Consider the following 72,089-nt stretch of genomic DNA (forward strand, 5'->3'; position numbering starts at 1 on the left):
TACATTCTAATCATCAATGCGTTTCAGCATTTCATGAAACCACCTTTCTCAATGAACAGAACACCTTCCATAGGTTTCATTTGGAACTACTTAAGCTTGTATTAGGAGTAGATATATATGATACTTATACAGATATGACTACCAATAAAGGTTTACGTTTCAAAAACAATCCGTGTCATAACTGTCAAGATAAAAATAAAAACGAAAAGTACACCACAAAAATAAAACAAAGATATACAAACCTTTCTGCCGGCTCTATTATTATGTAAGTTCATTAAAGACCTAGCATTTTGTGCGATTTCTCGTGCATCCATGAATTTTCTGGCTAAACGTAATCCATGTTTAATGTCCGCACTACACCCACCCCACTTCCAGCCCTGGGGAGCTAATTTCCCATCCCCTTTGTCTTTATCACAGCCACAATTCGGTAAACTTCCCAATCCACATGACTGAGTTATAGCATAACTAACACCAGCCGACGTCATAGCATAAATAAAAGCTGCTTCTTTTGTACCTGAAATCAATAAACAAAAGTATCATGAGTTAGCTATTCGGAGCGTTTTGCAGTGCCCTGAGCTTGCATTGATACCGATTACTCTTTTCGAAGAAATGCAGGATTAGGGACTTATTTTAGATTCTGAAGACCTTATCTAGATATGATTTTTTCAATGTATGAAATTGCCCTGTTGTGGCAAAATACTGTTTCCGATGATTAATGGAGAATCCAGCTTATGAAAACATACCGTGTGGGTTTAAAAGAAAAAAAGCTTATTCAATGCTGTCAGCCTTGAAAGGATAACATCATCCAATTATATGCTTTACCAACAAAGTACAGATGTAGTTATTCACACCACCTTTCAGAATTAAATATTTAAACTACTAAGCCTAAATGAACAGTATTTTGTAGTATCAAGTAATACTAGTAATATAATTTGAGCTCTTTGTCTGTAATAGCAAATGATTTGAGTAATTGTTTGGACTTAATGCTGAAATATCCGCAACAACACAGGATGGGGAAGGAGGGGATTGCATCTAAAAATGACCAAAGAGGGTCCATAACTAAGCAGTTATTCAAAATACAGAAAATATTGACAGCTATCAAGAAATCTATGCTAGCCTCGGGATGTTCTGAATGGCGGTATCATGATAGAAATAGAAAGTTATCGGGTACGAAAATCTTGAATGAATTCGTTACTACAGTAAGTAAATGTTGTGAATGGACACAATAGAAAAAAAAATTGTCTTTCTCAGGAAAGTGTGAGAAAATGTACAAAAATGACCAATTTAGAAAGAAAAGAACAACTTTGTTTAAAAAAAAACTTCAATGAAATACACTTGATAATACCAACAAAGGGATTAAAATGATTATTTTGTTTTCTGGTGACGCACATTACTTTTCAAAAACCAGAAGTATTTAGGAAATACGCCCACATAACGTTTTGTTTATGTTCATCCGTCGGTCCAAGTGTTCTAGAAAAGTTCGAATTTAAGCACTTTTTTATTTACCCCTTGAACTTAGAATTTGACCCTATAAGGATTCGACAAACTGTCTAATTATTTAATCATATAGGGAAGATAAAGCGAGAACTTTGCCGTACTGTACCGTTGTTTAACCAACTGCGTGTCGAGGTGGGCGAATTGTGATATTATCCACTGTCTTTTATTTCTTTTATGGGTAGGCCTATTGATGAAAATATTTAAACTGGAACATACTGGACAGATTATATAACAGAGAATTCCTTCGTCATTCCGAAATGAGACATGATTGATACCAATACTGTAAGTCATGTATCAGATTCAACGATAGTAACTTCCCAAATCGACAACTGTCTATGCAATTCATAGTTATTCCAATCAAAGACGGCTCTTGACTATTTAAGAGAGCACTGTTATAAAAAGCATTGTTGAATCGCCTAGGGAATTTAAATGGTGTGTATCTAAATGGGTGCGTTAGTTAGGAATGTTCACGGATATATTTTTAGATATAAATATATGCACCTTAATTTAGAAAGGTGTCGTTCTTTAAGGTGAAGCTCGATGGGAGTATTTTTTTTATCAATTTAAGGACACAATAGGATTAAGATGATAACAATAACTGGCCAACACCCACCTGAATAAACTCAAGTTGAATTACTGTAAACAAAATGAGTTCATACATCTATTATTGTATGTTTCCCGCTAGTCTTATTGTTCGTATTGATAAATAAAGTAAACTGATGAATGATGACTGTCCTACTCTCATATAGATCTATGTGCCTTGTCTTAGTTGACGGTTTCCCAATGTCAGTGATGAGGGGGGGCTGGCGTGGCAAAAAACCGCCTAGTTGTTCGGAAGAGACAATAAACCGAGGTAAGGTGTACTACAGGCTGTGCACGTTAAAGATCCCAGTTGGAAATCGAAAGAGTAGGACGCTGTCGTAAGAAAATCTCCGGTCTTCATTAGCCAAAATAAGTTGCTATATAGGTCAGAAAAGCGAATTTGAAATATCTCAGCTCTTCCCAATGAAGTCCAGTAAGTAGGCCTACCCGCCATGTTGCGAGACTCTTTTATATTCTAAACTTAACGACGAAACTAAAATCAGAGTAAAACTTACCGCCTAGTGATTCGTAACCGAACATAGAATCATTGGAATCTAATGTGGAACAATTCCATCTCATAAAACGAAATTGATATTGACATTCCGTTAATCCCAATTTAGCGCCTTCACCGATTGAAACAATGGCATCAGGCCTGCTCCGACAAATGGCTCTCTGTTTCGGAGCCATTCCTGGAATTTTGTTGCAGATTATATTGGCTCCTAGAGCCACCACTGATGAGAGGGCCCTGGAAAAAGAAAAAATATATCTTATGAAAGCGGACGGATTTTTTTCAGATTTAATGCCAAAGATTGTGATTTAAGATGAAGCTGATTTCAATGGTCAACTATAATAGCACAATGAAACGTATGGGTGCAAGACCCTAAAACCGAGGGTAGATCAACAACCAGAGGCCATATTCTTGAAAACTTGACTTAAGATGATTTTCTTGTTCAGTATTTTGAATTCAAATTTAGTTTTATTATCCGATCAGATTAAAATCTGAATTTTGTCAAACGTACGTTTTTGAGAATAAGGTCTCAAAATGTATAAGAAATAATTTACCTTTGTAGATCATATGTAAAGGTAGTTACACTTTTCGTTACATAAATAAAAGTCTCATGTTAACAATTAAAAAAAGAAAATACTTAAAACTGTCTGACTTTATTTTCTCCATAATCGTAGGATATTGACAAAATTAAAGGATATATCTTAGCACAAATTGATAAGTATCGTTTCAGTATTTCTTTTTGTGATTTAAAGGGAATCGGCTTTACTCTTTTTTTCACATTTGTAGATATCTGGACTATCATCTCTGCAGTGCATTTTGTTGTGGATAACCACAATCATGTCTCATATTGACACATGTTGGTACCTGTCAAACTACCAGCAGAGTTAATAAGATTCACTACGGGATTATTAATGATCAGCACACTATAAATATGTATCAGTTTACTCAATTATCCAGCACAACTAAAGATCGCGTGATATTCCTATGTTTATTAATTGAAAAACAGTGAAAGGTGGATGTCGACCATAATTAGATATCAGATCGTATTAGCTTTCTCTAGACAGGTAAATATTGCAGCTAACATAGACACATTTTCTAAGATTTTGCATTAACATCTGACACCTTTCGATTTCGTCGTACCGTGGTACTACTTTGAAAAAAAAAACTTTTACAATAGACAAAATAACGAAAATGAAATAAAACGTACATAATTAATAATACTGCAATGCTGGAGATACACTATAAAACAAAAGTCTGATTCAATCAAATTGTTCACTTTTTCAACATAACATGCATAATTTTACTCTACAACTTCATGAAAGTAGAATGCAGCACAAACTGTTTAGTTTGTCAAGTTTTCGGCGATGACCCCAAAAATTGGTAAGGAAATTACATGAAAATCTAAACCATTAATTTCTTAGAGTTTGATTTAATAACCAAGGACCATTATTTAATAACCAAGGACCATTATTTAATAACCAAGAACCATTATTTAATAACCAAGGACCATTATTTAATAATCAAGGACCATTATTTAATAACCAAGGACCATTATTTAATAATCAAGAACCATTTTTGACAATCAAGGACAATTATTTAATAATCAAGGACCATTATTTAATAACCAAGGACCATTATTTAATAACAAGGACCATTATTTAATAACCAAGGACCATTATTTAATAACCAAGGACCATTATTTAATAACCAAGGACCATTATTTAATGATCAAGGACCATTATTTAATAATCAAGGACCATTTTTGATAATCAAGTATCATTATTTAATACCATGTAAACGACTAGTAAAGGTTGTCATCCCGTCACATGTAATAATTACATGGTTTGCTTTGTTCAGTAACATGGATATATTAATGATACATTATCTAGGCTAGACATTACATGTGTCTAATATAATCCAGGTATCAATATCCATGTATTCTTTTAATGATTACTGTCTATGACCTTGCTATTTTTATATCCAACATTATGGAGAATGTCTCTCACAAAGACAAATTGAAACAAATTGAAAATACAGTCATTTTAAAAGCCGACAAAATCATGAAGGTGAGCACAAAATGAGTGCAAAAAACTGAATGACCAAGCTTTCCAACTGTCGAGGAAGCGCAGCCTGTAGGAATTAGGGTTGTTCACTATCAAATTAGTACCCCAGATTACATTTCTTGGTCTATTTCATTTCGGGCCCACTAGCCCAAAATGAGTACAAAAGCCCAAATGAATAATTTAACATTTTACTGAATGACGAAGCTATCCAATTTCCATGTTTATCAACAGCACTGTCCAAGGAACACAGCCTGTAGGGCCTTAGTTTACTGTCATATTAACACCCCAGATCTACATCTCCATGTCTTTCGAGATCAAACCAGGTATTCTAATGAATATTAATGGACAATCCATGGGCTGGATCGCTGAAGTAAATGAATGATTTAATTTGAGGGTAGCTCGAGTCCATACGCGCGTTGAAGACATTTTCTTAAAATATTCACAGACGATAAATCACAATAAATATTAATAGAAACATTGACCCCTATCTTCAACCTGTGGCGAAACCCAAAGGCGCTTTACACTATTCTGGTAGCTATGTTTTGAATATTTTTGTACATGGAAATATATTTCTACAAATAATTAAAATCAACAAGAGATACAGATCTTCTATTGAAGTATAGTGGAGAATGTGGCAAAACAAGACTTTAAAAAAAATTTCATTTAAGCAGGTATATATATGGAGATATATGTATGCCATTTATACTGTTATTGGAGAATAGTGATATTGCATTGGCACATACTTACACATATCCAATATAAATATGATAAATCGTTTGAATATTAAAATTTATTGCTTAAGGTCTTTTGGTATCCCTAAAAAAACTGCAATCTAATGCCGAAGATCTAATCATTTTTGATACCAGAATGATCTGACATCGAGAAGGCCGCCCAGACAACGGTTGGACTTACTGTCATTTTAGCAAATATTTGAACAATTATCCAATGTTGAGTTCCGAATGATTTTGACCAGGAAATGAATAAGCTGCTTCATGAAGGATAGCATAGCGATTTGTCGACAATCGCCTTTTAACTTAATGGAATACGCATATACTACTGACTACCAAACCATGGCATCCATTCACCAAAAACAATTAATTTCAAATGAATGGAATCTTCCCTTCCCCTAAATCAAAATATTTCAAGATCTACATGTATTATATTTATGTTATTGTATATTAAGGTGGTAAGGGGCAGTAATAGCTACTGTGATATGATCCTTACTCCCGGTGTTCAACAATATGTATCTGTCTTGTTTTAATATTGTGAAGTTAATGTGGATTTGCCATTAATATCATTATAACGGTAATCATTGTTTCATGAACCTCATTTGGTTTTAAAGATGTTCAAATTGCTTCACCAATATCCAAACACTTCATTACATCTATGATATAAATATTCCCAAACACACCCTTTAAATTGGCCGGAACTGCCAGTCTGAAATTAGGTGTAGGTGGTTGGATTTGGTCTACGCTTTATTACATTAACATAGTTCATACGAAACAAATACTAACTCGATTAATAAAAATATTTTAAACCGCGAGAAGACGAGATACTGATAATATAAGAAGACCACCAACATGGAGAACTGCTGTTTTTCGACCCAATATCAAGTTTTTATTTACAATAATTTGAATATCAATATTAGTGGTGGCGAATGGTGTTAACATGTTATCGTCATACATTGTATTGTTACTACGAATTTCCAGACGAAAGACTAGAAAGTAGCCTACTTGACTGTTCGTCATATCTGTGATGGCTCCCAGTCCATTGGTTTGATGATTTGACCTACTCGAAGCCTAGATCTTTCCTGATGCACTTACAATTAAACATTGCTATGACAGTGAGATCTTGTCAATTCGGAAAGTGCTTGAATAGTTGTTCATGAAATATGGATGATGCATTTTTGACGTCCAACTACGTGTATGTACTAATAAATTGGATCGTTAATTAAAAATTCACTGCCACTTCATTGCCTACATACGTAACATGTCAAGTCAACATGTGATTCTAGGTCTAGGCATGGATTTGCTACTAAAAATGATGTTATTGTTCAACGAACCCGTTAAATATTTATGCAAAGATCTTCCAATGTTGATCTCCTGATCGTTAAAACGTTGTAGCCCTTGCTTAAAAAATCTATTCCTTCAACCCAGGGAAGCCTACTGGAATTGGTCTGAATACAGCAAGTCCCATACAATTTTGACCTCGTGTTATCGATAGCATTAACAAATTTTGATCTCATGTTATCATTTGATATATTAATAGTATGCACAGAATTGACCTCGTGTAATCATCTGTTATATCAATAATATTCACAATATTAACCCCATATTATCATCTGCTATATCGACAGTGTTTTCAATATTGACCTCATTATCTGTTATATAAATTATATTCACAATGTGGACCTCACATTATCATCTGTTATATCAATATTGACCTCATATATTATCATCTGTTATATCAATAATATTCACAATTTAGACCTCATGTTATTATCTGTTTAATCGACAGTATTTTCAATATTGACCTCATTATCTGTTATATAAATTATATTCACAATGTGGACCTCACATTATTATCTGTTATATCAATATTGACCTCATATATTATCATCTGTTATATCAATAATATTCACAATTTAGACCTCATGTTATTATCTGTTTAATCGACAGTATTTTCAATATTGACCTCATTATCTGTTATATAAATTATATTCACAATGTGGACCTCACATTATTATCTGTTATATCAATATTGACCTCATATATTATCATCTGTTATATCAATAATATTCACAATTTAGACCTCATGTTATTATCTGTTTAATCGACAGTATTTTCAATATTGACCTCATTATCTGTTATATAAATTATATTCACAATGTGGACCTCATATTATCATCTGTTATATCAATATTGACCTCATATATTATCATCTGTTATATCAATAATATTCACAATTTAGACCTCATGTTATTATCTGTTATATGAATAATTTTCACGATATTGACCTCATATTATCATCAGTTATATCAATGATATTCACAATTTAGACCTTATGTTATCATCTGTTGTATCAATAATATTCACGATATTGACCTCATATTATCATCTGTTATATTAATGATATTCACAATTTAGACCTTATGTTATCATCTGTTGTATCAATAATATTCACGATATTGACCTCATATTATCATCTGTTATATCAATGATATTCACAATATGGACCTCATATTATCATCTGTTACATCAATAGTATTCACAATATTGCCCTCATGGTATCAGTTGTTACATCGTCCAATTTATAAATGAAGTATTTGGGATCTGAGATTGACCTCACGTTATCATCTGCCATATCAATAGTATTCACAATAAAGACCTCACGTTATCATCTGTATAACAATACTGGACTATAACATAGTAACATATTTTCGATTTTTTGAGGATGCAAATTCTGTATCATGTAGCCTACTTTTGTTGTTACGTCATCACCAAAACAAGCATAGCATCGTGCGATATATTCGTGGTAGGTATAATTATGATGTTAAAATTTTGAAAGAGACGCATCTACAAATATGGAGTATATGTGTCATTTTGTTACAAAATTTTATGAATCGCATTTATTCGTTTGTTGATATCCTAGTGAGAGTTTGGTCGTAAATCACATTTCTAGCCTACAACTGTATTACCAACCTAACACTTTATGAAACATGAGATACAAAACCTTTCTGAAGTTTTATTACCTTTCGCATGACAGAATAAGCATTTGAAATCGGTGACATGTAACTTACAAATTTGGTGAATTCACGTCTAGCTACTTTGATCTATTGTAAAAAGCTACTGTAGACCAATTTGCTTACCAAATTACAACTGATGGAAATAGATAGCAAGTGAACGAGTAAAACAGTAAATTTGGATAGGAGATGATAAAATCAAATTTGTTATTGTTGTATATTGAGTCAAACTGAAAATGTATAAAACATAAACATAGACGAGTAAGTAAAGACCTTCCTTAAGTCATACAGCACAGATGTTCAATTCAATTACAACTGGAACTATACTATCCGAGTGTTATATCTCCAGTGCTACCTAAAAGTAGGACAATATTATTAAAAGTCTGAGGCATATGAATTCGATTGTATTGAACACATCATGGTTACATGAATACATTGTCAATAGATGGGACACCTTAATCAAATGATCTTTCAGCATTCAGACTGTATACAGACTGTGATCTCAGAAAGTGTCGTCCGAGCTGTCATAACGCTCCGAAAGTCACAATTACAGATCTCTGAAAGTTTCGTCTGTGTTGATATCAAGTTCCTTTCATGATTCTTTGAAAGTGCCATTCCCGTTGATATCAAGTTCCTTTCGTGATTCTTTGAAAGTGCCATTCCCGTTGATATCAAGTTCCTTTCATGATTCTTTGAAAGTGCCATTCCCGTTGATATCAAGTTCCTTTCATGATTCTTTGAAAGTGCCATTCCCGTTGATATCAATTTCCTATCATGATCCTCTAAAAGTTTCGTCTGTGTTGATATCAAGTTTCTCTCATGATCGTGTGAAAGTGTCGTCCGAGTTGATATTAGATTCCTGTTATGATATATGAAAGTGTCATCCTGGTTCATATCAAGTTCCTATCATGATCCGATTTGAAGTTCAATAACAGACAACACAAAAAATCATTGATCAACCATAAACATCCTGCAGGGTCATTAGGTGCACTTTCCTTACAGCCAATTTAGACTTGAAATTATGCCGATTATCTCGCTAGAACTGATTTATGGTAACAACCTTTGTACTGTAGAAAGCTTAGCACAATTTTATTATACACAATTTTACGACGACTTTCTATTATAATAAAAATATTTACGCCTTGTTATTCACTTTATATGAACAGCTATTGAATCGGAAAAATTATGATCTTGCCACCCAAAGATAGGACGGCAAAGAACTACAAGTACCAAATTGACGAAAGTCAAATAGATGAAGTCGGTTATGTGTAAATACTGATTGCCGTACATAGATAAGTCACATTTAATTATACTATAACCTAATTATGCATTGCATTCCGTCTTCATTGACACAATCAAAGCAGAAATGTAGAAAATAAACTTCATATTAACGTATCATTTCATTTGGGCTCGGCACCAAAAGAATAAAATTAGTAGGTACTCTCGTGTAGTTTTGGTTTGATATCATCTAATGAGTAGATATAATATAGGTGCTTTTATCTAGTTTTGGTACGCATTATCATGTAGTCTTCGTACATACAGTCTTCATATGTATTTCCATGTGGTTTTGTTACATACTATCATGTAGTCTTGCTATTTACTTTCATGTACTCTTGGCTGTCCTGGTCTTGGTATGCACTATCACATGGGCATGGTATGTACTATCATGTGGTCTTGGTATACACCATAATGTTATGCTCTTAGGTACTGCCATAAATTCGTTTAACTTGGCAAATGGTACGTACTATAATGTGGTCTTAGTGGGTCTTTTATCTAGTTTTAGTATGCACTAGCATGTGGTTTTGGTACATACATGTACTATCGTGCGTTTAGTCTTTGCATATACTATTATGTAGTCTTGGTATCAACTATAATGTACCCATGGCTGAACTGGTCTTGGTATCCATTATCATGTAGTTTTGGTATATACTTATCAGGTAGTCTTGGTATACATGTTATGCTGTAAGGCACTGCCATTAAGTTATTCTGGAGATTGGTAAATGCATGGCATTGTAATTGTAAGAGCAAAAGGCAGAACTTAGTCCGATAATTACCGAGTTTAAAACACAATAAACAGAGATGTCAAATGACAAGTAGCATTTTTTACCCAGACCAATATCATTAATTTTTCTTTTCATTTTAATTAACTTTCGTTATTTATCAAATCAGGTTTCTCAGTTGAAGATTAATCAAGACTCTCAAACTAACACCAGAACACATTAATATCCTACATTTCATGTAAAAACTTGGCCCTACATACAAAAACAGAATGTATGTACATAGATAAACACACGAGCAGTAACTTCCGAGGTACTTACAGTGGCAATGAACACTTTATAATATGCCTGGGTTATAATACAAGCAAAACAATTTATGCTTGGGTTATAATACAAGCAAAACAATTTATGCCTGGGTTATAATACAAGCAAAACAATTTATGCCTGGGTTATAATACAAGCAAGACAATTTATTCCTGGGTTATAATACAAGCAGGACAATTTCTCTTATCAAAATCCTGTCTTAAGTATGGCAAAGTTGTATAGTAGTGGACTCCGCCTACGGAAGAAGTTCTTATACCATTACTTACTGCCATGACAAATGTCGTTAGACTTGGAACAGAAGTGATTAACAAATTGAACTACAAGATATTCTGGCCTTGTATTTTAACAATTGATTACTTCATGTATAAGAACAAAGCCGAAGGACATAATTTCATCTTCGGTGAAAGATTTTGGGTTACTATGCGATATTCTACCTCTGAAAATTGTTTTTCAACAGGGGTCATATTATTATAGGCTCTTGGGAAAAACCTTCCTATTACATAAGTGTATTTAACCTTATCTACATATTTCGTGGTATTTCGGTAACAATTTTTTTTTTATTCAGCTGATAAAACTTAAAAAAAAATCAGCAACTATCCGAAGCTTCTTGTTGACAAATAGGGCCAATTGGTATCATCTCCCGATGTTTGTGGTACCAAAGTGGTCAAAAACGTTTTGAAAAATTTCAGATGGATAGGTCGGAATCGAAAATTTTACTGCGTTCAATGGTGCACCAAAAGGTCTCATTAATCAAACCAAGATTTTGTTTCTGTTAACGTTTTAGTTTGTAAGTTACATTCCAGACACTGAGGACTGAGTATTCCTTCGATTGCTTAATTGACGATACAAATATATTCTTTGATTTAAATTTGGATCATTTACCTTCTACAATATTGTAAGAGCGATAGCAAAGTGTCCAGGAGCTGAAATCTATTAGCAATTTTGTAGGAGCGATAGCGAAACAATAATCATAAATGAGTAAAATGGCAATTCGTAAGAGCGAAGTTTCCATAATAATTCGTAACAGCAATGGCGAATTTTCCTTCAGCTGCAAATCTTCAAAAATGTGTAACGGCGATAGCTAACACCATGAACTGAAAGCCATTTGCAAATCTTCAAAGCGTTTCCTCAAAGTTGTTAGACGAATTTTCATCATATTGTAATAACGAATTTTCGTCATAATATTTCTGAGTAAAACGGCATTAATTCGAAACGTAATTGCATAAACTCTATTCTTTCTCGTCCAGCCAGTGTGTGTACCACGGTGAAATTGTTTTAAATAACGTACAGACTGCACCTGATGTCAGCCTCTATGATGTTAATGAGATTGTATGCAATCTGATATTTTAATAGAGTTTAAAAAGCATTTTTCATTCAGTTTAATATAGAAACACTAACGTCTTGGTGTAAATCTAATTTTATATTATATTCTAAGTCAAGTGCTGCCTTCTTTTTAAAATGCTACATTTTTGAGAATCTTAAAAATCATAATACTTCAATATAGGAACACACCTACTTTTTCTTGTATATTCTGGAGCACTGTCCACGTTTTTTAATGCTTTATTTTTCAGATTTATAAAGTATATTTCGTGCATTTCAACTACTCTTTCAGTGGTGTAAATTTAATTTTTTTTATTATATTCGGAGTCAAGTGCTGCCTTCATTTTTAAAAATGTTTTACTAATTACTCTTTTAGTGGTGAATATCCGAATTTTCTATTATGTACTGGGGAATTGCCTTCCTTTTTAAAATGATTAATTTTAAGAATCGTAAAATCATATTCAATTCGGTTTAACACAGAAACACTAACTACTCTTTAAGTGATGAAAATCTTAGGTTTAAAATTATATTTTGAGTCTTGAGGTATGGTTGTTCGTTTTGAGAAATCAAAATGTAATATTCCCAGTTAAATTAAAGCATGTTTAATTTTCTTTTATATAGAAATACTCTTTATAAAATATTAGTGTATTACTTTTCTATTACATTATATTCTATATTCTAGAGGTAGGCATGTGTGTTAGTTCATCAAATTAAATGCTGAGTACAAAAGCTCATTTCACGATGATTGTCGTAGATATGCAATTTTAATCATCTTTGTCTGAAAATCATTTTCAGTCTACAGTATTTATATAGTACATATATCTTAATAAAAAATATACAAAATTGGTTAATGGTACAAATTTTACTATTTTCGCTTTCCAAATGTCTCTAATATGGCATAACTTTCTCAACCATCAGGTCACCTAGTGCCAATCTGCCACATGGTTAAGCATCCCTGGTAGAGAGTGCAGGATCGTTTATCATTATCAAGGAAGACTAACTGAATTATTCATAATATAAACTTTCTTTCATTTCTACAAGATGTATGTGTTTCTGAATCCAATTACATGTAATTATGGCCACAGAGGACTACGAAATTTCTGTTGCGATTACGAATTCACATTGAAAAGATCTGCGAGCTTGATCTCCATGACGAGCTCATTGTTGGAAGTCGGTTAACATACCTAATGCAATTGGTATATAGACAATTCAAATTTGGCTTTATTTTATTGTTTCTCGTCATTGCCTTTGCACTTAACCATCTCACCCTAACGTACCATTTAAATGAGTATTATTTTTGTTTGTTTAAATGATCTACTGATTTTCTAAATTATACCTGTATCGTACAGATGATCACGCGAGGCGAAAGCGTTCTCTAATATTTGCTTTGATAATAAATACATACACACACACACACTTTCTAAAGTTACGTAGCAATATACTTACAGAAAGTTGCCGTACACACAATATAATAGATAAATTACTCCAACAAAGAACTTGGTGTAACGGCTAACCCCCATTCTTAATAGGCATGTTCACTATATAATCCTAGGGAAGGGGGTAGAGCATCGCAAAGGTCTTTTAGGGACACTACAGTATCACACTTTCGCACGACTTTAATCGGCTATATTCCAACGTAATTCACAAATTACAACTAGATCTTAAGATTGTGTGATGAGACTGGATTGAAAAGATGACATCTTTTGAAATTGATGGGACCGCTATTCCAGTCAACTAACCCTTCAAAATTAACACGATATGACACCTAATTGGATATTTTTCAATATTCACACCCACCTGTCAATTTTACTTTGTTTCATTGGTCAACTGTGTGTACTTTTGTACTAAAACCCGCCCACCTGTCAAATTAACTCAGGTACGTCGATTGTTGAATTCTTCGATAGTCTTAAAAGAAAATGTTTTTCTCATAATAGACTGAGATCGGTTGTCTGTGTGAGTCCCAAAGTTATAAGAGTATATTACTGATGGCGGCTCAAGTAGGTTGTGTAATTTCCCCAACTCATCAATGTATACGGTGACCATGTACGACCGCGGGCGCTATTTTAAGGCACGATGAGCACAGAATAACACGGAAAACAGCCCTGGTGGCCAAAGTTTCGAATTTCCAAATTTACCTAGACAACAGCTCACTATTAAAATTATCAGACGGATAAATTGGCATCAAAATTTCATGAAACATTCATTCACTTCATGTCAAGTTAAGAAAAATACCAGACTAAAGAAAACCAGAATTCCGCATGCTTTAAATCTTAATTGTCAGCATTAAAATATATTTCATTTTTAATACATTTAATTAATATCAGCAGAATTCGAATAACTGGTGCATTCACTGAATGAAGAAAACATTCTTCATCCCAAAATCAATCTAAAACTAATACCCGCTTATGCCTTTTTGTATTTTTAAGATTATCGGTAACAAAAAGCGACTAGAAAGATTAGACATATACGAAGCAATATAACAAGTGTAAGTAAATTACAAATTTCCAGTCGTAAAGCATGTTAAAAATGATCGCAAAGAAGTCACAGATTTCCAGTGAAGTCTTCTGGATATTCCAGATCAATTCGAATGTGATCGAACACAATTATAAAGTGGGTCACGCTGTACATAACCCTACATACAAATACCATAAAATAAACTATTTCACAACAATTCACATTAATGTCAGAAATGAAATGTATGTTGATTTTTAGTAATTAATGTATACCGATTGATTTGTCATTGTCATATGACAATATTTCATAGAGGGATTAATATTTCAAAATTTTTAAAACACGTTTGTCAGTTTGTCCCGTTTCTTTGAAATTATCACAAGTATGCATTTTCCCTGAAAGGGAATAATAATACGCTAACAAATAAATAAGTTGATACAATTTAATACAAAAAAAAATCAGCCATGATGAAATTTACAGCTTGAAATTATGAGCTTCAGAATACTTCTTTAAAATGAAATGAAATGAAGTGAAGTTAATGTCTGTAGTCTACAAGAAAGCTTCCAAAACTTCAGACAGCAGATTGAATTCATAAACTGAATTTAGGAATATTAGGTTGGAACGTTGCGATTAGTGTTACGAAAGCACTAACACAGGCATGTTGCTGTAACCAATTTAGGGTTGTGCATTGTAAAGATAAGAAGAAAAAGTAAAATCGTCAGTGAGCAGAAAAATATATCTCATCTCAATGTCTTATTGGATGAACCGTACCAATTTACACGAGATAAAGCGTATCATTTAGATCTTTGTTAAGTTTAAAATAATTTAAAGACTGTGTTTTCTGCAATTATTAAACGCATATTTCTTTGGATAGAATCCAGCGATATCTTTCAAATACGACATGTATAGAAACCCTTAGCATCTTGGGTTCTTATTTTCGATCCCTAAAGATATCATTGAACAACTGGAAATCTAGATCCATAAAACCCTGAAACTCTTTGGGACCGATTCAATTAGCATAACCTGTAGGGAGATGATTATTGAGGACTTTTCGGTTACCTGTTTTGGTTTCGGGTTTGATTTTCTTGTCGTATCTGCCTGGTCCTTGTTTGAAGACACAAGAGATAAGAGTGAACAGGTGAAAGATTTATAATACGTTCTAATGATATTTGACGAGCCATATTAATATATCATTATTATATCGCTCAGTTATTCGTGTAAATATTATATAAGAAAAAGCGAGTGATTTATGTCCAATGAACCGTGTAACGTTTCACACTTGATTACAGTCAGATCAGTCAGCTAGAAAACTATAAAGATGTCAGATTGTTTACACTTCATCTCCCTACTATCTGACAATGACAAGTAAACTTGAAGTAAATATACGTTTCCATGTCCAGACTCCTACCAACCAAATGACAGCATTGTTATATTATGTGGAGAACGAACGAACCTCTCTCGGTAACCTGCCTCGGGTTTATAAAAAAAATCCTAAGAATTACCGAAAATTACATGCTAAAATCAACAAAAACTTTTTAAAAGCAAACACATACATAAATCAATGAAAATATCTCCACAAAAAGCTTCTTTGTTTTTAAAAATACATGTACATATTATGTTTATTATTCTATTATGCATAGTTATCATGTACAATATGTCATGTACAATATGTTTTTTATTTCCAACATATAGTTATCATGTACAATATGATTTTTTATTTCCAACATATAGTTATCATGTACAATATGCTATTTATTTCCAACATATAGTTATCATGTACAATATGATTTTTTATTTCCAACATATAGTTATCATGTACAATATGTTATTTATTCCAACATTTCTTGATAATAGGAGGATAGAACTTTTACGTTGGTTCAATAAGTTTTCCTGCAAAATCTTCTTTTTAGAGGTAAAAATCAAACTCACTGCATAATTTTGCAATGCGACGACCTATGTCCCGTTTTCGTATTCAAAAACAATTATGACATAAACAAAATTTTTCTAGTTAGACCTTGATAGAAGTTCTTAATAAACTTATTATCATGGCCAGGACAAAAAACAAATTAATCCCAAATAGTTTGGAGCACAAGTAGAACAGAAAGACAATTTTTAACTATAAACTGGTTATTAAGGAAGATTTAACTCGTATATCGAAACAAATGAATAGCGGTTATGAAGATCAAAGAGGTAATATTGTATGAAATTGCAAGGTTTATTTTATTATAACATTTATTGCTACCCGAACAACTAGTCGATTTAGGCAAGTACATGTATGTAATCGTAAACATTTTAAGTCATTTTTTAAAAGGGGTCACTTGAAGTAAAGAGTAAAATCAAGAATATGCAAACTTTTGATACCGGTAAAAATCTTTTATAAATGTTTCGTTCGTTTTATGTTTGCAAAAAGGGGAAATTGTATGTCCTGTGTATTGGAACGTCTTGACCCACATAACCATTGGATTCGGATACCCCTAAATTATATTTATGATGTATTCAAAATGGTTGTTTATTTCTCAACTTGAAGAGTAGAACCACATGCAGATTGCACATTTTCAAAAGATAACAAACTGCAAAGTATTAAGTAGTTAGAAAAAGTCCATTACAATTTTTAATCAAACACATCAATGTAGGTAAAAGATAAGACGTTAGAATAATTACAACTTTTGATGTCGTAATATATTCCCCGTGTAATTATATAACCTGCATCAATAAATTTAAAATAAATTGAAAACATTCTCAATATTTCAAAGAGAAAATACTTGTTTATTACGAATTTAAGTGAAATTTTTTCTTTATACTTTTTCTTTAAATTTGTATCAAAATTGAAGATGTTATGTAAGCTTACTCGTCCTTCAAATTTGAGCTTGCATTCACAAGAATGATGCTCCATTATTTTTAGGCACTTACACTTTCTTGAATCAAGCATGTTTTAGTTCTCAAATTTTCATGAATTTCCACAAAGCATTCTTAAAAAATTGTTCTAAATAACTATAGCACAAGGCAAATTTGTCGTTCTAATTGACTGAGATATCATTTGTGATCTTAGACTGTACATTAATCATAATCATCCACTTACCATAAACTGAAGATGACTTCATACCGACACCATGCGTCCATAATTCACAAGTGATTCAGAAAACTTGAATCATCATCATCATCATCAAGAAGAAAGTGGCATTCAGATTGAAATTAATCGTCATTTTCTTCCATTTCGCATGGTGCCAGCAATCACCATTAGACTTTATATACTTGTAATATTCCATCAAGCATGAAAATCATTAATTCTTGCAGCCAAATATTGGCCAATCTGTAGAATAAATCCACCCCACTATAAAACTGAACATTTATTTTTTCTGATGAAATAAAACGCAGGACTACTAATAAAAGTTCCCTTAGAAGTTGTTAAACAAACTTTTATTACAATAACATGATTACAGAAACACGCCAATTGAAGAGAGACTTCTGCTTTTTTTTTCTCTTGAAAGAACCACGCGATATTAATTACTTCAAATAGTCGGAATGTAAACAATCCAGATCTAAAGCTCTTCAGATACCGCCAGGACAGATGGCTCTATTGCATTTATACCTTTGCTTTTCCTAGACAAACAGATAATATGACATTTTCTGTGAAAATTGGATATCTTTTTTCATTTATATTTTGAATTTTACCGAACCTAAAATATCTGCATACATACAAGTGAAGGAGTATCAAAGACGTTCGATCTCTGTCATGTGGTATATCCCCCAGCATTGTACCACTGAAAATGTCGTGTCATAGCGCATTAATATGCATGAGTATTATTCAATTAAAATACATCAACCACTGCTCCTTACTAAATGGTATGCCACAGAGCAAATATTTTAACCCTTTGAATCGCCATTTTACCTCCATGTTTAGCAGAGAATAAATCGCTTGCTCGAGCTTGATATAGATTTAATAGCATCCAAATTGGAATTTTAACAAGGGGTATATTTCCTGTTCTCTATCCTTTGAAACACAAATTATTTATATGTTTCATGACCATAACATTATTGCAGTTGTTTTTGATGTGAATTAATTTAAGTATTTCGACCAAATATCATCAGGTTTAGGGCTTAGGTCGACATCCTATAAAAAAAATATCATCATATTTGTCTAAGTAGACAAATTGATAGACTTAATACAAATGCAAACGATGTAACCAACCGCTTACGTCCACGGAAAGACCCAAAATTTAATGCAGCAACACGCAACAAAGGCGTTTTCAGTCGATTTCATCCAGCGATTACTCTCAAATAATATGACCTCCTTTACCCATACCCAGTGAACCAATTGTCCTTAACATAGCATACGAAAAGAACTGTTCCTATATAGTCGATAGGAGAAGCAACCCAAACCTTCTAAAATGGTTACTTCCCTCCGCAGTTAGAAAAACTTTCTCATATCGGCATATTGCATCTCATTTTCTTCCATTAAGGTCATGGTATGTGTGGGGCTTTGGCTAAGTATTATATGAGATTGATCTCTGATTTAACAAAGAATGATAACCGGTACCATCTTGAACATTCTCCAGGAGGCTGACCTAACCTTCCTATGACCAGACATTTTGAAATTGTTCCAAAACTTAATATAATAATTCAATTTTTTATTATGGGCTTTTATATTTGTAACATATGTGTTGGCCATACCGAGGAAAAAATTCCACTTTAAATTTACAGTAGCACAGTTTTAATGAAACCTGTGCAGGTGGAAGGCAAGTTGTAAATCAGTTACGTAGTCATAATAAATGAAATCAAGGTATGAGTTTATTAATGGATTACGCATTAAAAATTTCTCATTAATTTAATATTTCTTAACAGGTTTCCCTTGGAATTTCAATTAGATTGCAAAGAGCTTTTTTCTGAATGGATGTTTGATTTCCAAGCGTTGTTTTCACAACCTTCATTGAAGGTGCCATATATTGAACATACACTACAGATATATCAACGAATGGTTGCATTTTACCTCCAGTGTCAATTCGAATAGTTTATGGAAAAATGATATGCCCCAACTACCGTGGAGACTGGTTAACCAAGTCCAAGGACCTCCAACTCCAGAAAAAATGTACCAAAGTAAGTGTCTAAATGGTTAACACACAATATAAAATGGTTCACAGCTTATGCTGGGGCCCTACGAAGTGCAATATTATGTCCTTATTTTATCAAATGATGCCCAATGTCAACTACTATTGCTAAACAATCGGCAAAATATATATGAGTGAAATTAACTACAGAAAATCTTCAAATCTCATTTCCCCCTGTCAGTGATGCAGGTAAGAGGGGCTGACATGGAAAAGCGTCTAGTCGTTCTGATGGAACAGTAAACCAAGGCCCCGTGTGCTACAGACTGTGCACGTTAAAGACCCCTCGACAGTGTTGGGAATCGAAAAAGAGCAGGCTAATGCCGCTGTTGTGGCAAAAATTTCCGTCGTTCCCTGCATGGCTTTGCCGTTTTCATTAGCCCACATTGTGCAGAAAAGTAGGATGTAAAAGCTCCATTCATTTCATTTCATATCTGCTATTAACAGGTAGACTGGCTTCAACCCACAAAGCTCATGGATCTCTACTCATCAAGTTCAGCCACTGTAATTCTGTGGACTGCCATTGAGTGCTGTCAATATAGAAACCACCAGTCGTGGAGCGGAATAAGATTTCGCATATATTGAGCTTACCTTTCTTGTATGGGACAGCCGACTAGGTAATTATTGTTAAAAATACAGAAAGGTTTTTGTGGGTCTAGCTAATGATATTGTAGATAACGTAAATAGAAGAACCAGTTCACACTATCTAAAATTTTTTATTCAGTCTGGGTGTCGATAGACCAACTCGGATTTCGTTTTATTTAGCAATACATTCATCGATTATCAAATTACTCAGATATCAAAATATTTGACATTATTGGGCGAATTTCGTATTTGGCAAGTCAAGTTGGTTCTTTGGGACACCGTACACTGTCAACATGACAAACTGATATCCGAGATGAAATGGAGATAGAAAATGAAAACAAACTACTTATGTTTTGATATTGAAATAGAGCGCCAAGTCATTGTTTTCAAGTAGTGAAGAGGGGTTGAATATCAGGCAGTGAACTGTGTGAATACATTAAGCAGTTTATAACGACTGGGTTGTGGTATGTCAGTCTGAAATGATAAGTTGTTTGCACTTTCTGCATGATCATGACACTATATTCTGAATCATCTGTCTCATGTACGAAATGGAGTTTTATATCCTAATTTTCTGCAACTGATTGGGGTAATTGGGTAAAACTGTGATTTCAAAATTAGGTCTACTTTTCCGTTTCAGAATTTCGTTTAATTCGACATTTAAAAAAACTACACATGATTGACCGTTCCATCTAAAAATTCAACGTTATTCAATATCTTGCAAGACTGCAGTAATTTTCCAATAGCTATTTGTACTATTGGCTACAAGGCGAGAACTATAGACTTATTTTGCTGGACTCATATTAAACTATGACGGAGAGATGGATGGAGAGGCCATGCACCTTTGCATGGTGATCGATCTTCACAATGTTCAGCTTCAAAATACCTTGTATTGCTTTCAAGGTATGAGACGAAGTTCGTAATAGCTTGACATTGTGAAAATAATGGTGCTAGGTATCACAATCTTTATTCAAAGAGTCCAAGACAAATAAAACCAACAAAAACAAGATTGGAAGAACAAGAAGTATGCCAAAAAATTGTCTCTTCGCAATCATAAGTAACAATTGCTATTTGAACCATCAGCAAAGCCAATAAGAAACTGCGCCAATTTTGTCAACACCGATACGATTTTGGTAACAACAGATGTGAGGCATAAGCACAAATCAATAACATGGTCTAAATTTTTTTAGTTTTTTTTTAAAAGCAGACAAAACCCAAATCTCTTTTTAATCCATTTGATATGATTGATTAGATAATGTGATAAACGTTACAAAAAACTCAAAGATCAAGTACTATTTCGACAGATGAATGTCAGTCAAATGAAAATGTCTCGACTTCAGGCAATGAAAAGTCATTGAAGAGATCAGAAAGTTGACTATTGAGTTGATAAGATTTCTGAAATACCTGACAACGACATGCTATAAATTCTTATATAGCTATTTAAAAACACCTTTACAGCCTACACTAAGCCTTTTATCAAACTTTTACTCTATTAGACTGTCATAGCAGATTAATAGAATAAATATTGGTCTAATCAGTTCGAGATTTCGTTCAATATCAGCTACCGTCCGTTTGACTCCATTCGGTGCGTAACAGAATTATAAATCATAGGTCAATGAATACAGATCGTTCAGAACTAAATGTGCAATATGCAAAAGAGTCGTTCAAGAAATCGAAGCATTTTCCATATTCAAAGGATCCGTTTCTATGAGCAAAATTTGATTACATTCTTTTTACGAATTGCAATTGTGGATGGATGTTCACGTGAACCACCAGCAGCACGCTAAACAAGATGCTCGTCCACCATCACCAGCATAAGTGACTGACAGGAGGAAACTAAGCATTTCAAAATCTATTAAAAGAATTTAACGTAGGATCGTAGGATTGTTTTAAGACTAAGAGCATTAACCATTGAGTAATAGACAGAAGCAATATTGCTGCGATTTTAAAAACCTACCATAATGATGTTTTGCATTATTAAGCTCTCAAAATGAGGAAACCAAAGTATAGCGTTTATCATTAGAAAACTATTTCTGCCAGTTTCTAACAGGTCTTACCCAAAACATCTGATCAAAGGATTTAGTCATTGGATCTAAATGTAATTTACCAGCTTGGAGATAATGCTATCTCGTGCCAGTTACTAGCCTTAAGAGTTAACATGACCTGACTCGGGTATTGTATAATATATGGGACAACTGTCATGACCATCATTTAAATGAAGCAACTGTGGGCAGAAAAGGAGGCTGATTTGGTTTCACGTACATGACTGGAACCTTCCGTAAAAAATATGATTCTTGTTCCTCTGTTAAATCAAGCATTAAACGTGTAAATTTATGGTGAGCAATTAATAGGTGAATTAAATGGCATTCTCAATTTTTTTAAGTGTAGATTAAAAACCATTATGGATTATATTTATAATTTTATTATAATTTTATTACGAATATCCACTTAAAATTAATCACTTTTTCTTTACTTACTTGTACTATTAACTATTTAAGGTCAATCTCCGATAGTGTACTTCAATTTACTAGAAGAGGTTACAATTTCATACTAGGTTGTGTGTTGGTGCTGATGGAATGCCAATGATGTGACTTTGGTAAAGTTCTTTCACCCCAATTTGCGTTTTGTATTTAACAAGCTTAGCATGCTACATAGTTTTAAGCTTCAGGATTTTCAATCGCAGTTGGCTTTTATTACCCTGGTGCAAATTTTTATTAAATAAGCTTATGATTTGATAACGCAGTCTTTTTGTTGCAGTGGAATAGTTCAGTCGGTAGCGAGTTGGATTGTCTTCAGCTAGGCGATTAGTTGCCGTGGGTTCCAGTTCTCCTAAAGGCAAAATTCTGATGCCTGTGCTTCCAAGAGTAGGTCGTGTCGGATTTCACCCCTAATACCTTATAAAATCTGGAGATAAATTCCGGTTTGTAATAAATACGGAGTTAATGATTTACTAATCAGATGACTGGAACAATTATATTTTCTTGTGCATCAAGCTCACGATTTTATTTGTGCAAAATAGCGTGCAACAGAGAGCATAGAACATTTTTAAAAACAAAGTATGATTTATGCATCAGGCATTACATTGTCTTGAACTAAGTGGCTCAACTACCACAGGAACGGGTTGAACCAGGTCCACTGGCCCCCACCGCCCAAATATTCAGGAGAGGACAATTCCTGGAGTAGGGGTTCAGACTCATCTTATTGAACAAGTAACTGATAGTTGCTAATCACTCCATTATGAATCAACAATCATAAACCATCTCTATCTAATTAACTAGTTATAATATGAGGCATCATTAGCTTATTAAATTTCCTTTTACAACCTGCTTATCTCAAGTGGGCCGATAAGCATCCTTGGGTCACGAGACTATGCGTTTATGAGCAACACTTAATCTGTTTGATTGAATGTGGTAAATTCGTCTCAATTAAAATGTCTCGTGTCGCAAGGTGACATTCAAGCTTGCTAGGATTATCCATGTCTCTTCACTGATCGAGGTCGATGGACAAATTCTGGTTTATTTTTAACTCGCTATCTGATTCTTTTTTAAAATCCAACCAATTTGAAAACATATGTCGAACTACTAGTACAAACAGGACAAATTTTAACATTCCAAACTTGGAGTCTCCATCACCAGATTAGAAAACAGAAAACAATGATGAAAAACTCTTTTATAAGACCGATTTTTAAGGACTTACATTGCGGATACTTGCAATAACCTTGCTTCATATGATAAGAAAGGGGTTTATTGTCTAGGCGATATTCATGCGTCATCACAGCAAATTTAACAACATCAGCATTGTTATGAGAAGGGATTTCGACCATTTCTGATTTCAGTCATTGTTTCTTTCCTGTGGAAACGCAGTTTAAATACAATTTATATTCGCTGTAGACAGTCTTCGATGTGTTAGTTGTAACATATGTCCAGAAAGTATTCTTGTAAAACTGCATGGCATTCACTAGTGCTTAAATTAATGGGTGTGGCACCTTGAACGGTATCAATTTTTTTTAATATAATCAAATTAAAATGAATAATTAAAATAAAACGGTAGGAAGGCGGTGCTTATATAATCAGAATACATACATAATTTCCAGACGTATTAAAACTTGCTCGATAATTTCAGAAGAATGTCAACCATCAGCATAAAAGGCAGATTCTTTAGTTTATGTTTATACAAAGTTTTTTTTCCTGATATTAAAAATTCATTGGCTATCTCCTTGTTTGTTTTCAGCTCGTAAAATATTTTCATGTAATAGAATACAGACCTAGCCGTCATTGTCCATACTTAAAACCCATTATCTCAGTCCATTAGACACCTTGTTGTTCATATCGACCAATAACATGCTTTACACAGGATCAAACAAAAATATCTGGCCTTTCAAGACGAAATCATATTTTATCGCTTATCGATATACACCGATCTGTGAGACCATGTGAATGTAGATAGAAGCATTATCATAAATTACAAAATGGTCGCCTTCTTTGATCTTCTTCGACATACCCAATGTTCAATTTGTTCGTGTGGTTCACGTATTGATATTGATATATGGCTACTTCATTTTCTTTTGTGGAAAATTGATTGGATGCTTTTGATTTATACGAGCTGCCAATCAAATAGGATGGAGGCAGTTGATATTAAGTAAATCAATATGGTTTCCAAGTTCCAAGGTGGGTGTCGCTTGATACCGCCGCCAAGTACCAATCCTGGGTCACTGGCATTGAAACTAAGATATTACCACAAAGTCATTTGTATACAACGTTAGCGTTTTACCTCTTTGAAACGATCATGGCGTGAATTCACAGTGTGCTCTGCAGAAGAAAAGACCAAACAGCTAATTACTGTAAAGGGACTATGTCACTGGCACAAATTCATCAACCGGGGCCGAATAGAACTAAATTGTAACATCTGATTATCACTATGTCATAACTTTCAGATTTCGCGACGAACAAAATGGGAAAAAATCAAAAAAATAACCATCCCCAATTAAACGAAATTGGCAATATACTTCAAAAACAAATCTAAGGGCAAGATAATGTGAAAAATTTGATATCGTCAAAAGTATGTATATATATATATATATATATATATATATTACTTTTCAATTGTCGTTTTTACAATGTGACGAACACTTGGCAACTTCCAACAGCAGGAAAATTATGACCAAATTCTAAAACCTTTTTTTCCAATTGTAGTGGAAAACTTGTTAGGGTAAACTTTTGTTAGACAAAAGAATATTTGGGTTACTTTACAACGTCACAATTTCAAATTGTCTCCCTTCAATGCGTTTAAAAAGTTCAAGGGAAGGCAGTATATAATTTTTAACTTTTCTAGACCACAATAATGTTAAGCCATTTCTGAAGCATTTTTATTCAAATATTACTGAAAAAATGCTTGTTCATATGAGGCAATGTACATGGTTTGTATCCATCAATGATGAACTTTTTGGTCATTCTTTGCTATATCTGATATGATAAGAATTAAGTCACAGCACCTTCATATTGAAAACTTAGAAAGCGAACTTATTAAAAGGAGCGAAAATATTCTACAATACGAAAGTAATTACTGTATCAGAATTGAGTGGATAATCCTCATGGATAGCGAGAACTGATATAGTGGGGGAAAATACAAGCAATCAGTGTATTTCGTTAAAGTGAACTTATTAGAAAGGAGATAAAAATATTCTTCAATACAAAAGTAATTACTGTATCAGAATTGAGTGGACGATGCTCGTGGATAGCGGAAACTGACCTAGTGGGGGGAAATACAAGCTGTCAGTGTAAATAAACACTTAACAGCGGCCCATGAAATTGAGCTGCCAAAATAAAGCGAGTTATATGGTACTTACCATTTTGTCGCGTCAGTTTGTTCATCAGAATATGCTACTCCAAAGAATGCAACAAAGACTAAAGAAAACATCGTTAATCGTCTTCATATTTTTTATCCTCGGTAAAAGAAAGAATTTCTATTGTTGAATTATACAAGTTTTCATAGGAAAATATGCTGAATAGTTCATTGTTTTTCATCTTCCTCGTAAATTGTCATCTTTTGTTCGAGAAAGAGTATGAAGACCTACATATTTCTGTGAAATTAAAATGTTAATGTACATTTTTAAATAAATGAATTCGCGTGGCGACATATAAATATAGTGTCAGACCTGAAATGAATAGAAATAAATTGTAACAAAATGAAAAAAAAATTAAATGTTTCGCGTTTTTAGCACATTTTAATGGGAATAAGTTTTATATTATATTTAACGACCAATATATTTTACAATTAATAGTTATTAATTAATAATGATCGTAATAGCTTTGCATGTTCATGCACCAGATATCGGCTGAGGGAGGTACATTTGTGCCCAGAAATATGGTGTGTCCACCCACTGCATTTCTAACTAATTTAAACGTACGATTTTCTTTCTTATATTTTAACAGTATTCTTCTTGGGACGAACTCTCTCATACGCTAAATGGAAGGCTATACAGAGCTGCCACAGTTTGAATATAAATCTCGATTGTTGCCCCCGATTGTTAACTTCAGCGAATTTCAGATAAATACAGTACTATTGACTATTCATACTTTTTGCATTTGTTTCTGTACATTTATAACTAACTAAAAAAACAATTATTTTATACAATATACTTTCAGCTATACATTTATCTTTTCCATTAGGTCAGGTTCTATCAGGTAAAATTCTATTATTGAGAATTAATGATTTAGTATTTATGTTCTCAGCGACTTAATGAGTTAACATCAAAACAATAAATATTTCCAGTATTGGTAATTTATTAATATGCTTCAATATCCTGCTGACAAAGTTTCAATAGCGTAAGCAAAAACATGCATTATCATTACACATGAGCTGACATGATCCAACGGAGAAAACCCATGCACATTGCACTCCACAAGCCAAAGCTGACATCAAGGTATACATAAACACTTGTGCCTAATACAGGCATCCTCTGGATCGTTGGAGACGGAAATCAATGGTTGTTCCAGCTGTCTACCCAAATGACACAGTAAGATGTCTAAAGATGTAAATCAATGGTAGACACATATGTATGCCCAAATGCCAAAATCCAGATATCTTTGACTGAAATCAGTGGTAGTTCTAGCTGTCTGACCAAATTACCATTTCAGATTTCTAAAAATGGAAATCAATGGTACAGTCAGTTGTCTAAAGATGTAAATCAGTGGTAGTTCTAGCTGTCTGCCCAAATTACAATTTCAGATTTCTAAAAATGGAAATCAATGGTACAGTCAGTTGTCTAAAGATGTAAATCAGTGGTAGTTCTAGCTGTCTGCCCAAATTACAATTTCAGATTTCTAAAAATGGAAATCAATGGTACAGTCAGTTGTCTAAAGATGTAAATCAGTGGTAGTTCTAGCTGTCTGCCCAAATTACAATTTCAGATTTCTAAAAATGGAAATCAATGGTACAGTCAGTTGTCTAAAGATGTAAATCAGTGGTAGTTCTAGCTGTCTGCCCAAATTACAATTTCAGATTTCTAAAAATGGAAATCAATGGTAAACCCAGATATCTGCGCAAATGACAGTCAGATGTCTAAAGATTGAAATCAATGTCTGCTCAAAGTCCAAGATGGAAATGAATGGTAGGCACAGGTGTCTGCGAAAAGAGTAAGCGCTTTTTGCCAAGATAAGTGAACGCATTGAAATGGTCTCTGTTCAAAGACAGGACCTATTCATGTATAGGATAAACTGGAATCAACAGAGTGTGTATGGTAAAAAGGCCCAATGAGAATGTCTCTTGAATACAAATAGATATTATCAATAATTGAACAAGTTATTATTATATCGGTAACGGCAATGCGATGCCATTCCACCAATGGTTCTGAAGTGTACGATACACGATGTTGAGAAATATGATATACATCTGCGTTGTGATTTCATCTGGGATTTGTGATGGAGATTTTGTTTCTACTTTGTGGTATAAGGCGGATTTAGATGATAAACATTTTGGCGACGCTTTTTTGCCATCATTTGATATAATTCAGTGTGCAGTTGTCGCCTCGCGAACAAAATACGTTTTCAGTTTTGGTTACAATGCTAAAAGAAGTTCTTGTTATCTTTACGACCGGGAATATACTAGTTCAGATGCATATACTCACTCGTTTGGTACCAAAACATTTAATATGGTACAAGCTGTTGTTGAAGCAACAACCGATACACCCTCAACACACGATCCTACTCAGTTTCCAACGACACAGTATCCTACACCTTAATATCCATCAACACACCATCCTACGTCGCAGCATCCTACAATAGAGTATTATCCAACAACACACTAGCCCGAGACACAGCTTCCTACAACCTTGAACCCAACAACACAGTATTCAGCAACACAGTATCCCGAGACACAGCATCTTACAACTTGGTACCCTGCAACACAGTATACCGGAACACAGCATCCTACAACTTGGTACCTAACAACACAGTATCCTGCAACACAGTATACCGGAACACAGCATCCTACAACTTGGTACCCAACAACACAGTATACCGAGACATACCATCCTACAACTTGGTACCCAACAACACAGTATACCGGAACACAGCATCCTACAACTTGGTACCCTGCAACACAGTATACCGGAACACAGCATCCTACAACTTGGTACACAACAACACAGTGTCCTGCAACACAGTATACCGAGACACACCATCCTACAACTTGGTACACAACAACACAGTATCCTGCAACACAGTATCCTAAGACACGCTATCCTACGACGCAGCATTCTACAACATAATATCCTGCAACACAGTATCCTATTACACAGGACTCTACGGCACAGCATCCAACAACGCAGAATCCTATAACCCAACAAGAAGAAACTGTGAGCTTGCGTAAACTGTGAATCTGCTGTTTAGCCATATCACGGATTATCCTGGGATGCTTTGAAAAAGGTTCTTAAAGACGAATTATGCGCAAACACGAAAACAAAATTTGTACAAGTTGTTACCATAACATTTAGTTTAAACTTTACCATAATATTAACCTATGATATAATCGGCACACACTGCCAGAGTATTTTAACGATAATTTGAGGAATAATTGGATATTTTGACACCTTAATTCTTCTTACAGGAATACAACGTCTTAGAATAAACATAAAATTTAAGAAGTTTAAACATGGCCAATAAGAGCATATATTCATCAGTAGATATACCTGGTGTCATAAATAACATAACAGAATCCTATTATAATCCAAAAAGCTTAGCAATTATCTATAAATATGAAATTAACTATTGAAAAACGCTGAAATTTTTGATAAAGCGTTTCTCAATAATTACCTAGTTTTATGAATTTTCTAGATTTTACAGGGATTCTGTTGTAACTTTATGACACCAGGTAAGTTCACTGATGAATATTATATACTCATATTGACCATTCTTGAGAACTTCAATTTTATGTTCATTCTAAGACATAGTATCACTTTAAGGCAGGCATCGATGTGCACTTAGGGAAATTGTGTCAGCACAGCAGAATTTATCTATTTTCCTCTCAGATTCGTTGACTCTTTTTCCATTTCCAACCATTGAGCGATCATGGCGTACATATTGGATCTCTGCTTCCGTTCCTTCCAAAAGACCATAAAGTTGTTGGATAAAATACAGAGTTTCTGCAAGGGATAAATTAATACTTTTAAGATATCAAAAGGATTAACAACTAATCTACGTAGGTATTGTTTAATTTTGAGTTTTTTGAATTTGCTTTTTTGTGTCAATGAAAACGTGAACTTTCTCAAAGAATCACAATTTTTGTGGTCTGAGTTCTATGTTACTTCAATGGAAGGCCTATGTTTTGTAGTTAGTTCCCCTTCTACACAAACAAGCCTTGCCGACAATACTTCGAAAAAAAAAATATATTATATTGCCTCTATGACACTCTTTTTGATTGTTGCATAAAATGTAGTAAAATATTATATTTTGCGTCTTTTCAAATAAAAGGTGTGACGAGCATTTAATTTGGTATAACCGTTAATTGTACTTCTTTCAAGGGCATTAGCGTCTCTTTACTCTAAGAAAACAACATGGAAAGTAATAACTACTTTATTGTAAAAGCTGACATAGACGAGAGTACCACAGTATAATCGTCGCATTGTTAATCGAGCAGACTCTTCCCTTCTGTCAATTCGTCCTAAGCCAATCACTGATACGGACGATCAATGAATAGTATGACCTTATGACATACACCAATTCTGAGTTGCCATCTCCCGACCGGACACTTATCCAGGACACCAAAGCAGTGCTGAAATCATGTTGTCTCTCCAGTGCACTGTCTGTAACTGACCTGAATAAGTTAAATCATGTACTTCAACCTAAACAGAACTCAGTAGTTCTTACAATAGATCTGATGCAATACATCAAAGAGGTCGACAGGATGTTGTTACAACAGTTTAAAACAATATTGCTGACAAATTTAAAGAGACAGTATGGGGCTATTATTGTCATCCACAAAGATGTGTCATTTATTTGTAGCCTTATGTGATACATATTTTAATGTATGCAAGTGTTGTCTCCCTTTATTTTCGAAAAAGAAGCAACGCGTTTATTTTTCGTACCCGCCGTATAAATCTCTTTTAAAATCGAAATTGATCTAATTAATTGAGGCATGTAGCAGCACATGAATCATTGTTCTTCTTCGGGAATTGAAGAACACATACAATGTTTTATTAGAGATATAAACTCCGCCCACTGGTAGTTTTTAGAATTTGTACTACATAGTAATGATAGAAATATTGGCATATAAACAATAAATAGAACATTCATCGATACAAAACTTGTAAATCGAAAATAATCAACGGAAAGGAAAAACACAGGTTCAACGTTTTTGACATTTTATTATGGTTGAATTCCATTTATGCAGAACTGATTTCAAATAAACAGACTATATTATTATGAATATTGTGATGATGTACAAAAAAAAAAACTATAACACCAGTAAATTTCAATGACGTACCTCACAATAATTGAATACGTCACAGAATATCGACATGACGTGTACACAAAACATGTGGTTTCTATTAATAGATTTATAATATGGAGCTACCTGAGATACAAAATAAAAAAAAAATTGCCTGCACACGTCACAACAGTCTACAAAATAATGAAGATTGTATTGTGCTGTCGATCAAAATTTTCTTCTTTAGAAATAATATATTACAACAAATAAATATCCTGACAATTAATATTAACATACAAATATATACAATAATAATTATCATAATAATAATAATAATAACATAATTTTGACATGCGCGTCGCCCTCTTCAATAAATACATAAAGAATCAACGACACTTGGGCTCAATCACCAATCGAAATTATTTATGATTTTGCATCGCCAGTTAACGTTAGGCAACGACCAATTTCAGACGATAGCAACATTTAAATTACTTCTTGGTGATCATATACACTATAATATCTCTTAAGCATTGTCTAATTTAAATCATAAAAAGTAACGACTCTTTCCGCATAATGCTTTCACCCCATCAATAAGTCCATGCATTTTCATCGCATACTGAATCTCTACAGCCACTGTGCTGTAGTTTTCGCATATAATTTCGCATTAATTCACATTTATATCTATTTCAGTCAGAAGTCCACATTCTTCTATCAGTTTAAATAATGTATAGTTTTCATGTACATCTCTTTGCATCTAAGTGCTTTGTTCCTTTCATACTGACCCTTCTTCCTTCGTTGCTTTAACACAGAGTATTGTAAATTATCCTAAACGTAACTACGTCTACATTTTTTCTAGATGAACCATGTCCTTGTACATCTGTGGTCCGTCTTTTCTCTGTGAACGCTTTGTTGATATGCTCAGTTGAATCACTGTGAAGGGTTTGCTACCCCTTCATATAAGGACGTTTAGATCTACCAACAAACCGTTCTAATGTATTTTTAAAATACGCATTGTTTTCATATTATCGACAAATGTGAACATCTACGTAACGTTCACACGAACCACAGCGAACAAAACAACACCAATGAAATTTACAATTACATCTTTCTATAAGTTTTCTTTTGAATGTATTATACCCTCTTCCACAGCACAACAAGCCACAACCACCAAGTCCCTGGGAATTTCGGTCACATTCCCGCCCCGCAGTCCCCACCGACCCTGTCTCCGCGTTCTTATCACAGTAATCGGGAGAGTCGTCTAAAAATATAATATCGTTTTTAGTATATTTGTTCCATTTCTTCACTTTGCGTGTTAACTTTGTTCCACGTTTGTTAAATTTCACTTCAGTTGACGCATCATATCGATCTTTTAATCGATTGCCGATCTCCCGGAAGTTGGGTAAGTGTTGCCAACATGTTTTCAGTGAACAGGAACCGGAAACACCATGACATTTACAGGCAACTTTAGCGAAATTGTAGACAGCCTGAAAAAAGAAAAAAAAAAAGATTGTTACGTAGAACCACATGATATCAAATTGTCTTCCAACTTCTAAATGTCTTACAAGGCTTATATTTTTCTTATCTGTATAAAACTAAAGCCTATTTCAAAATTGTCAAGAACAAACATACTGCTTAGATTGTATTATTTTCGATATAAGATGGTCAATGAAGAACCCATTATATGAAATCGTCTTCCAAACTATATTTTTTTGTTATCTGTACAAAACTAAGGAATAGTCAAATATTATCAAAACCAAACATATTGCAATTGGTTAGATATTACTTTCGATATAAGATTGTCAATGAAGAACCCCATTATAAAAAATCGTCATCCAAATTTTATTATTATCAAAACCAAACAGATTGCAATTGCAATTTCGATATACTTAATAATCATGTTAATGGGAATATTGGGCTTGCCTCTTAGTCAATTCAACACGAACTTAAAAATGAAGTGTTTCGTAATTAAATGAGACTTTAATACTACGAAATATAAAAAATTAGTCTGTCGCAAAGAAGAAAATTTGCCATTATCAATTAATGTATAAAGGCGTTCACAATATTAGAAAGTATAGATAATTTGAAACCATTCAAAATTACTGTACGTATTATATTATGTTATTTCCTAATGCCCTTTTAACATTCTTAGAAAGTTCGGGACTATTTATAAATAAATTGAAATAACATTACATTATATACCACTATTATTAAATAATAAATGGGTATATCTATTTCACATATTTTTTTTATTTTAACACATTCCAACCCCTTCAAATAATGTATACCATTGAAAATTATCATTGAATTACGATATACTGCACGTGAAATACCTATCCAATATCCTTAATGAAGCGTGCTTCTTGACAAAATCAATCTATTCAGTACGGTGACTAATTTAAAAAAAAAGACAACTTTCGTAATTATTCTTTTGAATATGTTAAAGTCGTTAAGTTCATTTGAGTAAGTGAAACTAATAGTCTTATTTAACTGAGGTACGAGGTGTAAATGTCAATTTGAGCCCAATACAATTCCATAAATGTGCATTTTTTTTCCTTAATCCACACTCACGAATGTCTTTAGATTGAATTTCAAATTATATTAAATTATTACGAGTCACTGTATAGGGTTTGGCTTTTGTAGCATCTGCGATTTAGCTTCGTAAGGTATATGATGCATAATGAACGATTTCATATTTACATGAATAGATCTCCGAAAGGATGTCGAGTTGACAAACCCGGTGGAGGAGTGGCCTAAGATGTTCCAAATGTAAGAACATCCTTAGCTGCACCCACTACAGTATTTATTATAGTTGAACTAAAATAGAGTTTCAAAGAAGGAAGCTCTGTTCTATTATTCCCAACACTCTACTGTATTGTTGAGGAAGATCTGTTCTGTTATCAAGAACACTCTCTTGTATTGAGGAAAATCTGTTCTGTTATCAAGAACACTTTCTTGTACTGAGGAAGATCTGTTCTGTTATTCCGAACACTCTTTTGTACCGCTGAAGATCTGTCCTGTTATCAAGAACATTCTCTTGTATTGAGGACGATCTGTTCTGTTATTCCGAACACTCTCTTGTACCGCGGAAGATCTGTCCTGTTATCAAGAATACTCCGTTGTATTGAGGAAGATCTGTTCTGTTATTAAGAACACTTTCTTGTGCTGAGGAAGATCTGTTATGATATTCCGAACACTCTCTTGTACCGCGGAAGATCTGTCCTGTTATCAAGAATACTCCCTTGTATTGAGGAAGATCTGTTCTGTTATCAAGAACACTTTCTTGTGCTGAGGAAGATCTGTTCTAATATTTAGCACTCTGTCTTGTATTGGGGAAGATATGTTCTGTTATCAAAAGCACCCTCTTGTATTGGGGAAGATCTGTCCTGTTATCAAGAACATTCTCTTGCACTGAAGAAGATCTGTTTTGTTATTTAGAACACTGGTTTTTACTAAGGGACATCTATCCTGGTATCCAGAACACTGGCTTGTACTGAGGAAGATATGTTTTGTTATTTAGAACACCGGTTTTTACTGAGGAACATCTATTCTGTTATCCAGAACACTATCTTGTAGTTGTACTGACAGACCTGTTTTACAATGGCATTTCACTCATTCTATAAGTTCTAACCCTGAACTGTCCTACTAGTATCCCTAATGTACAACTAAGCAGTTGCATTTTATGGTATAACAACTACAAAGCCTTCGGTACAAATAGTTAAGTGAGGGTTTTAAACACCACCTCGAAATAAACATGCTGATATCGTTGAGATTTTGTAAAAGGGGTTGACTATAGAGCTACATAGATGATTCGAGGGTCCATTATCAATAAAAATTACCCTTAACAATATCTAATATATTCACTCGCGTTGAGTTATTTCTTTTCAAGTGCTTTCTAATAGAGAGAAGGGAATTAGAAAGTGATAGGTTTATTGAAATAAATATGACACCTTAATACCTTCCCACTAAATCAGGCCGAATTTCTTTTGAAGTGACGATTTACCCAAACTCGTAAATCCCAATTCACGCCAAATCACAATGGTTGCTATAATATTCACCCACCCAGCACGCATTGAGATATTGAAAAAAGGTGAAACGTCACATTATATGACGGCTCCAAACTTGTCAAATTGTAGACAGTCTTGTCACTTATGGCATTGTTAGGTTCTTTCCAATTTTCTAGGTTGCATTTTAGAATGTGTCGAAGGTTTTTTGACATTTCCGGAAGAATACAAAGACAACATTTTAAATAAAAGTTTTTAAAACATGTTTACGTTTGCTATTCTTAAAGTTTGGCACACCTGCCTTTTCAACGTTAAGAGTTTTAAAACTAGTACGCCTGTAAATTCAGTACGTGCTTTTTCGAAAATTCAAACTTCTTTTTTGTTGTTGCAGATAAAATGTAATTGCATATTCAAACCATTTCTACATTTAACTAGTATTGGACGCATTCCCACACGAAAATTCATCTTAAACCAGTGGGCTACGTTCACAAGTATATTGAATATTTTAAACAAATTAAGATTGTGAATAATGGATTCACTGACCCTCGGAAATTTATGCAAAGGCATTCATCTGATATATGGATAAATGCCATAAATATGCATCAATTAAAATAAAATGAGATTAAAGATTTTTATTTCAAAAATCAGCATTATTCGGTTTCGAGTCTTAAGATTTTCGTGAGAAGTCTTCTTAAGCTGCGAATAGGAGAGTTCCAACGTCTGGTGTTGAATGAACAATACCGTAAAAATTACGCAAAGCGAAATCGCATTGTATTCTTTTACTTTGTACTGTATCAATAATCCCGAACCACAAACCGTAGATCGTCTATTTCCACCTTTCACCGAGGACATTGGTCTTAAAAGCTACAACTTCTACGAGTAAGGGTCATGCAAACTAAGGATATTGCATCTATGAATAAACGGACATACATTACATGTCAATATTGAGTAAGTGAAGTAAATATTTGCATGTTTTGATCCAGTCATATGAATACATAAATATCTCATATTGCAAATGTCAATCAAAGCTTCAAAGTCACCATCACGCTCGTTTTAATATTCGATCTTTGAACAAAAACCGCTCACATTCCCCTTGTCAAGTACGTATATCATATGTACATCTCACGCGCACCTGAAGCCCTTTCCTTTGATCTTGGATCATACACCTGCATTTTCCACATAGTGCGTGACATCAACGTTACGAGTCTTACAATGACTGGTTCGCACGGTTTGTATTTTGAATTTCCTTTTGATATAGTTGACAATTTTGCTTGAATAAAAGCAAACAAGCGGGGTTAAACTGTCAAGATGGGTAATCTTAAACTCGGGATATAAGATATCAGATTTGAGCCATAAAATATTGAAACAAAGAAAGTCTTATTTTTGATCTCCAATGTAAATAAAAATATGTAAAAAGGTCGGGTCTGACAATAAAGTATAGCAGAGGTAAAGTTGTTAGAATATTTAGATAACACATGAACCTTGTAATACCTATCTTGAATGAAGGCAAATACATAAATCACGATACAGCGATAGAAATTTGAACACAGTGAGAGGAGAGGATAAGAAGGAAATGAAATGAAGTTTTACGTTACATTTTATAGTATGAAGAATAAAGAATCTTATATGCCCTCTCGCCATAGCGATTACCAGCTGCCTATGGTTGCGAATGGTGTAGGTGGTCACGAGTTCCAGACGCAACTCACAACTACTATTCGTATTTCCAACTGGTGGGTCGCTATGGTGTGAGAGCCAGTTGAAACTCCACTAATGTCATCTCAAAACAGTTATGTGTTTTACTTTGAAATGTCCTTGCTTCCTAAATGTCCTGTCCACCTAACTGATAATACCAGCAACTCAGTAGTTTTAGGCCCTTGAGCAATATTTGATTTCGTTATTTGGCCTCCAATGCCAACTCCTACCCATATCAAGTCAATTCATCGATTACCAGCAAACTTTTCATCGGAACCTTAAGATCCCCCAATTTTAAATAAGTAGCCTACCAACTTTGACCTATCAATTTGGGAGAAGTCAAGCTTTTATTTCCCGGAAATACTGAGCCAAAATCAGCAAAGATCGAAACTGAATGCTAACGACAACAATGGCAGAAGATTGGTCAGAAGGGTTATGCTGATTAAATTCTCCAGAGAAGACCAATTACAGGAATTATATAGTGAAGATGAATTGTTCTGAGACGAAACCTGTAAAAAAGCTTCAAATCATTCACAAAGTCGATGATAAAGAAAAGAGTATACGAGCAATCTCTTAGGAATCGGTCGATTGATTTTTCAATAAGATCAGGAACTCTAACAGATGTCGAACTGCTTGTAGTGTCTTATACTGATCAAAGTAAACATGATATATATTATTTTGTACCCCGAAAAGGAATCATAATATATATTATTTTGTACCCCAAAAAGGAAGCAAAACATCAAAGAAATGCTATAATAAACCTTCACTTGTCAAAATAGAAAAAGAAAAAAAACTAAAGGGTAAATCACAAAAATTGCAAGTAAAAAAACTTCAAAGACCTGAAAAGTCAAGAAAGTGTGACCTATATTGAAAAATAATAATAATATATAGTATTCTATATGAGCGATGAACCAATGAAGACGAGTTTTTAACTTAATAAACATGGTTTCATTTGTACTAAAATTATGTTCCCGTCTTGCCTTTTATCGTGGTCTTCAGCTTCAAAAAAACTACCTAAGAACGTTTACGTCACTTTTATGATCACTTGTCAAAAAAAGATCAGTATTTAGTAATAAAATCCCATATTCCCATTGATAAGTACCAATATATGCATTAGAATATGAATAAAACGTAAACATGTATTTTAATGTACATGAATAAGACATCAAGTCTATGCTAGATATATAAAATTATATACCCCCTCTCTATGTAGATTAGATACCAGGCATAAAACTGTCGACTTGAAGACGTTCAACTCACTGGGTGGTCCCATTTTCTACTATATTTTAAAACGAAGCGAAATTTACAAATTGACTAATTATCGTGGAAAGGAAGTTACTTATTCTTAATGAAAAATAATGAATTAGTAGGCTGTGAATGAAGTCGAAAATAATTTCGTAAGTAGTAAAAAATGGAGAATCAGAATGGTGGAACTGGCACTAGTATAAGCCTACATTTCTATGAGCTTTTATGAAACGAAAACCTTTCGTGGCCCGCATTTGGATCAACCAAATAAAAATGGATGGCAAGCACTTGTAGATATGAATGGTTTTTCAATAATACAAACGGAATTAGTTTGAATTTAACGTCCACATTTCTGGACCATTTTCGGTGAAAATATGCAGCGGTGTAAGTTTTGGCTCTCGGTAGCTCTGAAGCGTTCTACGCAAAATTAATATATAATGGGTCTTCCGCCCAGAACGTCTGGTAGCCTTATCGATATTGCCAATATTCTGAAGTAGGTAGTCTGACATGAACCTCATGAATAAATTAAACGTTTATATTTCATGACTGAAACATCATTCCTTGAAGATCTGTTTTCTTTCGACAAGACACTGGGCATTGGGCGATTTGAAAGTTACTATAAATATTTGACATAAGTTATCAACACATGTCAGCCAAAAAACATCAACATTACATACTTTATGTCTGTCTTTCTGGTACAAAAGAATTTTTCATTTTTAATTCATTTAAAAATAATTCGGGTGGTTATATATATAACAAACCGTTGAAGCTGGATTGCAGTTATTTAACTATTTAAAGATGGCTGGCCAACTATTTTACAAATCTAATAAAAGCAGTCAAATGATGCAAAATGACAAATTCCCTCACTGAACACTTCATAGCGTTGTCCGTGTAAACAGCCTCATGTGGTGTTTCAATTCGCTTGTGAAAGTCTTTGCTGAAAATCTTAGTGCCATATTCAAGGGAACTGAAAAGGGGTAAGAATAATCAGACAAATTCGCAATCAAAAAATGTTAATCACAGTGACCGTCTTCCAAACCCCCACCCTTTGTACATCTGAACCAAGTCAAATCTGAAAACACCATCGGTAATCATGGTAGACTAATTAATTAGGACAGTTGTAGAGTGGTTCAAATCAGGTCTTGTTATGACAATGTTAACAATAAATAATAAATACTCTGCTGGTCAAAACCTACCCAAGTTATACTGAAACGTATCATTCTAGACCATTGTTAAATTAGGTTTTTGTATTCTGAACCAATGTTACACTGGATCCTGTACCAATGTTAGATTAGACCTAGCAATCTGAACCAATGTTACACTAGACCATGGAATTTGGACCAATGTTACACTAGATCATGTAATCTGAACCTTAGATTAGACCTAGCAATCTGAACCAATGTTACACTAGACCATGTAATCTGGACAAATGTTGGATAAGACCTAGCAATCTGAACCAATGTTACTCAAGACCATGTAATCTGAACCAGTGTTACACTAGACTATCCTTCTGAACCAATGTTACATTAGACTATCCTTCTGAACCAATGTTACACTAGACTATCCTTCTGAACCAATGTTACATTAGACTATCCTTCTGAACCAATGTTACACTGGACTATCCTTCTGAAACAATGATACGATAGTCCTATAATTCTGAACCACCTTAAAACAGATTTATTATTTTGACCAATGTTACACTATCCTACCACTCGTGTTGTTTTCCCCGCTACAAGAAATATGTAAACAGATGTGAAGTCTCAAATAGATAAAAGATAATAGAAAAGCTTGTATATTAGGGGAAAGTGGAATAATTTGATACAAGCTTACAATCGATACATATGGTCCCGACTGATTAGAGGTCAGTCTAGGGTCATACAGGTGGACCAGAACATCTATGAATTTATTTTATTTTACATCAACAAAATTTCGCATTTATCCTCTTTATATATTTCACAGCAACTGTACTACTTCGTGGTTTACTAACCTGGCCAAAAAAACGTAGCTATTGCAAAAGTCGTATAAGAATTGGTAATGTAAATGATATAGCAATCCCACCTGAATCTTTTCTTATAAGATGTGCATCCAGATTGCGGATTAAACAAATTGCAAATCTTAGTAGCCAAAGACTAATCTGATGGTGACCTCACAGCCTAGTAATTACCAGTTGCGAGTAATGGAACTGGTCATGAGTTCTGAACGCAACTCACATGTCAGTTGCATGAGAGAATTGCGTTCCAAATTTATTCTTTATCGTAACCTACGCATCTGATGATGATTATGGTGTGATGGTACACTCATTCCCGCATCAGTTCTCCAGATTTCGTCAAGCAATTAATATTAGAAGGTCTACAGATTGCTAACTTTTTCTGATTTTCATTCAAAGATTGATCAAATCTTTCAGACACCGCCAGTTCCCAATCTAATATCTATACGTGATCAGACTAACTGAAATAAAACTTACTTGTAAACTAAAAACCTAACGCATTATCTGAATTGAATCTGAAGTTTCAATCTGAAGTTATGCCAATGATTTCTTATACAATGATATCTTTGTGAGAAGTTACTGGTATATGACTAAAGCAAATAATGAAAATTACACTCGAAATCTAATTTGATCCATGCTTTACATAGGTATTGAATGTAAAGTAGAAAGAAAATTTATTTGAAGGGGTGTACCGGAACAGGCAAACAGCAATGAGATTTAATAGAAAGGTCAGAGAGAAGTGCATTGGAATCTCGCCACATCAGGGAGCTCAACATGAAATAAAATGGAACTGAGTTAAATCCGAATGAAATGAAAATAGAATCTATGCACAAACAAATAAATGAAATTCAATGGAAACCCGACAAAGGCAATTGGAACAACATCATTACTAGATAGTTCGAAATGAAATTGAGTCCCGAGTTGAAATGAAATAAATATCCACAATCAGGATTTGGTCTCGGCAACTGTTCAGCATAGAATGCTTAACAATTTGCTTTGAGATCAACCATCAGATCTTCCTGCGACGTTCTAGAAAATACGTTTGTAGAGCTATTTCAAGTATCTTGGTAACACTAGAATCTAATTTCAGTTCATCATGGCACGTTTAACTGGCATATATGTCAAATCGTTTTCATTATTTGTTGTTGAAAGTTAAACAAGCTTAACTAACTCGAGTTAATTCTTTCATCGCCGAGATTGTGTTAAGCCATGAACGAAATTAGGCTGAAGGTTTGGCACGTCGGCATTGAATTGTAAACTTTAATTAAGAACTATTCTATTACTGCCACTCAATTTGGGGCTATTTTTAAGCTATGTTATGATTTCTGCTTTACCTCAGTCTAGTTATGGGTGTCAAGGTAGAATGATAGATCAAAGATGTATACGCCAGTCATAAATAATTCTCTCGGTGGTCGTGAAATGAAATGGAGTATTACGTTCATTTTGTGCCAATTACGTGAGTTAAAAACTTTATGCACGGCCTTGTGAACGTCATTATTCCAGTTCTAAATGGATACGGATTTTATCCAAGAAATTTCCCAGTTAAGAAGTTTAGCAATGAACCAACTTTTGTAGGCTAATGGACGCTCTTTTGAACTGCAGCAAGAATAATTGGGTCCATAATAATCGAAACATTATATGCCTAATGTATCTGACTTAGTTTAATGAGATTGGAAATCAAACGATTTTATGGTGCAGACAGGAACAAAAAAATACTGCATCTCCAAAAGTATCTCAACTAAGGCCTGGCTGACATTGTGTTCCTCAACTTTAGACCAATCATTCTGGTAAAGATCTAACCTGTGAAATATTTAGGTGGCCTGAAGCAATCTATTAGAATGACTAGACATTCCAAATATTACGTGGTATAAGAGTTACAAGGATATCTGGTAGTATTTGACTGTTTATATATAAATCTACAAGTAGCTCTTCAGGGTGAAGGTAAATAAACATTACAAAGTATCCTCTCAAATTTACCAATATGTGAAACTGATTTAACCACGTGGAAAAAGAATGTGGGCTCAGATCGACCATGCTATTGAAAGACACGAATCTGACAGCAATTGGATTTTCAACGACTGCTAGCAGCAGGGCGGCATCTGGGAGAATCTGGTCCATTGCTGGATTGAGCTGCCTGTGTTGCTCGTAGTATTGTAAATTCTGTATCTCAATAAAAATGTTTAACACGTAGTTTAACTTCAATTGCAGGAACCGCAAAAAACTTGAGAGGTGCAAATTGATGACATAAATTATCCACACATGTTAGCCAAAAAATAACACGTCAACATTACATACTTTATGTCTGTCTTTCCTGCACAAAAGAATTCTTTCATTTTTTAATTCATCAAAAAGTTTACTTGGTTATATAACCACCGATACACATAATTTTTTCTAGAAAACCTCTTTGCAACCCCTTGATTTAGCATTGGCTAATGAATGGTCAGCAGAATTAGATGAGCTCCAGTAAAGGAGATATGAAACAGTCCTATGAGTCGGAGGGGTGTGGGAAAATAACGCCGCTAAATGGAGTTCATTGTACATGCTTTCCTGTGCAATATTCACCCTACTTTACAGCGAATCTATTTTCTGAATGGAATTGTTCCAATTTGTTGAAATCTGTAAATTTTCAAAGTGTATTGTAGACAGGGAGTGTAAAGATAAGAATGAGGAAGGTTATTGTTTTCTGCAAAGGTTCCACCCACTTACATCAGAATCGTGTTGATTAAATTACTGACTCTGACAATGAAGCAATTGCTTGGATAAAATCTCACTAAGAAAAACAGGCTGATGTCAGACATCGGTTTAGAAGATAGATGTTCGAAATATATATAGAAGGAAAAAAAATTCGTCTGCGATACTGTACAGGTTTTTGTTTTGACTGGATTTAAATGTAGTGCAATCTAATTCACATTCTTTTAGATTTTTATGTACTTCATTGTTAATGTGGAACTTCGAATTCTTGTCTGAATGTTCCAGAGATGACATAGACATATTATGGTACTTTGTTTAACTGTTATTTTAAATTATGGTACTTTTTTACTGTGATTTTTAATTATTGTGCTTTCGTACTGTTATTTTTAATTATGATACTTTCATTACTGTTGTTTTAAATTATGGTACTTTGTTACTGTTATGTTAAATTATGGTACTTTCTTAATTGTGTTTAATTATGGTACTTTCTTATTGTTATTTTTAATTATGGTACTTTCTTACTGTTTTTAATTATGGTACTTTCTTACTGTTATTTTTAATTTAGGGAAACTTTCTTACTGTTGTTTTTAATTATGGTACTTCCTTACTGTTTGTTTTTAATTGTGGTACTTTCTTAAAGTTATTTTTGATTTTTACTGTTATATTTAATTATTACTTTAAAATATGCAAGCTTTTGTAAGTCAAACCTCTGCGTAGACCTACGTAGACGTCAAATAATGTGCAATCGGAAATAAGTTGTTCGAAATGACAATTTGTTTTTGTAAGTTTCCAGAAAGTAACAACTAAAAGGAAATGGATAATAAATAAATAACCAAATAGGAAATGCATTGCAGTACATTACGGATTTTCTTTTATGAATTTCATTGCAGCGTAAAATTTATAAATAATATGGGCAAGGAGAAACACAAAGGAAGAGAACTCCCAAGAACTGATCACAATAAATATAATTTCTTAATAACAATAACAGAAGAAAAAACATATCTATGTGTATATCTGCAGACGATATAACGGTTTTATAATGAACCAAAAAAATCCAATAATTTATTGACATATCAAGTACCACTCTCTAGACAAAAAGGTAAATAAGTTCACTTTACAATTGTGAATAGTAACCTTTGACTTTTTACTAGCATTAAGGGGGACATTTGCTCTCGTTTACAAATATCCTGTAGAGTTTTAACTGCCTTTAAAATATTTGTGCATGTTTTCACGGTTATACGACATACTTAATCATATACTGTGGTTTTTAATAGACAATAAAATCCATGTATGGATGAATTTCAATATCGCAGGGTCGGTTTAAATAAATGTTTATGTTGTGTATTGGTGACGATTATTAATTTAAGTTCAAGGAAAATGGGATTTATAACTTGTGATTTCATATAATGTCTTATTTATATTCATTGGATAAATCGCAGTGAAATAGATTTTTTTTTTCTAAATTATCAAAATGATTTGCACATCATTCTAAATCTCGATGTAACTCTTATGGTTAAATTTCAGCTATCCGTAATATTTTTCAAGACAACTTCAGTCGTATCCTGTATAGGTAAATCTAGATGTATATTATTAAGTTTAAGGATTGTGTATATAAAAAGAAAAAAAAAACCAGAAAATGGATTCATGGTATGAATCAAAGGGACAGAATTGTAATAGTAAATTGATGATGGAAACTCAGCTAGCTAGTTATATCATACATCTTTTCTGTTACGCAACCGAATATACATTGCTTACATAACATACTAGCAAAATAAAATCACAAACAAACTTTCAGTCAATTCAATACATAATATTCAGTATGTATAACTATATATTTATATCGTCTGCATATAACACACAAATGATGTGCAATGCATTTTTAAAATCTCAAAATTTTCCACATTTCACAAAGGCCAAATATAATGTTTAATAGTCTAATAAATTTCGTGATAAATGTCCATCAAATGTATATTTAGATGTAAAAAAGTACGTGGATTAAGAAGAGTAGAAAGATGTAATTAGATAGCTATTATAGTCTATAAAATACTGACATCAATTTGTCGGCAGTAATAAACAACAGGAAAATTGTCGTATTGTAACCAAATGAGTATTTTTATTGTCCCACCCACCAAACCAACCAGATATAAAAGGATAAGTATGTGGCTAGTGAATTTTTCATTGTTCCCAAAGTTTCAGCTTGTCAGTCCAATCATTCCACTTGCTTTGTTTCAACCGTAAAATATTCGTCTTTAATTTAAAAAATATGTGTTATTTTCTAAATGACCCGATTTTCTTTAAGACGTTCCCTATATTTTCAATCGTATACCCAATAATTAAAGTGTTTATAACATGAACCTTAATCATCCATAAAAGGTTCTGGAAGTGATTTAATTGGACTAAAGAAGATATCCTGGTTTAAATTGTTATGTACATGCCATATCTGAGGCTTGGTGGCATATGTCAGAGTATGATACACCTTATAATTTATGATTCTGCACATTAAAGAACCATCTGCATCCAGGATTGCCCTACGGCGAATTGGCTTGCCACAACACGAATAGATGGAAATAAACTCACGAAATCTCAGAAATACTGTCAAGCCTATTTCTTCCTAAATATAGGCAGCGAGACAGTGAGCTACTTTCAACCAACGGTCGCTTTGGTTCATCCTTACATTTAGTGGAAAACTGATGCCCAACAGCCGAGATCGAGCGATAAACGCATGGGCAATTTTTAAGGTCATGCATTCATAGTGCCAAAATCCATAAACAGTAGGTTCTGATATTCAAATGTTGCAAAAAGAACATTGTTTACAACACTCACGATTGTTTACATGTTTATTTGTTTATTTGTCTTGTGGGTAGGACTGACAAAGAGCACCCTCCAGTATTTGTTTACTTGTTTTGTCTGTACATATGCTTAACACCCACATTTCATGACGTCTTCTGGTGAATATGCAAAGCATATCTGAAGTCTGTTTGCGTGGAATTACTACCAAATGGTTCCAGTTTGTTATCAGATGATATACGTATGACTAGAATATGCTTTCCATCAGAAGACTAGGAAGGTAAGTTTGATAAATTGAGATCATATAAATGTTCATGGAGTACATGATTGTGATCTACGCCTTCCTTAGACCAATACTTACATATCGAAGTGTCAAACCGTTTTTTAATGACCAGATGCTCAAACAAACCTCAGTTCAATTCATTACATTTTAAATAATTATGTAATAATTAAGTTTGAGATAACATCATACGCTATGACTCCCAACTGAAATACACAAACACTGATGTTATATTTCAACCTATTCTCAATCGCCAGTTCAGCTGAAAATCTAGCTAAGAACTTTGCAAGACAGTATCAGCAGGTAGACAGGATTCTCGATAATCCAAGTTGCCGTCTTTACAAGTAGTCATAGATTGTAAGGGTTTTTCAAACATACGGATGGCACTCAGTCAGCCACCAGGCCACAACCACAGCTTTGATAATCATACTTATTTTTATTTATTATGTCGGTCACCTTCGCTTTGATTTTGATAAAAATGTTAATTTCACTATAATGTATATTAAGAAAATGTTTTGAAGTTCTTAATATGAGTAATTATCTTGCGTATTTGCACTTAAATAATTTCTGCATGTTCTAAAAATAATGATACATGTTGCAATTCCATTCAACCATTTTTCATAATTACTTTACATATAGTTGCATTGAAGTAGCAGGCCATCCCTTGCACTGAAAACGATAACCGAAACCCCAGATTCAATGAGTATGCACTACGGGACACTAGCATCAACCACCTCAGTTCTTCCATTAAAAAAAACCTTCCACCTTATTTCATCTTGAACTAATCGACTTGAGAGATAAAACTGTAACGTGTTTATCGTACGAAAAGTGACAAGCCTATTTATTATTTTGGAAATAGCGTAACTACTCTCAGAGCAAATTTGAATGTTGTGGATTAGGTATTTAACATAAAAACAAGAAACGAATCTGAAATTTCACACCATAGTGCAGCAAACATAGACGTTGTACATCATATTGACATATTTACTCCATTAACCTATTTACATCTTATATTTTAAATTCTAGATAATTTTCAAATTTGTTCCATAACGTTAGAGGCCGGGGTGACATGACTCTGATGGTTTCTTGAAGGAAAACCAAAATCTTTTTTTTTCGTTCGGAAATATCAGTTAACTGAAGTAAATTGTTGGTTTTAGAAATACCAATGACGACCAATCAAAAAGTAAACTATTTGGTTCAGAATTATCTATGAACTACAGGCAGAAGTTTGGTTTGGATTGTTTGGTCCTGAAATATCAATGAACTGCAGGTAATACGTTAACTATTTGGTTCAGAATTATCTATGAACTACAGACAGAAGTCAACTGTTTGGTTCAGAATTATCTAGGAACTACAGGTAATACGTTATCTGTTTGGTTCAGAAATATCAATGAACTGAAGACAAGCTATTTGGCTCAATGGACTGTTTACCATGAACATACAAGTAATTGACCAATATGAAGCTGTGTAAGATCGTATTCGAGACACTGTTATTTAGTCCACTGAACACAGACAGCCCCGTGAAATGTTCAATTAAGGAAATTATGTGATGAGAGTGCCATTAATCTTGTTCGATATCCAACTTACCAGGAACCTTTAACGTGCCCAGTCTGACATATCTAGGAAAGAATCAAATTGATAACAACAGTAAGTTGTTATTTATTCTATCAATGCAGTCAAAATAACAAATTCTAATGATCTAAAATCAACTAGGAGTTATACATAATAACAAGTAATCAAACTAATTCAAATATAGTTTTTCTACTGTCTAATCAAATAGCTTATTCAAAGAAAATATTTGTAGTCTATTCTGATAAAGAGATACCAAACATGTAGTCGACGGTTCCCCGCCACCACAAGTGGTTATTTATGTGTGTGGCTTTTGGCAACGAAAATATTTCTACTTCATTTGATTAGTTCAATAATGTCTTATATCAATTTGGTTATTTTTCAGAACAAGATACTTATCTATACCTCCCCCATACATTTCTTAAGTGGAAAATTTAATTCATGATGGTGGGATGGTTCAAGATGGGATGATACGATGTGTTCCTTGATTCGTTCATCAAATAGATTCAAACGAAATGGCATTCAGCTATCTGCCTTCCATGCAGTTCCTATTAAAACGATATAGTCTTTCCATTCATTTGCTAATAGAATACATAACAATTATGCTTCATCAATAAATTTGCTAGCAACAATAATATATGATTTTACAGTAATATAATAATCAAGAATCGCTTACTTTCAATCGGAAAATCAACCCAGAAACCTTATCACATAACTGTCTAGGAAATAGAACTGTTTGCCACTTTTTGATAGTTTTTTCAGCCAGCCTAACAAATTGATAAGTGAAATGAACATATGGTATTTTGAAATGATGTTGAGATAGCATACAGACATTCTTACATTGCATGCCTAGTTTATTTTATTGCACAAGGAATGTGAAAACTTTTCACAATATTCTTAAAAACGAGTTAATAGTGGAAACGTTTGTGTGGTTCTGTAATAAAAGTAAATGTGTGTTGAAAGAAAAATCATATAATATAGCATTCTGTTTGCTCTAGTTTCGATTTATTACAAAGCTTGGTGATAAATTGGCATTGAAGTTTAATCTTCAGTACTCGTATGTAATGACAAAACGGAATTTATTTCGACTGAGACTGTTGTCGGTTGCCCTGTCGGTCGATTTAGCAGAAGACACTTCACATGCCCCATACCAAAGATGTTATCCAGTTGACAGTGACTCAACTATCATAGGGACGGGTTTAACCAAGTCCACGGGCGCCTACTCCTAAGGGGCCCACCTTCAGTCAGAAAAAAGCAGGAGAGCATATGAAAGGGGGACCGACTCATCTAGATGAGCAGCTGAAGGTTGAGCTTCTGCACTGACTTCTATCATATGTTACGAAAATATTTTCGTCACGTCAGTGGGTCCATTTTTTACAAAAAGTCCAGAGCAAAAAAAACTTAACCCAAAAAAATAATGGTCTCTTCGTCACAATTGGTCAGTCTGTTCCAACTGAGAATTCACAAGCAGAATAACTATAACCACAGACAGTAAAAGCTTCAGACGCCTATAATATAATGTATAATTCTGAACTATCTTAACTTTCTTTAACCGAATACTCCTCATTTGTGTATGTAAAAAAAAGGCGAAAATTTCTCCAACAAATATTCTGTCTTATCAGTTGATATCTTTCACGTTTGTCATTTTACACTATACTTTGTGCCATTTTCACTTAGATTGGAATTTAATGATGTAAAAATTCACCAACGTTTGGCAATCATTTGATAAGTGATTTTACATGGATGTTATACGATTAATATAGTGCTTGAAAACTGAAGACATTATGGCATCGGCAATCGCTTGTTATTTAGCTGGGATGAGCATAAAATTCTTTAATTGACTATAGCTCTCCTTATATCGCAGACCTTTTTTCGGATATTCGAAATATTAGGTTTGATTATGGGGGTTAACTTTCCATAATTGGGCCAAAAATCATATACTTGATATTGGTTCACTTTGGAGACTACAATAAGGGAACTTAGTTCGTTTTTGTCATAATTATTTTCTGGAGATACAGTTCAAGTATATACAAAATATGAAACAAAAACTCACCCTTCTTCCCGCTTCATTGTTATGTACGTTCATTAACATTCTGGACAAATCCCTTGAATGGCGGGGATGATTTTTCTCTTTTTCTCTCATATCAACGAAAGCTTTAGCAAATTTATAACCGTATTCGATATTATCACCGCAACCTCCCCAAATCCAATCTCGGTGGAGATCTTTTGGTCGTCTGGCTCTGCTACATCCACATTTAGAGAGTTCACCTTCGCGACAAGCCCTGCTGATGGCGTACACTACTCCAGCGGCAGATATTGAATGAGTAAAACCTGCTTCTCTGCTGGCTAAAATAGAAAAGAAATCAGATTAAAATGGGTGTTTTGTGCCTTAATTTGGGTACATGATTGGGCTTCAAGTATCTGATTGAACAAATTTTACCAATCCAGTAATGAGTACGCACTAAAAAAACATAATTTAATGGAGGTGGTTTTCTCTGCAGTTGCGGATTTTAAAGCATTGCCTAAGTAAGTAAAGTAAATGTTATACTAGTGGTTTTATATAGCCTTGAAACAGTCTGATTAAAAATATCGCGAAGGACAGCAATAATCCGGTGGCGCGAATACCATTCAACACCAATGCCAGATTGTCTTTCGCGTACATGGATATTTTCTGTATATATTAGTGTATTGCTGTATTGCTGTATGCATTGGTGTATTGCTGTATACATTGGTGTATATATTTAAGGTACTTAACAGTTCATATCAGTAATTTTCCTATTTACATTTATTACATATGAAGGTAATGTGTTTTATTTACGACTCTTTAAGTGCCCTTACAACATAAAATTTGTTTCAGTTATGTTAAATGTTTCTATTCATTAGTTCGTCACGTGTCTGTATCTTGTTACTCATTAGTTTCAAAAAGATAAAACTATTAAACTTGTCTTATGTTGAAGATAATATACTATACCAGCCATTTATTATATTTTTAAGGTATCATACTTGATTTATTTTACTTAAAAATGGGGTACTGAAAGAAACAGGAAAAACAAGATATTGATTTGAATTTGTGTGTGCTTTTTCAATAAAATACTTTTAACACTTCCTTCTTATTCCATAAAACGTCTATCCAACTTGAAAACGGCTTCATTCAGTCATTCCGTCAACGTCGCTAAATTTATTTGTGCTGTTTTAAACAGATGTTTTGCTTTATATTTTGTTTCGACGACCAAGGCCTTTATGTAATCAAAAACCTCTATACAAGGTACGGTGGGTAGATTATGTATGTAACAGAAGATAATGTCCTTTTCGGAACAGGTTTTGATACTCTCCAATAGGTTTTATCAACCTCGGCACCCCTTTCTTGATAGTCTACGTAGCGAAAAACGTTTAGTGGGTAATTTGATAAGTATACGAATAGCGTACATTCACACTCAGAAAGTAAAAAAAATGTGACAAGAACATTACGTAGTTCTGTAGATATCATCTCAGTTCTACTGTAAAATGAGATAAAATTTACGACCTTATGACCCTTTCTTACTTTAAATGATTTTCCATATGAAATAATATTGAACTCGCACCGAATGATGTTAAAGGGACAATTCCATCATTAATACACGAATATAGTCAATCTTGCAAAAGTAAAACGGCAGAGAGCTACATTGGACGATATCCAAAATGTTAGCAAATTTTTTGAGTCCGCGAATAAAATGAGGGTAAGCTCTCTCTTCCAACCCATTACAGTCGACCAAATTGTGTATGGTACGATAATTCTGAAAATTTCAATACCAAGAAGTTTTGTCAAGGGCCAACAGGTTTGAAAGATCCTTGAGAAGTGACATCCTTTCCCAGACCAGACAAAAAGAATTTCTATGTTTGCTCTCGGTATGATACATGTATTAGTTGTATCTAAATCATTTGCTGGTGATCGTATCGTATAACAATACATTGTTTCGGAAACTACTAGGTGCCTATGCCGAGTTCCAAAATTGTAACCTCTGTCTATCCAATGCATTAGCTTAGGTTACATAATTCAACAATTCACTTAACCTAACGAACGCATCTCTTTAAACATTACGTCTGGTATATCGCTTTTCTTTGATTAATGGCACAACATATGCAGAGGGTAATCTGTGACCCTTACAACATATTAGCTACATGATAAACGATATATTAATAATTTAATTAGCACTAATGTAAACAAGTTTACATCAGAAGGGTGACAAGTCTATTTAGATTGATGAAGTACTTGTGTTTTTGTTTGAATGGGTTTGTTAGTTTTATGGACCTACAATTCATTAAAACATAAAGTATATAGCAATTACTATGGTCGGGACGTTTTTAGAAGACTTTTTTTTAAAAATTCTATAGACAGTTAATGATTTTGTTTGATTAATGGTAGATGGTATATACGTCTTTATATTTCATCATTTTTGACGTATTGCACTAAATTGCATAGCAAAATCATTGATCGAAGACAATTGAGTGGCATTTCGTTTTTTGTACCTTTTTTTGCTATTTTTGTTCACAAATGAAATAAATCATTTTAAAAAAAAAAGATTTAAAAAATCTAATTAATTAGCAAAACCGGGCTTGTTATATTACTGTACGAAACTGAGCTTTAACAGCGGGTAAAACAAAATCTCTTTCCACTGTACGACTTCCTATTCCTTAGCAAATTTAAATTTTTAATGAACAGAACCAGTTGAAGATTGACTGCATCTCAATGAAGGGATTTCACCATTAAGACAGATGATAAAGTCTGAAGGATTAAGCTGACTAAAGCTCATTTCATGATAGCGAAACGCTTTTCGGATGGACAGCTTTTTTCGGAATGTTAACTGTCCAAACTTTGACATTACGCATAAGAGGAAAAAAATCAAATTGACTGGAAAGGGAAGAAAATCGGCAAGTAGAACTTTGGTTATTCCGATATATTGATAATTTATATAGATGGATTCAAATAATTATGTGGGCCATAAAGGTCATACGATACGTTATTCATTAATCAGATTTATAGAATGACGGCTAGTTCTCAATTACGGTATTACTCTAAAAACCCATTCACTGTGAACGCGACAAAACTCTGAAATATAATTTCCATATACTTTGAAATCCCATTAGATCGAACTTTTCATCCAGTCACGGGGCTATTCAAACTCCTGTATACACTATAGACATAAGTAATTGGCTCTATTCGTATTCATCTTAATTGAATTCAAACCAATATCCTCGATATCATTCAAACCTCAACGCAGTGGTATGCCTGGTCTATTGTATTATGTTTTGGTCGCTAAATCAAATTAGGTTTTTAAGGAGTTACTGAATGAATTTGAGTGACCACAAGTATGGTAGTAGGGATCTGCCATTGTTGACCTATAATAATTGACAACCTCATTATATACAGCTTCAATAACAATCTTTTAATAAATTTGGTCACTTTTGACAGCCTTTTGGGGATCTTTGGTGGGTTGATCGGTTGGTAAATGACAAGTTAACGTACGATTCCAACAGAAACTGATATTTCAGATAAGGTCGTTGTTAGTATACGGCATGTTAACGTACGCATTCAGCAGAAGCTGATATTGCATTTGTCGGTATATGACAAGTTAATAACCGCTTCCAATAGAAGCTGATATTGCAGACTAGGTAGTTGTCGATAGTCGTATCGGGATAGTAATGCATTGCTGAAATAGGGTTTCAGCTCACGCCAAGGATCGAAGAGCGAATGGTATGTTGTATAGGTTCAAAGATTGGCTTCTGTCAACTGACGATCCCCACAATCAACATGAGCGAAGTATGTTAACGAATTTTGAGATAATGCTTAATCCAACATAATATCTTTTCTCCACCTGATTTGGGTCAGTAATTTGAGCAATAAAATTCCTATAATCAAGATCTAGTCCAAAGTATGGCAAAATCGAGGGTAAAAGTTTTGTGGTAGTGGTCTCCTGCAAAGAGACGTACCACTAGGTGTTTCGAAAAGAGAAAATCATGGTGTGGCACTACTACAAGCAACTTCATGCAATGTCGGCACAGCGTCAGAAGCACAAGCGGATTTTTTTTTATTTCAAGCTGATTCAATTGATTAAACGCATACATGTAAATTAAGATATTTTGGTGTGTGTGATACCTTCGTAAGAAGTAGTCACAATCCATAACGTTGTAACCCTATTTTCTATTTCCCCCAATATCGTATAGGAGTAACCAGTTGTAAGCCTGTTATCTATTTATTAATTACCCAAGATAAAATCTTACTCTGATCCGAGCAGATTTCTTCATCTTATCACCAAACAAACAAACCTGCGTTTCATTAACTCCTTACACGACAAATCTTCATAGGTCGTCGAGAGAGCGTGACAAATATTCCCTAATCCTATTGTAGCAAATTTTTTATTAAATTTCTTACTAGTATAGTATTAGTTGAAGATAAGAAGGCTAAATAAGAGTTGTTTAAGAGCACATAAATCATATACAACAAATTCAGGCCAATATCGAATGAATGAATAATTGAGGAGTTTTACGTCACATAAATCTGATTCGATAATAAATCTGATAAATTTCGACTAGCCCGCACCTCACTCCGACATGAGCCTATATGATAGTCCTATTTTTTAATCAATTAGGTTTAATTTCAAACCATGGGCCAAAGAAAGGGCGAACCAATTGAGCGAAGGCAAAGACTTGTATAATTAAACTAAGTACTAACGATGCGAATCACAAACGAAATCCGAAATCCACAAAACATTTTGGCGAAACATTGGTTGCAGCTAATAAACTTTTCACATGGGGAAGTATATCAACCATGAGTAAGTAAGTATTTAATAATGAAAAGTCTATGCTTGATAGTTTGGTATGAGTATTCGGGCATATATTGTTATTTTAATGTTTTAGTATGCCTGTCAAGAGAGTAAACCTAGCACACGACAGTGACCTTACGCTCGCATAATTTCCAGAACCATAATTCGATCGGGTTCTGAAATACTTCGGCGCCTTCTATATGATTCATGTAGGAACCCCTGTTGAAAGTAGGTCTGTTGTCTGAAGATCGCATAGCGTGAAACTCTGAGTAACAACATGATTTTTTAGGTTCTGTTTTAATATTTCTGATTCGTGTACATATAGTTATTCCTATCGTGGTAGATTTAGAAAGCGGTGATATCCATTCTTGGTATACAATGAAAGTATTTTCGTTGTAATTATGCGCAGACATTTTCCACCTTTTGACTTTTCGATAACTCCTTATCCATTCACCGTGTCATCAGCGTTTATTATGTAAACAGTTAGAAGGTAAAGAGTATGATAATTATATTATTGAGGTAAACAAACACTCGAAACTATTAAAGAGCAACTAAATACACATAGTCAAGATGTTATCCATAGGTTACAAGTACTTCAAGTAGTGGTTAATGCTCCTTAATACCACTAAAACACCTCTAGTAAGCCATTTAACTGAAGGATTGTCAAGAAAAGAAGACAAATCTCTTTTTCATTTCAGTTTTATCTTGTATTCTTGCCATGAACTTTTTTTAAACTAACAGACAAATTTACGAAAAATTTGAAATGTTTATGAGTATGGGAAACTCAACGCCATTTTTGGACAAAATGTATCGTTTCCAGATTTTGGGGGATTATTACTTGTTGGTCTGAAAGGATTGGCCAAATTTTCAAAATTTATTTTAGAAGCCACGACTGCATATTTATTAACATTTTAAAGACAAGCAGAAAGCAGAGTCGATCTTGAGCAGGAGAAGGGGGTACGGTGTTCTCCTGAAGGGAACTTTTTTAAAGGCTCTGTGACTAAGGTTGCGCTGTGAAATGATTCCTTTTGTAGAAATATTATTCAATTATAGCTACCCAAAACCTGGCTGATAAAACCTCCTACTTAGTCCAATTTAGCGTATGGAATTGATTTCCGAAGGTATTTTATGGACCCTAAAAAATATATATTAAGTGAAAGAGTATGTCCATAACCATCTACACAAATGGTCAAAGTGTAACTACTAAGTTTGTAACACCTTGACCATTGTGATGATGGCCCATATATTGTACTCGTGGTATATTCAACAAAATTTGACAATACCGTCAGAAGTACTGCTCGCGTTACGTTTGGTCACTGACACTTGAGTACCTCGCCCCACAAAACAAATGATGAAACTTTGTCAGGTATCGAGTTAAAAGAAAGTTAAACAAACTATCTTTAATTGGTCTCAACTTTGACTTTTAATTGAGTATGTGGCAGAGAAAATGTAAGTTTTTTTTAGCGCCCTGTAGTACATAATGACATGCCTGACCCTAACATATCCATAGTAATAACTCTAGATGGTGTCAAGATTGCGGCAAGAGTCATCAAGTTCTTCTCAGTTACTTGTATACACCTACTACTTTACAAAGGACTGAAACCCGGGTTAAGGTGAGAGTAGACCGGTGTGGTATTGTCGATACAGTAGAAAATAGAAGAAACGAATCGTATCGATTATTCTACACCGCCCTATTCGCGGCTTAACACCAGAGACGATCAAACTCAAACCTACCAAAACAGTCACTTTTGGATTATAAATACCAAAGGAAGTAATATATTGACAATTATTATTTCCACATACGTGAAGACTATGATTTTTTTCTTTGCGATCGGAGGTATTATGTAATGTGGCTCCCAATTGGGATAGTTTTTATCAAATATGCCAGCGATTAAAGAAAAACTATAAATAAATAACAGTTATGAATTCACAAGAAAATGTTACATCTGCAAACAACCAAAATACGCACATGATTTCATTTTTAATACATTTCTTTGAATTAAGCTAAGAATAGAATACAAAGAGAGTCATACGTTTTCAATTGTTACTTTCAAATTGCTCAGAAGTTGTGGCGACAACCAGTTTCATAGAAGGCCAAGGGAGTTCCCAAATCTCCAGTACGACCTCATTTTCTACATATCTCCAACCAGAAGCCCTAACGGCTATTCGCAAAATTTTCTTATATATGCTAGTGAAATCCAAAACTGTTAGTTTCTTTCGTTTACTTGTAAGAATTTGCCACATTCACCGAACATTTGTGGAGCCAATTTTTAACAAAAATGTGTATTTTTTTTTTTACTCACGCCCTGCCTAAATGCCATTTTTAAACGAAGTAGTAAATAAGTGTTCTGCCCAATATTTTTTGTTGGTTTATAATCGTCTCTACCACAGACCATGGTATAATTATCCCGATCTGTTACTTAGCACCACCTGTTGAAAAAGTTAATAAGTCTTCTAGAGTTACAACTCTTTGCTCAACCAAGAGGTGTTATTTGTTGAAGTAATGCTATCCGTTTTCTAGCGAATGTTGAATAACATGGAGAAAATGTCAATGTAACTTCACCTGATAAATGTCATACATCAATTATAAAAATTATACATAGCATACAGACAATCATACAAACAGTCGGACGCAGCAGGACGGAAATGGCAGGTCTGAAGGGGAATGGAACCAGACATACGATCCCCTTGATTCGATGGTCTAAGGTGAATACTCGGGATTCATACTGAAATCCGTACCAGACTGATTTCATCTGTTTACGATACACTAGATTTATCTACAGACTTTTGGTGTCAGATCTTAAATTCTTACGGTCCATGATGAGCTCTGTAGAATTCGGTAAGACGAACACCCACACTGACCATTATAGCCAGGTTTAACCCAGTTAATCATGTGTAAACTCATCTCAAGCTACCCGAACTCGTCACGATCTGATTTTACTTGGCATAAAGGAAAGTAAGTAGGATCCACAGCAATTTGTGATCAAATTATATTTATGTCTCTTTCATTTGTAACTTTTGCCGAAGACAAAAAAAAACCAATGTGTATGATCTTTTGTAATATTTAACCAATTCATGTTCACATTGTACACATTTATTGTGTATCATCGAAGCTTCGTTACCACATCGAAAAGTTCATTGCGAATAAGCTAAGACTGCAACTTGCTTTAAAATGGATTATTTCCTTTATCAGATCTTTTAATGTAATTTTAACAAATGCACAATGCCCATTATGTTTTGTGTCCATAATGTGATTTTTTATTGGATTTTTATTAGATTTAGATCTCTTTATGCGGTGTAATTTAATGCATTTGTCACTCAACTGCAAACCCATTTAAATTAAAGCACTGTAGTTGGGGGCATAAATTCACTGTTGTGATTATGAGCCATAAATTTTTAAACGATGTCGCGACATGAAATCAAACATTTACTAATAAAAGAAAAATAATGTTTTTAAAATCCGGGTCATTGTTATATGCATCAGATATGATCAGTTCGCACATATTTAATAGCGTTCAAACTGAGAAATGAGATTTCTGCTTCATTAATTCGTCATGGGTTCGATCACACAGTTGAGAGTTTATTTCAAGGCTGAATTTAATGACATCTGTAAAAATAGGCTAATCATATCGCAATTACCCAGTATAATATTATTAAGATTCACACAATTTCAACATGAAATAAGCAATTTCATGATACCGTGAAATTATATTTAATTGAATGAAATATATATCTCAAAACACGCCCTAATTTTTCGGTTTAGCTTATTTATCACATTATGATGCCCGTTATATCTATTACACATAGCAGTCAATTATAGAATGGAAGACATCATAAGCTGCCTGCGATACAAATACAAAAATCCACATATAGTTGAACACTGGGAGAAATAATTTAGTCTCAGTTTTTGTTATGGAGCTGACACCCATTCTTTTGTATTCGTATTATTAATCCAAAAGATACAACAAGTCTTACAAATCGGCCAGGAACATTGCAAAGCCATCTTATTATTTTGTGTTCATGGTTAAGGACTGGAAAGAACAGAAAGTCCAGTACAAGAGAGGTTCATTAACTCTTTTCAAAACACCTAATGGTACTTCTCGTTTGAGGAGTCTACAACTATACCATTATTGCTTCCGAATCCGTCATGGTTTGGATGAAATATTTGGTTACTGGAATTGTTTCGCTTGTAATATATATCAAAGACTTACCTATATTTAGCACTGGACCAAAGACAGAGGAATCATCAACAGTACTACAGTTCCACCTTCTGTTCCTGAACTGATACTGACATTCATGTATTCCTAATTGTGCACCTCGGCCAATACTTGGCATATGATCGTGGTACACTCGACAGAAACGTATTTGTCCCGGAGATAATCCTTGTAATTCCGTACACATAGGCTGAGCTGCTAACATATACAGGTTATTTTTCCTAATGGTATCAAAGTGATGAACTCCTAAGTTCCTGCAATGGAAAATAAATTAAAAGGTATTACACGTTTAATATAATAACGTTTAATCAATAAACCAAGTACTAACAGTCCGAACCGCAAAACGAAACACGAAATCCAAAACAACATTTGGCGAGACATTGGTAGAAGCTAATGATTATTTCACATGAGGAAGTAATACCATCTTCAAACTAATGTAAGAAGCATAACATTTTCTTTATATTCAAATGTTCCTGAAAGAATTCATAGTTTTTTTTCTCAAAACTTTCGATGTTGGAATGGTTGGTATTAGTCTTCCATTGGGAAGGTTCTGATTCTGTAATACCATAAAACCTTTGTGAAAGTGACATTTCGAAGTATTTCTTTTTCAAAAGGTCAAATTCACTTCCCAATCTTTGAAACTAACTCAAACATCAAAGTGTCAATAGGTGGATATTTTCTGTATTTTTAGTTAGTCAACGGACATCAGAAGTTTGAATTATTAAAATAATGAACAACAGTTTTCTTTTAACTTTGAAAGACTAAGATCTAGAAGGTGTTTTAAGTCAAAAACGATTTCACACGACAGAATAAGCCAGAACCATATTTCATATGTCATTGCTAAGCGGCGATTTTCACATCACATCTGATGGTAAAAGTTTTCACTGAAACCACAGCCAGGGCACTAACTCGTGAACTTTCCATAATCAAGATGTTCCACTGCCAAGAGCAATATCTGATTCTATAAACTTTAATATATGTTTGTATATAAATATTATTTATTATATCATGTAATCGCAAGGAATATAACTTATGTTTATATACAATTTGTATATATATTTAACTTTATTTATCAGAAACGTTGGAAACCATTGACAGATTATAAACAACCCAAGTTATAAAGTATATCAGTAGAATAATATGTGTCATATCAATTAAAGAAGGAGTTTCCTATTTATATCCCTTATATTATATGATGCAATATGTATCAATATGGCGTTAAATGCAAGGTTTTGGATATACCAATATTTAAATCAACTAAAATACCATTATGTTTTTGTGCAAAATGTATACTATTGCATGTGAAAAGGTATCTTTTTTCTCGATTTCTTTCTTGTATCAGAATCAGAATCTGAACAATAACGCACATAGGATATCATACCCGCGAAATTGGTGTCTCACATCGTACGTAGCGGTTTTGGAACAATTGAAACCCTTCAGAATAGAAGAACATTGATTCCTGAAGGCTCAGAAATTCATACGCTCAAAACCATATCTGAAGGAGAACATTTTACGCAATTGAGAAACATACGTACACATATTTTCGAGTAAACGGTTATCCTGGGCGGTTCGATATAACACACGCCAGGACAACCAAAATTATAATTTCGTACCCTTCTAGTGACCTTAAGTATGCTTTGTCTAAGAAATGGATTCCGATGGTGTCTTATGTCCGTCATATTTGTGTCTTACTGAGCTAATGAAGACGGGCCACGACATGTAGTGTGTCGAAACAATGCTAGTACATCGTACTGAAGTGTGAATGACCAGATCTGATTATGTATTTGATGGATTGGTTGTGGTCAATATATCTGATCACTGTCACTACTAGTACATATAAATATATAACTATTGACACCTAGTTAACTCATTATTACTTCATATCTTAAACGATATAAATTAACTTTGACTTGTGTCACCTCTGATGTAAGCCGAATGCAGTAATCGAACGTGATACAATAATACATTCTCGGTAAAAGAAAGTGTAAATTCTATTGAAATGACCAACCAAACAAACGATGATTTGAAGTCATTTGCATTTAAATTTGATTTATTTTTCAGAATAAGATAAATCGAACTCGAGGTATTAAAATGATTATTTTCTTTTAATATACAATTTGTATTTTGTCTCCATTCACAAGGTTAAATGTGTAAATTCTATTGAAATGACCAAACAAAAAATTAATCGACGATGTGATGGCCTTAAATTTTAATAATTTCAGACTATGATTAATTGTCGAAATTTGCCAGCGAGCTAGATGGTTTCAAATACCTTATATCCACGTAGTACTCAAAATGCCTTATATCCAAAGTAGTACGCCACAAGTAGTACGTCAAAATGCCGTATGTCCAAAGTAGTACGCCACAAGTAGTACTTCAAAATGCCTTATATCCAAAGTAGTACGTCAAAATGCCTTATATCCAAGTAGAACACCACAGGACAACTGAATATAAGACAATTGCAAAAGTGGAAAATAATGCAGTCAAAAGAGTGGTTCAGTTTACAAAATTTTGGTAAACATTTTTTTTTTAATTCAGTATTGTCATAAGTATGGTATTTCAAATACTTTCAAAGACGACTTTTGCACTAGAATCACCAACAAACGCTTACAGAACACGATTGTATATCAGAAACACAAAGCTTTATTACGCGTTAAATCACAAAAACTAAAAACAGTTCAAATTTTCTCTCAATTTTTAGCATGGTTTACATCTGAACAACTTGGACTAACTAGTCCATTACAAAACTATCAATGTTATACGCCCCTATTTAGAAAGGTCGTGATATTCAATTAGAATTAAATGTTTGGTACCAATTTTGGCAAAAGAAAGTTTAAATGAGCTATAAAGGTTCACTTTGAAATTTTCTGACGCAATGAAATATATATCAAAATCTACATGTGGTTCCGATTTACCTCCGAAAATTGTATGCAATAAGATCATGTACCACAAGAGGGGCGTAACAATCCGTTTAATTTCATTTTCAAATATTATGTTTGATACGTACTAACCGTTAATATTTGTTTTACTATTCAACAACGCGTAGAATTGTAGACTGTATATTTTTTAAATCAAATTGTAGATAAACCAGGCATTGGACTCTGCGTGGCTTCTTTCCACTTGCTCAATAGACGTTAAACTCCGATTCATTATAGGCGTAATTAAAATTGTTCTTCCCACCCTATTCCACAAATGAAGAAGATACTTTTCACCGGAAAGTTGTATTCATCTTCTCTCTTGTTGGCAAATTTATTTCTGACCGATAAACCTGAGAGTAGGAACGATGCCGTTTTTAAGTTGTTCATTGCAATACCGACTTTATTTAAACGAAATAAATATATGTTTAAATCTAGAGTATTTTCACTTCTAAATTAAATAAACAAAGAAGAATATACGGCGGCATCTCGACTGATAAGACAAAGAAAAGCAATTACTATTCACTTGACACCTACAGAGAAATTCCATGTTTTTTGATAAACACTTGGTATTTAATACGAAGCGAACCTATTTGATTACCTAAAACATTGACTAGTTCAGGACCCAATAGATTTAAGAGAGAGGTTCATTTCAGTTGGTAACGTTCTGTTTATAATTTAAGGCAATGATGTACAGCTTCGTGCAATTCTATGAGGTCTACTCTACGTTCTTAGTTCGAAAAGTTTGGTTTCTATGTAGGTCAGAAGAATAAAATATATAAGTAAAATATAAGAACGATTTAGAAATATGTATTCCTTAGAGAGTTCATAGAGAACTTGAGGAGCTTTTGATCAACTGAAGAACTTGGCTGTTCTAACATGTGGGAATGTCTTTGAAATGGATCAATAGACCATCTTCAGTTGAAGGAAAAATTTCGATTCCAGATGGACCGTGGGTTAGGTTTCCGATGCCCCTCGAATATGAAATTTCCACACAACGCGTTAATATTTCGTTGGTATGTAACCCGATGATTGTAGTAAGGCTTATGGGTTGCTAGTAGAATTTTGATGGTATCAATATATTATATATAATATAAAATACTTATTCCAAAGAAGAAACCTCGGAATTCAGCATGTAACTGAGTATTTCAGTAAATTTAAAACAAACTGTTTTTAAAATTGTACTATTACTTCTATAGCTACTGGCCAGACATACAAATAATTCAAATTGAACATAAAACCAATAAAATTGTTTCGGTCTGTTGTGGACTAGTGATTATGATAATGTAAACTATCTTAATTTAACAATGGTATAAAGTTCCAAATTTTCACAAAAAATATCTCAATCTAATACATTTGATTCCACAAAAATATTGGTGAAAAGCTATATTAAAGTAAAGGACCGAGTGGATTTCGAGAAAACAGTGTTCGCATCATTAGCTGTCTGTTACTGTTACTTATCTAAATAAAAATCTTAACCGAAATGATAACAGATAAAAAAGGTCTATCCATGTGATCATAAAGACTAAATGTTACCAATAGAAAAAGATATATCAACAAGTTTTAACAATTAACATATTGAACAGATTGCTTTAAAAAAAGGGCCACAGGTTATAGGTGCTGACAAAAAAATTTAGAGCCCGGTCTTATAATTGGTGCTTCATTTCGTTTATAACACTAGTTGAACTGAAATTTACATTTTCTTTAACACTAATTGTTTTAAATAAACGGTGAATGAACTCTTCTAAATGTTGTATTCTATACCATTATCGCCATATCACTTAATTTTAAAATAACGTATTTTCCAGACAATACGATTTTATTTTTGTCCAACAACTTGCCAAGCAAAGAAATGGAATGGGAAACAATTGAAGAGGTTAGAGAAAGAACGTTAATGAAAACATTTCACAAGTGTCAGTAATATTGAGAAAGGTGGCTGCTGATTTTATCAGCGTTTCAACGTAAACTCGGCGTTTAGTATAACTCACAAATTATTTGGCATGCTGTAATAGGAGAGGAACAAAGAATTTTAGAGCAGCCAACTCATAGAGCAAGAATAAGGAGAAAGTGGAAGAATTTTCACAAATAATATCACAAATAACTGAATGAACCAAAACAATTATGATGATCTAAGACAAAAAACTGAGTGAACCAAAACAATTATGATGATCTAAGACAAAAAACTGAATGAACGAAAGAAAATTATGATGATCAAATACAACTAAAAATTCTATGATAACCTTTGAGTCGGCTCTATATGGCATCAAAATCTTCACGAAGAGACAATGGGGCTTTAATGCTTACTGAATTTCGGCAATACCATTTTTAACGACATTGTAATGACCCTTATATAGTCTCAACCACAATAAACTATTTCTATTTTCTTGGTTTCCTTTAGGAACCATTTCTTTGAAACTATTTAAATTTATTTATGTTCTAATCAAGGACGTCATATTACATTGATGTAACAATAAATTTCAGTTAAAATGATTTTCATTAAAAATAAAACTTCACTTTTATCCCACAGTCTCTATATAGAATACAGATATTACAAAATAGAACTGAGTAAAACGAAGATAAAGCACAAAAAAGCTTCATTGTTTAAGTAGTCGAATAAATAAAGAAATCAAAAATATTCCTCAAACGAAAACGAATAAATAAAACAGCCAAAGATCGTCTTTGAAATAGAACTTAGTGATAAGAAAGTGTTTATCTAGCTAAGTACTGTTCAATGGAATAGTTGGCATATTTATTAATTGAAGAAATAAAGATCATACGCTGTTGACATCTTGCATCTTAACAATATATCTTTGTAGTTTTTACCAATTTCTTTCTAATTGTTCTTTATCCATTATATGATCACTTATCCACTGATTTGCAGAGCAATAGATCTAAGTCACGAAAATTATGAAGTGTGGCAACTACACGATACATTATGAACTAAGTAATGATGAAACACTATGAACTGAGTCAAATCAATGATGATATATAATGAATTTAGTAAATGTAAAGATATTGATGATACATTATGGAATAAGTTACGAAAATTAAGACACACGACATAATATAAATTAGTCAGGTAATTGATGATACATTATGAAATGAGTCAAGTAAATGATGATACAGTTTGATCTGTGTCAAGAAAAATACATTATTACCCGAGTAAAAAAAGGCAGATTATGAATGTATAAATTCTGAATTAAGTCAAGTAAATGATGATACATTATGAACAAAATCAAGTAAATGATGATACATCATGAAATGAGTCAATTTAATGACACGTTATGAAGTATATGATAATACATTTTAAACTGAGTTTGAAAAAGATGATACATCATGAAATGAGTCAAGTAAATGATGATACATCATGAAATGAGTCAAGTAAATGATACATCATGAAGTATATGATTATACATTTTGAACGGAGTCTGAAAAATGATGATACATCCTGAAACGATTCAAGTAAATGATGATACATTTTGAAATAAAAAGAGTACTGGACTGAGTCAAATAAATTACCCTAAGATAATGACTTATGCAGAATCTACTCATTTCTGAAAACCATTTTTGACTTAACTTTAGTTCAACTTAATATTAAAAGAAACTGGTTGACTATGTGGGCGTGATTCAGTCTTTTAAATTGTTTAGAAACCATGTCGAATATATTTTTAAAAGAATTAAATGGCCCACATTATAGAGCCTGGTCATTACATAAGTCAACAATTACTCTGTTTGTCTTTCTACTCTAATAAGGCCATTTCAACTTTAAATTTAACGTTGAATAAACGTTATTTTGTTTATGTAGACATTACGTGAGGAAAACCCAGAAAGTATTTCTCTTTGAAAAAATCAAGCAGTCCCGTTAAAAGTTCATCTGTGACACGCATCTTAAAATGGAACACATGCAGCATTGCATTATGTATACATGTATATATTACTCTACCACGTCTATCGCGTTTAGGAAATTGTGTTTGAAGTTATTCAAGTTAAACGTTTATTTATCCAGTTATCGTCTATTTTGATTATTATTTTAAATTATCGCGGCGACAACCTTTTAAATATACAATTTTGAAAGATTACATATATATAAAGATGGGATAGAAGCAATAAACGTAATTGAATACATCTCCATAACGTCAGTAGATAGATCTCACTGTCTGTTATAGCAATGAAAAGTTAGAATGCATGGTTTATAAATCGCAGTCATTAGGTTGGGGTATACAATTCGACACCATCGAGAATTTAAATTCCCCTTTATCAAAATACGTGACACGCTTTGAAAACGGTGAGAAATTGAATAATGACTTCTACAGTCAAATGCCTTTTGTTGATCGCTTACAATCTGATATGAAACCAAGTAAGATATTTTCTAATATAAAAAAGGATTTCATTGTTAGAAGATAGTCGAGTTTTTTTAGGTTATATTTTTTAATTGTGTTCTAGGCTTCTTGACGACTAAAAAAAGATAAATGCAAAAACATGTTTGTAAAAAGTTCAATAATAATATTTTTTTCAAAAGTTTAAAGAAGTCGTACAAAGAAATTGAAAGGCGTATTTTCACTTTTTTTTTTTATATATTTCTGTTTTTAAAAATTTCTGAAAATAAAACAGAGGGAACGGTGGTAAGGTAATGCAATGGCATAATATAAATGGGGGCGGAATTTTTTTTCCATGCAATTTACCATGTAATGTGGTCCGGTTTTGGAATAAAAATGTCAATTAAAACCACAAATTGTTAATTTGCAGACATTTGGTATGTCCATGTATGTCTACATAAAGTAAGAAATTCAGGATGGACCATCATTTTTTCATTCCACTGTGAAATTTTATAAAAAAAAAAAATTCACTTACCACCACATATCTAAAGTTGATACTAAAAGTGCTTGAAGTGCGATAAGAAGTATAACACTCCATCGCCTTTCTAGTCCAGCCATATTAACATCACTAATATCCACTCAATTCTACAATTAAAAATAAACAATGCATAGGAAACACAAATTTTAGAATCTTTATAGTTCTATCTTCTGGAGGATGGTCACTTAGAAATTTACAGTTATCCATTTCGAGTTTACCGTTAACGTATCCATGATATTTCAATTATAAAATTCACGTTTTTATATTCCTTCGTATATCTATTACCGTCACTTATTAAAAATCTCCCATTATTCCCCTTGAACACAAGCCGTTAAACAGAGCAGACGATAACGTTTACCGCTACAGCCGAAAACTTTTTCTCGTTGATTGATCACTTCACGTGGCCGTCTGTCATTCATACAGTAGCAGACACATAAATACTCAGTTCTGATTGGCCACTTCTGCTCCGATTACCAATGATTAAAAATTTCAATCTGTTGCCTTGTGTTGAATTGTACATTTGGGCAAGGGAAATGTTGAAGCCATATTTCCATCGTCTGCTCAAAGTAAAGTATATCCTATTCTGAATGTTAAAAGACACCACACGAGAAAGAAATTTAAGTGGTTGCCGGGAGACGGACGCTTTTCTTAGATTCTGATGTTTTTCAGATTTTCGACATCTCCTGTGAGCTGAATTACCTGCATATTTTTTCACTAGTCTCGGTTATTTGGGCGTATCACCTGTTGTTCTATGTTATTTGTACCAAAATTTGTTTCTGATGAAAATAAGAGAAAGTGGAAGGTTAAAACGGTGTTCTGTTTCTCGGTAAAACGAAGTGGTTTATATAATGCAATTCAGATGGATGCGATACATGTATTTCGTTTAGCTTGGCTTTAAATCGGCAATTTTTGACATAAATATCATTGCTAAGAGTATAACGTGGATTAATAATATTATTAACAACAAAATGAATAACCGTTAATATGCCAGAATTTATGACTTCTTTTTGCAATATCTATCAAATTTCTGATCCACAGTACAATTTTGCCATTTAAAATGATTCATATTTAGAATAAAAACGAATAACCGCCATATGCCAGAATAAATGAAATCTTTTATGTAATTTCTTCAAAACAAGACCAAAATCTGATTCCTAGTACCGTTTTGTCATTCAAATGGAATCATATTTAGAATATAAACATCTAAATACATATTGTTTACAGTTTTATTCATAATATATTTCATTTTTCATATTGTTTACGATAGGTCTTCAATAATAGATTCTCCTTTTCCTACATTAAAGAAACGCCAAGGCACCTTTCAACAATAATTTACAAGGAATGTGCCAAGAAAACACATGTTTTCTGTAAGGGGAAAAAATAAAGAGATATGACTTTTGATGCTTTCTTATGAAACTGAGAAATGAATTTCCTGAACATTTGAACCCAGAAAACAGAGGTGGTCTATAAATTTGGTAAATCACCAAGTAATACTTCTTGTTTTTAAATTCAATTTGTTGCAGGCACATCCCACAGATAACCTATCAGAACTTTAATATTGTAAGTGCAGTCAAAACGTCTATTAAAAAGCTATAACTAAACACATAAAAGTTGTGTTAACTAAACAATTTGTAGAAACTTTGCAACTGTTAACATTAAGGTAATAAAATTTTGAACATGACTATCAAGCACTTATGTTATGTATTACTCTACCCTTTCATGCCTTAAACATTCATTTTGTTTCACCGCTTGTCAATTAAAATATCTGATAGATTTATTAAGTACTTCATATAGTTGGAGGAGTTCAGTGCTCTTTAATCTCCTACATATTTCTGACTACCTACTGAGATTTCACAAATGTTTCACAGGAGAAATCCTGAACATATCAGGGGGAAAAAACTCTAAAACCTACAGATAATGCACGTACAAGATCCCTACCTAGTCGGAAAATGAAAAAGTGTAGACAACGACAGCATTTTTCAAAGTAGAGTGGCTGTTCCAATATGCCGTGGAAGAGTATGACGTAACCTAAACTACACTTATTGAAATTCAGGATATCGGATCAACAGATGAGAACCATCACTCCGGGCAATAACACGTGGTATATGGTCACTAGGCCTGTACATTTGGAAGAATATAACCATCTCTTCCTCGGAAACTACGTGCTAAAATACGCAATAGTAGTACGAATTGTGCACATTGTGCCTCTGACGTTCAATGTTTCAACAATTTTGCTTTCCCGTTGGTAATGGTTAATCCAGTAAAGCATTCCTTCTTGGAACACCCAGATGCCTTCGGTACAGGAATGTGTGCATTGGCTATGGCAAAATTCTACCTGTTATAGACACTATTATTTGCACAACCTATGTTAAAGTTTTGAAATGGATTGAAATGCTGTAACAACACGAAGGACGCAAGACAATAAAACACCAAGAAATAGATGTCGATATACACTACATGTATAGTACAGTACATGAAGAACCAAATGGTTTCATTTCAAAATCATCACTACAACATCAAGTCAGATTTTAAACAATTTTTTAATTTAAGAGTTTCAAAATAGCAGTGTTTTTATTAAGAGATTATGGAGCAATATTTGATTTGAAGTGGTATACACTAATCCCGAAACATTCTGAAATATTTTGTGGGCAAGCTGGAATCCGGGAATAATCTCCCATAAAATTATATCCAATAAACAAGAAGAGCTCTTATGTTGCCTTATGTATATTGGATACTGTTAAATTAACACTATTAGGACTGCAAGGTCCCGTTGAACAGGAGCAAGAACCTAACTGTTGAGAGCCCCTGACTGTACCTGATTCCAAAACCTTGTGAGAATGATGTGCAAGTCCATGTGATTGTTCATCAAAATGGCCGATGAGCATATTATATGCCAAAATAACCATATTATGACATGGAGGAAACTGGTGAGATTCCTGCTTTTCCCTTTTTCTGTTTCCCCTGTCGTCCAGCAAGATGATAAAATGCGGCTATACATCTAGCTTCTTCATCTTCATGAACTTTGTTGAAAAAAATTGCCGTGTGGGCATCACAGATAAGTTGCCAGAGGTTGAAGGTTACGGAGAAAAAAGTTTCCTGTTTAGACATCCACATAAAAATTTAACAGAGTCGAATACGTACGACCAGATCTACAAGCTGACCCAATGTAGAGGTGAATGTCCACAAAGCTATGTCACCAGCCCTAATAATGAGATCATTAATTTCTAACATTCTAACATTGACCTAATAATTATGTATACAGAGAAGTCTAGATACAAGTTGTTTTAACACTGTTACCATGTTATTTCTCTGTTGAAATATCAACGATTCATCATATTTTAACTGACACCTTACTATCTGACAAAATACCAGTAAACCTATGTAGGTCAATGGTCATATTTATCACATATAGCCAATCGTCCAATAATTAATCCAAGCTTTCCCCATTCTTAATTAAGTATCCGTTGAAGCTGGGGATGCAAAACATAAATAATGAAGCCAACCAAGACCCACAAATAAATCTGAGACGTGTCCATCTAAATCGTAACGATAATTGTAAAAAGAAAGACAAAGACAGGTGATCATGGAAAGAGAACGCTGAAGGATGTTTGATACAGGAGCTCGCATCTATAAAGATCTGGTCTCTTTTGTTCCTAAGATTTCCAAAACTGACTGAACTGAACTATATGAAGGTCGTGTGCTTTAGCGGTTGTGTGAATCAGTAAGGGATTGGAATCCCTAAGAAGGGCTCGTGTCGATTGCGGACCCTCCTATCGAAAAATTAACCGATCACTAGCTACTGTCGCATGATCGACCTTCATATCTCTTAAGAATAAGATCAAGGTTACCGCAACCTGACAACTACTGACTCAGTATCTTCAGATTTAATGGTGGTCCAACTAAAATAAATTCTTCAATAATGAGGCCAATTCGACAGGAAATTCTATCCACGGAATCTGTATTTTGAAAGACAGTTATCACCAACACAGAAACTAGACATCTGCAGCAAAAACACTACTTCATATTTAAATCGTGGATTTTGATAGTTGATTGACATACTGACTGATTGAAGAGATTTTGTTTCATTTTTCAACTCAGTGTCTAACCAGGGAGGCTGGCTAAATATGTATTTCATATCTCAACTCTTCACAACCATCTCTGTTGGATGTCCTCTTTAAAAACTTGACACGTTTAGTTCGCTTGACGCAATAATATGAATTAATTTTTTTAAGATAAGGACTCTTTGTAAGGATCATCACTGAATTCCTTTTGGTGAACTTCCAATATCGGTACAGTTCATATTTAACTTGTCCTATTAATCTAAAAGGATTTGATTTGGATATACCTATTCTCATTTCGGGGTTAAATATACTTGGCATTACATAGGTAATAAGGATGTGTATGAAATACGAGTACATCCCCTTTCATCGTTTTCAGGATAAACCACTACACCATTGTTTAAATAAGACAGCGCATTACACCACTATCAAAGAACATCTAGAATCCTTTAGACTTGGACAGAATGCATCATGAGCTGCTCAATTTGTTTTTATCAAGTTGACAATTCCAATATCTACTGCTCTTGCGGTCATCGAAGCCTGAATCTACAGGACACTTTATTCTAATTCATAACTACAGATCCATCTAGAGATAATAATGCTTGATTAAGCAATTGATTTCATGCTGAAGGTTTAACACGAGCTTAGAAGCTTTAAGCCGGAAGATGCAAAGATATAACACAGAGGTGTTAGTCACACGAAGAAAGGAGTCCATGCGCCTCATTATAGGTGTTATTTTTCTCTACAGATATATGAGGTTTTGATAAAATGATAAAAAAGGAAAGGGGGTGGTTTCGTACACTCCACAGGTAATCCCTCTAGTCGCCTACAGCTGAGTAACCCAGGAGAATAGAATTCGGTGCGGGATCCCCTCATTTGACACAACAGACGTGAAAACTAACTTGTTGAGCTCAGATAGTAAACGACGGTCCCATTGTTCAGCAAATAAAGACTTGTCACAAGTCGGAGAAAGAAACATGTTATGGACTTGGGTCTGAAAGCTTTCTTATTGAGTCTTATTGACAATAATTAATTTAGATCGTGTAAATAATATTCACATAAATCTAGAATATATTTTCCCAGGCCAATCTTACATTAAGATCAAAATATTTATCATAACATCAGTTTGTTATACATAAAATAAAATATACTTCTGTTAAGTTGTACTTAAAGGTATATATTACAAATGTATGAAAATCCAAGTCGAATATTGTTTTCGGTTTTTCTGCATTGGTTCAAAATTTAAATGTTCTCTCCGTGAATTTCTCACAAAGGGATTTTGTAATGGTCTTGGCTTTTCACCAAATAATTCTATGTTCCAAGTTGAAAATTGTCTGTAATTTTGATTAAATGAGAATTAAACTTCATTAGTCTGCCATTTTTTCTGTAATTGTGCAGATGCAAAAGTGAATTTGTTGACGGCTGCCGTGAGGATATCAAGCTAGCCTGTCAAAGATAATTGAATATGCAGGTATTTTCGGTTACTTTTAGGTTCAAGTGCAAATGAAATTTAATCAAATTTTGTTAGAATAGGTTTCAATTTCATGATATAGGGCAGGGGTCAGACAGGGTGCTGTTTTGAACTCACTTTTATTCATGTATTTTGTTACTGAATTATAAAAACTTTTAGTAACGTCAATATTTTTCTTCTATTATGCAGCTTTATAATGAGTTTATTTGACAGATTACGCTACATGTAGTATCGGTGCCTGTCGGGTTTGAATGAAGCGTAAAGTTTGGAATTTTCGTCTGTATTGTATTACCAAGTTCTTGCTGTTAATTTATCAAAACCGTATATGTCACTTTAACGTAGTATTATTGTAATCCAGTCCATGTAAAAAATCTTACTAGGGATTGTTTTAATTGCTATGTATAACATATATTGAACTGCTACGAATCAATGAT

The 72,089-nt window shown here is 33.6% G+C and overlaps 3 protein-coding genes across 3 annotated transcripts in view; 1 reads left to right on the top strand and 2 right to left on the bottom strand.

Moving 5' to 3' along the window:
* The window catches only part of LOTGIDRAFT_179503 (hypothetical protein), a gene marked incomplete at both ends in the record, with an annotated part of 14,773 nt that extends 9,205 nt beyond the window's left edge, over positions 1-5,568 (bottom strand). The window contains 3 exons of the mRNA XM_009065838.1: positions 243-514; positions 2,595-2,824; positions 5,528-5,568. Coding sequence (XP_009064086.1) covers positions 243-514; positions 2,595-2,824; positions 5,528-5,568 — 543 coding nt within the window. The remainder of the gene's footprint in view (positions 1-242; positions 515-2,594; positions 2,825-5,527) is intronic.
* A 13,935-nt stretch (positions 5,569-19,503) lies between these two features.
* Positions 19,504-28,935, top strand: LOTGIDRAFT_167956 (hypothetical protein; the record flags this gene model as incomplete). Its single annotated transcript, XM_009065839.1, has 2 exons — positions 19,504-19,578; positions 28,474-28,935. The coding sequence occupies 2 exons, from the start codon at positions 19,504-19,506 to the stop codon at positions 28,933-28,935; spliced, it is 537 nt and encodes a 178-aa protein (XP_009064087.1).
* Positions 28,936-32,113: 3,178 nt separating this feature from the next.
* On the bottom strand, positions 32,114-58,610 carry LOTGIDRAFT_130786 (hypothetical protein; the record flags this gene model as incomplete). Its single annotated transcript, XM_009065840.1, has 3 exons — positions 32,114-32,575; positions 49,397-49,685; positions 58,351-58,610. Coding segments are annotated over 3 exons (1,011 nt in total), but the record flags the coding sequence as incomplete, so codon positions are not given.
* Between the last annotated feature and the right edge of the window lie 13,479 nt (positions 58,611-72,089).

This window comes from Lottia gigantea (genome assembly GCF_000327385.1).
Source record: "Lottia gigantea unplaced genomic scaffold LOTGIsca_71, whole genome shotgun sequence".
Lineage (NCBI taxonomy): Eukaryota > Metazoa > Mollusca > Gastropoda > Lottiidae > Lottia > Lottia gigantea.